The sequence below is a fragment of the Miscanthus floridulus genome, chromosome 5, assembly GCF_019320115.1.
Source record: "Miscanthus floridulus cultivar M001 chromosome 5, ASM1932011v1, whole genome shotgun sequence".
NCBI lineage: Eukaryota > Viridiplantae > Streptophyta > Magnoliopsida > Poales > Poaceae > Miscanthus > Miscanthus floridulus.
The window spans coordinates 129,585,750-129,657,838 of record NC_089584.1 but is presented as its reverse complement, the minus strand read 5'-3'; the positions used below and the strand labels follow the sequence as shown (position 1 = coordinate 129,657,838).

Sequence of the window (72,089 nt, the reverse complement as noted above, 5' to 3'; positions counted from 1 at the left end):
GCGAGGAGTCCTCGGCATCGCTGGCGATGTCTGAGCACCGAGGAGCGAGAAGTCTCCGACGTCGCTGGTGATGTCTAAGCACCGAGGAGCGAGGAGCCCTCGGTGTAGGCGGCGAGGTCCGAGCGTCGAGGAGTCCCCAGCATAGGCGGCGATGTCCGAGCACCGAGGAGTCCTTGGCGTAGGCGGCGAGGTCCGAGCACCGAGGAGTGCCCCACGTAGGCGGCGAGGTCTCAGCACCGACATAGGTGACGACGTCCGTACGATGAAGTGTGCCCACTTAGTCCTCGAGCACGAAGAATCCGAGGGCCGAGGAGTAACCGGCGTCGCTGGCGATGAAGCACGATCGACGAATAGTCTGGTCGTCTGGTCGGCGGCGAAGTGAATATTGAATATAAACGACCGGTGAATAGTCCGATCAACTGGTCGGCAACGGAGTCCATGAACCAAGCGGTCCGACTAGTTGATCGGTGGAGAAGTCCGAGCACCAGGTGATCCGATCACCTGGACGATGATCTTGCAATACAAACATATAGAACAGGTAGTACATGATGTAAAAATATATGAACTCTGGAGAAAAATCAGCAATGGTAATGAAACGGCGTATGCATCTCGGCAATCAGTTGGAGCGAAAATATATTTATGTTTAATATAAACCGCCCGAACAGTTAGTGTGTAGCTGAGTCTCCAGCCCTAGCTAGCCCATAGTCTATAACATCGAGCGCGGAGCCTGTGCACATGTAGGAAGAACATGCGTGACCAAGGAGTCGCTGCCGACCACCCATAACACAGAGCGCGGAGCCCGTAGCACATGTAGGGAGGAGCCGGAGACAGAGCCGTCTCTAGAGGCGTCCGAGCATCAACAAGACTGTTTAGGGGTTCAGAAAATCATTTGGAGAGCAAATATGGAGAAAACAGTTCGGAGAAACATTATGGCGATATACGAAGATTGGAGAATATTTAGGAAAATATTAAAGCGTGACTTAGCTTTGGATGGAGCGTCTGGTCGGCGGCGTATGGCGTTATCTAGTCGGCGTTGACGACGAACACCTGGCGGGCGGTGAGTTGTTGGTGAAGGCGACCTCAGAGGTGGTTTCGAGACCAAATCTGCTGTAGCGAGCGCTGGTGTAGCAGCGATGAATCATCGTCGTCGACCGGCATGGATCTCTACGAGATTGATGATGAGAACGCGTTGTTGATTTGAGGTCCATCTGGCTCGCCATGGATCAAGCGCACACCCCTACCTGGCGCGCCAACTGTCGACGGAATATGCTCAGTAGTCCACCAAGGGGTATCCCGCGATGGTAGATTTGTCGGTGGGGGTGCGCGTAATCAGGAACCGAATGATGACACAAGGCGCAGAGATAGAGATTTAGATAGGTTCGGGCCGTCTGATCAACGTAATACCCTACGTCCTGTGTCTTTGGTGTATTGTATTGATCTGTATGTAGATCCGATCTGATAGATCCTATCCGCTAGGGGACCCTTACCTCTCTTTATATACTCTGGAGGAGGTAGAGTTATAAGTAAAGTAGCCTATTTGGTACTATACAATATCTTGTGGTGCACGCCGAGCAGCGCTGTACACGCCTTAACCTTGTGGGCCGGGCCACCCCTAGGGGTGTAGCCCATGTCTTGGGGGCATACCCCCACACATCGCCCCCTCAAACTCAACGAAAGCTTGTTAAAAAATCAGTAAAAGCTACACTAAAGGGAACGAACAAAAATCGACTCAAGTTGGACGAACGGATCTCCACCCAGCGAAATCCAGAGGGACGACGCCGCAGCCTCGGAGAAGCATGCGAGGTGACATTACAGATGTCCACGTGATGCCCCAAGATTGACAGTGTTCGTTGTAGAGTGCTAGTGTGTGAGGAACCTGGTAACTATTAGCCCTATTCGCTTGTCTTATGATCCGTACTTTTCAGTTTGTTTTTTAGGTGGAATAGTATTTTTCTCTTATAACAAATCAGTCAGAACAGTGTTTCGGCTTATTTTTTCAGCGAAGCGAACGGGGCCATTGTTGCATGAACAACCTAACTTGTCATTTTTTGATGTCATGATCTTTGTCGATTTATACATTCAGCAAGACTTTATTTATTAACATATCTTAAATTTTCTCTGTTGTGCTGGATATCTAATCTATGAGGTTACTATATCCGACTTCTACAATTGACACATCTTTATATACATTAAAAATAGAAAGGGTTATCGTCTGCGCCCTCATCGTCCCTCGCCCTGTGCCGCGCTCACCCGTCTCTTAAAAAACACATGTTCAAACAAAAAATATGCCAGCGTGAGGAAGATGGGCATGCGGATCGGATAAGTTCATTAGGAAGCATTAATATTTATGACACCGAATAGGTAGAAAATCAAATTTTATTCCATAATTAATCTAATAGTACTTATTCCGTAACATAAAGATTAGTACTTTTTTGTATGAGTTTGGTCAAACTTGAAACAGTTTGACTTAGGACAAACTTATTTTGGGATAGAGGGAGAAAAAAAGATAGACAAGACCTAAATAAATTTGAAAATAGTTTATCCTTCTCAATGCAAAGTAGTTCATTATTTTTTTTATTATCTTCTATCTAAAAAGGATCAAAACTGTCTTGATGTGGGCAAAAATTGTTCAAAAAATGTGGGCAAAAATTTATAACACCGTGCAACGCACGGGCATATATCTAGTATTATAATATATTACTCGTCACTAGTCGTTGATGATGGTTTAATTTTTTCCTCGAAATTAATAGCTTAATCTTCCATTACCAGGTATTCTAATAGTCTATATCTTATTTCAAACTCAATCCAAATGCTCGATTCATAATGATTTATAAACATGCCCACGTTGCTCAGGTACGGAATTATTTTGATCTGCCCTACCAGGACCACAACCCCTTTTGTTCACCCAACAACATCTTCATGAGTCTTTCTAAATCTCATTTTATAAATCTTCATTTGAATAAAAATTGCTTTATGTCTTTTCACTCTCCAACAGTTTTTTTCTATCTCATGCGCACTCTAGAGAGTCATTCTCGTCTTCTATATTTGGCTGACGAAAAATTCAGAATAGAAGATGGCTATATTTGATAACCATTTAGAAAAGCTATTGGAGGGTAGTTTTTCACCAAAATCTCTATTCCTAACATTTAAGAAGGATATATAGAGTCTCTCGAAGATGCTCTAAGAACCTATTGTTATCTCATTGTTATACCCAAGGGCAGAGCTACGCCTCTTTACTGGAGTTAGCTGACCCCCATGGTTTTTGTCAAAACCAGCGAGAAATCACTATAGCACTATGTATAAACATAAAAAAAATCCGAGACTGCAACGTTGAAGACCTTGGTGGAGCTTTTTGTTGGTTTCGCCTCTGGTTATATCCTTTCACATGCAATGTGTTATAACTCGTGTGCACCTACTTCTTGATTATGATTACCACGAGGATTTGCATCATAGAAACTCATATTTGTAAAGCTATATGTATGCACTGCTGAAATTGGATTTTTTTTGGACTAGCGGATAGTCCTCACGAGCTGTCCGGACGACCCGGTAGCGGCTCTTTCAATTTGAAAGCTGAGTTGAATTTGTTTCCTAACGGGCAATCCTACATGGACACAAGATAGTGCACTAAGGCATGTACTTTACGCCTTGGCCCCACATTTCAGCATGACCTAGCGCTTAGACTACCCACAACGTTGGGATTTGCGATGCTGAAAGAGGAGAGAGAGCGTTGGAGCATCCGTGCCGATCATTGTGGCTATTAATACCGAGTTCAATTTTTGTCTACCTAAGGCATGTTCCTTTCCCAGTGCTGAAAGAGTAAAAAATTATTATTTTTTTCAACCGATCGTTTGTCCTCCACACACTGAGCACTGAGCACTGAGCACTCACCTTCTTCACCTATCCACCAACATCATTCAGTCGTACTGCATTGTCGAGAGCTGGGCAAGCCTTGCATATAGGCAACAATGGTCTCCACGGCTGCGTTGAAAGGTCCTAATGGCTAGAGGAGGTGAATAGCCTAATAAAATTTCTACAACAACACTTAATAAATTAGTTAGACAATTATGAGGTAAAGCAAGTGTTGCGCTAGCCTACTCAAAATACAAGCCACCTACCACAATTCTAGTTTAGATAGTATCTATTCACATAATAGTTATGATACTATTCTATGTTAGGGTGCTCTCAAAGGCTAACTAAAGAGCCACACAACCAAGCAATCAAGCTCGCACAACTAGCTACACTAAAGAGCTTGACAACTAGTTTGCGGTAATGTAATGAGAGTGATCAAAAAGGTTATACCGCCGTGTAGATGAAGGAACCAATCAATCACAAGGATGAATAACAATGAAGACCAATCACCTCAGAATCAATGATGAACATAATAATTTTTACCGAGGTTCACTTGCTTGTCGGCAAGTTAGTCCTCGTTGTGACGATTCACTCACTTGGAGGTTCACGCGCTAATTGGCTTCACACGTCAAACCCTCAATAGGGTGTTGCATAACCAACACAAGATGAGGATCACACAAGCCACGAGCAATCCACTAGAGTACCTTTTGGCTCTCTGCCGGGGAAAGGTCAAGAACCCCTCACAATCACCACGATCGGAGCTAGAGATAATCACCAACCTCCGCTCGACGATCCTTGCTGCTCTAAGCCATCTAGGTGGCGGCAACCACCAAGAGTAACAAGCAAAATCCACAGTGAAACACAAACACTAAGTGTCTCTAGATGCAATCACTCAAGCAATACACTTGGATTCACTTCTAATCTCACAAATATGATGAATCAATAATGAAGATGAGTGGGAGGGCTTTGGCTAAGCTCACAAGGTTGCTATGTCAATAAAAATTGCTAAAGGTATGAGCTTCAACCGGCCATGGGGCTTAAATAGAAGCCCCCACAAAATAGAGCTGTTGTACCCCTTCACTGGGCACAACACGGGCTGACCGGATGCTCCAGTCATGTTGACCGGACACTGGACCTCAGTGTCCGGTCGCCCGACGACAGCCACATGTCTTGACTTCAACGGTCACTTAAGTTGACCGGACGCTGCGCTATAACTGACCAGACGTTGAGCCTCCAGCGTCCGGTCGTTTCTAGTAAGGTTCTAGAAACACTTTTCGCCCACCAGGCGCGTCCGATCAAGCACGACCGGACCCTTCCATCGTCCAGTTAGAGACCCTAGCCTCTTAGCACTACCCGATAACAGGACCGAACACACCTCGTTAGTGTCTGGTCACTGAGCGACCCAGCGTCCGGTCGTTTGACCGACACCAGTATCTTCGCTGTAACAATTGACCGGACACGTCGGTTCCTCTGGGACCAGCGTCCGGTCACCTTGTGACCAGCGAGACTAACTCATTTTCACCTCTAACTTCTTCACCCTTGCTTAGATGTGCCAACCACCAAGTGTATCACCTTGTGCACATGTGTTAGCATATTTTCATAAACATTTTCAAGGATGTTAGCATTCCACTAGATCCTAAATGCATATGCAATGAGTTTGAGCATCTAGTGGCACTTTGATAACCGCATTTCGATACGAGTTTCACCTCTCTTAGTAGTACGGCTATCAAACCTAAATGTGATCATAATCTCTAAGTGTCTTGATCACCAAAATAAAATAGCTCCTATGGTTTATACCTTTGCCTTGAGTTTTTTGTTTTTTACTTTCTTCTTTCCAAGTCCAAGCACTTGATCATCACCATGGTATCATCATCATCATGCTATGATCTTCATTTGCTTCATCACTTGAAATGTGCTACCTATCTCATGATTACTTGATAAACTAGATTAGCACTTAGGGTTTCATCAATTCACCAAAACCAAACTAGACCTTTCAATCTCCTTCTTTTTGGTAATTGATGACAACCCTTATACAAAGATATGAAATAGAATTCAATTGAATCCATGTTGCTTGCCTAAGCATATTTACTATGTGTAAAAGAATATGGACAAGTTTTATGAACCCTAAATGGTAGCAATTGCTCTTCCTATATATGTGCTAAGAGTTTGGATTGTAGCTTGCACATATGCTTAGATAGGAAAAGTAGGAGACAATGTCTACCAAATGATGCTAAGGTATAAAAGATGGACCTTTGAAGTGTGATACCAATCAGAGTGCATCATTATACCATCCTTAGCATCATGGTTAGCTTGATACCACTTGGAGATACTTGGAAATGAAATCATTAGATATCCTATGCATGCTAGTTTTTCATTTTATCATTCAAACCTACAACTAGCATACACCACATAAGCATGGATATTGAAATTTAAAACTTATACCATGCAAGCAAACATATGAAATGCACATTCAAATGCACCATATAAGTTCATGAGCTTGCTCTCCCTACTTGTGTGCTCAAAATTTCAATTGATCCCTTTCCTTTTGTCATATCTCTCCTCTTATATCAAGTTCTCCCCCTATCACTTGTATCTTTATTTCTCTTCCCTTTTGTGTTGTCTTTTCACTTATCTTAGTGCACTATCTCTCTCCCCTTTATCACTTATGCCTTTGTTTCACTTATATCTTTGCTTCTCTCCCTCTTTGTCATCAATGACCACAAAGACTTAAAACATAGATAGTACCACTTGTAGGGTCGAGATTATCAATGCCAATCAATGGGGTGACGGTCATTTTTCAAATTTGGTCCAATCTAGATCATTTACCAAAGATATTTAACTCGGTTTGATCCAAGGATAAGCTTCTTCACATCTACAAATAAGGGTTATCTTGTACCATATTGAGTTAAATACTTAGAGTTCATTTTCTAGATTAAACACTAGGTTTATAAGCCCACAAACATGTCATATGCTATCACTAGATCAAGTTAAGCGTAGAAGCAATAGTGATACCATATAAACATCAAATTCATTTGATTTTCATGAATGAGCCTAATAAACTAGAACCACTTGAAAGGTCCTAATGAGATTGAAAATGTGACTAGATGCACTAAATATGTCCTTATCAATGATGTATGTCATGCCAATCAACTTTTACCTTGAATAGCTCGAAGGAGAGGCATGTCATATGAGTGGGGAGTGCATCAACACATATTTGAGAAATCCAATATGTTCAACTCATTTCTTAGCTTGCAAAACCTTTTTTCATCCAATGGTTTAGTGAATATATCGGCAAGTTGATCTTCGGTGCCTACACTCTCAATGCAAATGTTCCTTTTTTGTTGGTGATCTCTTATGAAATAGTGGTGGACATCAATGTGCTTTGTTCTTGCATGTTGAACCGGATTGTTGGTTAGCTTGATTACACTCTCATTGTCACATAGCAATGATACTTTCTTGAACTTGATTCCAAAGTCACTCAAAGTGGTCTTCATTCAAAGTATTTGTGCACAACAACTACCGACGGATATGTATTCAACTTCGGCGGTTGATAATACAACACTATTTTGCTTCTTTGATGACCATGAAACAAGTGATCTTCCTAATAATTAACATATGCCCGAGGCGCTCTTCCTTTCAACCTTGCATCCCGTATAATTCGAGTCGGAGTAACCAACTAGCTCAAACTTTGCTCCTTTGGCATACCACAAACCAACATTTGGTATATGCTTCAAGTACCTCAATATTCTCTTTGTAGCCTTTAAATGACTTTCTCTTGGTGAGGCTTGAAATCTTGCACACATGCATACACTAAACATGACATCCAGCCTTGATGCGGTCACATAGAGCAGGCTTCCAATCATAGACCGATACAACTTTTGATCCACCATGTTTTCACTTGCATCAATATCCAAGTTGCCATTGATTCCCATTAGTGTGCTAATGACTTTGCTATCAATCATTCCAAACTTCTTGATCATATCCTTGATGTACTTGCCTTGACTCACAAATGTATCATTTTTCAATTGCTTGATTTGAAGACCAAGGAAGTAACTCAACTCTCCAATCATGGACATCTCAAACTCATTAGCCATTATTTTTCCAAACTCATAACAAAAATCTTGATTAGTTGATCCAAATATGATGTCATCAACATATGTTTGCAATATAAATAGATCTTTTCTAATCTTCTTGATGAAAAGAGTGGTGTCAACCTTATCCATTGTGAACCCTTTAGAGAGTAGGAAGTCTCTCAATCTCTCATACCATGCTTTAGGTGCTTGTTTCAAATCATACAATGTTTTCTTCAACTTATACACATGATTAGGCTTCTTATCATCTTCAAAACCAGGAGATTGCTCAACATATACTTCTTCATTGATGTAGCTATTGAGAAATGTACTCTTGACATCTATTTAATAGAGCTTTATGTTGTGGGCACAAGCATAGGCTAGCACGATTCTAATTTCTTCCAATTTAGCAACCGGGGCATATGTTTCTCCAAAGTCAAGACCTTCAACTTGTGTATAGCCTTGTGCTACCAATCTTGTTTTATTCCTTACAACTATCCCATCTTGATCTTGCTTGTTTCTAAAGACCCATTTGGTTCTAATCATATTGTGTCTCTTTGGTCTTTTTATCAACTCCCATACTTGATTTCTTGTGAAGTTATTTAATTCTTTATGCATAGCATTCACTCAATCAACATCCTTCAATGCTTCATCTATCTTCTTTGGTTCAATGGATGATACAAATGAGAAGTGTTCGTAAAATGATGCCAATCTTGATCTTGTTTGTACACCTCTTGAAATATCACCAATGATAGTGTCTAATGGATGATCCCTTGCAACATTGGTTGGTTGAAGTATTGGAACTTGATTGCTTGCACTTGCTTGATCATTGGATTGAGATGATGTACTAGCCATTTGATCTTATTCATTGTCATGAGATCCACTTGCACTAACTTGATTTGTATCATCTTGTACATTTGAGTTAGAGAGCACTTGCACTTGATCATCTTCATCATCATTCATTTGCCTAGGCCTCAATTTACCAATATCCATGTTCTTCGTGGCATTTGAAAGTTGAATGCCTCTAACATCTTCCAAGTTCTCATTCTCTACTTGTGAACCCTTGGTTTCATTAAATTCAACATCATGAACTTCCTCAAGAGTACCACTATCCAAATTCTAAACTCTATATGTTTTGCTTGTAGTGGAATAACCAAGTAGGAATCCTTCATCATATTTCTTGTCAAACTTACCCAATCTTGTACCTTTCTTCAAGATATAGCATTTGCATCCAAAGACCCAAAAATATGTAATGTTGGACTTTCTACCATTCAAGAGCTCATATGGTGTCTTCTCTTTCAATCGATGACAATAGAGGCGGTTGCTACAATAGCAAACCGTGTTAATAGCTTCGGCCCAAAAAGATTGACTTGTATTGTACTCACTAAGCATAGACCTTACCATATCAATGAGTGTTCTATTCTTCCTCTCAACAAGGCCATTTGATTGTGGAGTGTACTTGGCTGAGAATTGATATCTAATTCCAAATTCATCACATAACTCATCAATTCTAGTGTTTTTGAACTTACTACTATTGTCACTTCTAACTCTCTTGATGGTTGTTTCAAACTCATTGTGAATGCCTTTGACAAATGATTTGAATATTACAAATACATCACTTTTGTCTACTAGAAAGAATAAACATGTGTATCTAGTGTAGTCATCCACTATCACAAAGCCATATTTATTTCCACTGATACTAGTATATTGTGTTGGCCCAAACAAATCTATGTGCAATAACTCAAATGCTTTGCTAGTGCTCATAATGCTTTTCTTAGGATGGATGTTTCCAACTTGTTTGCTGGCTTGACAAGAGCTACAAAGTTTATCCTTCTCAAACACAATATCTTTCAAGCCTCTAACCAAGTCATGCTTAACCAATCTATTGAATTATTTTATTCCAATATGACCAAACCTTTTATGTCATAACTAACCCATGCTAGACTTAGTGAACAAGCATATAGATAATTTAGCTTCACTAACATTAAAATCAACCAAGTATAGATTCTCATATCTAAATCCTTTGAAGATCAAATTAGAGCCATCTACACTTATGATCTCTATATCATCTACTCTAAATATGCATTTGAATCCAAGATCACACAATTGAGCCACGGATAGCAAATTGAAGTTCAAGCTCTCTACTAGCAACACATTGGATATGCTCACGTCATTGGATATTGCAATCTTACCAAGCCCTTTAACCTTGCCTTTGCCATTATCACAAAATGTGATACTATCATAACCATCATTGCCATTAGTGTTGATTGAGTTGAACATTCTTGCATCACCGGTCATGTGTTGAGTGCACCCACTATCAAGAACCCAATGCCTTCCTCTGGCTTTATAATTGACCTACAAAAGAAGATCAATTTTTTTTAGGTACCCAAACTTGTTTGGGTCCTTAAAGGTTAGTCACTAAGCTCTTTGGTACCCAAATAGTTTTCTTCTTTGAGTCCATCCATGGTTTACTAATAAACTTAGCCTTCACACCATTTGTACCTTTAGTAAGCATATAGCATGAATCAATCTTTATGAAGGATATATTAGCATTTTTGCTCTTGTTTTTGCATTCATGCTCCTTATGACCCACTTGCTTGCAACTAGTGCAAAACCGACCATTGTTCTTTACAAAACTAGTCTTATGAGGAGCAAAGACCGCTTTACCTTTTTTAGAGGTATAGCCCAATCCCTCTTTGTAGATAAAAGCTCTTTGGCTACCCAAGCACATAAGCAAGCAGTCCTTACCACCATAAGCTTTAGCTAAGGTGTGAGTGAGCTTATTGACCTTCTTCTTGAGGTTCTCATTCTCAACCACTAGTGAGGTGTCATAAGTGAGACTATCACTACTAGATGAGGTAGAAGTGGAGGTGCTACAAGAAGGGTTAGTAGGAGCTACAATGATAAGCATAGATAGTGATTCATCAATTATATCATATGTTAAACCTACATTGCAAGTTTCAACATGCTTCTTTTTATTTTGCTCATCAAGCAAAGATGAATGAGCCTTTTTAAGCTTTTTGTGAGCTTTGTCAAGCTTCTCATGGGCTTCCTCTAGCCTCTTATGAGATACATTGAGCTCATCAAAGGCTTGCTTAAGGGCTATTAGTTCCTTACGCAAGCATTTGCATTCCCTCCTCTTGATGTCAAAGTGTTCTTTAGTATCTTCTAGCATGTCAAATTGTTCATCTTTAGTGGGTTCATCATTATCACTATCACTATCATTTTCATTTTCATGTTCATTTTTATCATTATGTTCTTCATCACTTTCATCATCACAAGATTGTATCTTAGTGGCCTTAGCCATGAAGCATGATAAAGATTCAAAGAGAGAAGGCTTCTCATTAATAGCAATGCTTGCAAGAACCTTCTTCTTGGTGGTCTTGTTATCATCACTATCATCATCATCATCACTTGAGGAAGCATTACTATCTTAAGTGACTACATATGAACCACCTTTCTTCTTATTGAATGCCATCTTGTCCTTCTTCTCTTTCTTTTTCTTCTTATCCTTCTTCTTGTTCTTCTTATTGTCATCATCATTATCGCTATTGTATGGGCATTAAGCAACAAGATGATCTTTGTTTCCACACTTGAAGCACCTTCTTGACTCTTCTTTGTTCTTAGATGAAGACTTCTTTCTTCTAGCACGATAGCCCTTCTTCACCATGAACTTGCCAAATCTCTTGACAAAGAGAGCCATCTTCTCATCATCATCATCCCAAGATTTATCTTCTTCATTTGATGTTTCTTGCTTAGTTTTGCCCTTGGATGATGTGGCTTTGAATGTCATGCTCTTCTTCTTCTTGTCATCCTTCTTCTCCTTCTTTTCTTCCTTCTCATCATCATCTCTATATGTATCATTGGTCATTATATCTCCCAATACTCGATTTGGTGTCATGGTGTCCAAATCGCTCCTCACTAGAATAGTGACCAATATACCAAATCTTGAGGGTAAGCATCTCAAGAACTTGTGGGAGAAGTCCTTGTCCTTCACCTCTTCTCCAAGTGCTTTGAGATCATTGACAAGCACTTGAAGCCTATGAAACATCTCCGGCACATTCTCATCCTCCTTCATCTTGAAGCTTGCAAACTTCTCCTTGAGAATGTAAGCCTTTGCACCCTTCATAGCTTGAGTGCCCTCAAATGATTCTTCTAACTTCTTCCAAGCCTCATGAGCCATCTCAACATTCTTGATTTGCTCAAATATTCTCTCATCAATTGCATCATAAATAACACTTAGAGCAATGTCATTGTTTTAGAGAAGCACTTCTTCGGCTACGGTGGGATTCTCCGGATCACCAATCTTAATTTTGGTTTCTACCACCTTCCATACCTTTCTATTGATTGACTTGATATGTGTGGTCATCTTTGACTTCCAATAAGGATAATTTATGCCATCAAATTGGGGTGGCTTCTTGGTGTTGTTGATTTGAGCTATTTTTACACCGAAGATTGTTAACCATCAAATCACGATGACCTCAGCTCTAATACTACTTGAAAGGTCCTAATGGTTAGAGAGGGGGGTGAATAGCCAAATAAAATTTCCACAACAACACTTAATAAAGTAGTTAGATAATTATGAGGCGAAGCAAGTGTTGCGCTAGCCTACTTGAAATACAAGCCACCTACCACAATTCTAGTTTAGATAGTATCTATTAATATAATAGCTATGATACTACTCTATGTTAGGGTGCTCTCAAAGGCTAACTAAAGAGCCACACCAACCCAGCAATCAAGCTCTCACAACTAGCTATACTAAAGAGCTTGACAACTAGTTTGCGGTAATGTAATAAGAGTGATCAAGAAGGTTATACCGCCATATAGATGAAGGAACCAATCAATTACAAGGATGATTAACAATGAAGACCAATCACCTCAGAATCAATGATAAATATAATGATTTTTACCAAGGTTCACTTGTTTACCGGTAAGCTAGTCCTCGTTGTGACGATTCACTCACTTGGAGGTTCACGCGCTAATTGGCTTCACACGCCAAACCCTCAATAGGGTGCCACACAACCAACACAAGATAAGGATCATACAAGCCACGAGCAATCCACTAGAGTACCTTTTGGCTCTCCACCGAGGAAATGTCAAGAACCCCTTACAATCACCACGATCAGAGCCAGAGACAATCACCAACCTCCGCTCGACGATCCTCGCTGCTCCAAGCTGTTTAGGTGGCGGCAACCACCAAGAGTAACAAGCAAAATCCGCAGCGAAACACAAACACCAAGTGCCTCTAGATGCAATCACTCAAGCAATGCACTTGGATTCACTTCCAATCTCACAAAGATGATGAATCAATGATGGAGATGAGTGGGAGGGCTTTGGCTAAGCTCACAAGGTTGCTATGTCAATAAAAATTGCTAAAGGTATGAGCTTCAACCGGCCATGGGACTTAAATAGAAGTCCCTACGAAATAGAGTCGTTGTACCTCTTCACTGGGCACAACACGGGTTGACCGGACGCTCCGGTCATGTTGACCGAATGCTGGACCTCAGCGTTCGGTCGCCCGACGACAGCCACGTGTCCTAACTTCAATGGTTACTTGAGTTGACCGGACACTGCGCTATAACTGACCGGACGCTGAGCCTCTAGCGTTCGGTCGTTTCCAGTAAGGTTCCAGAAACGCTTTTCACCCACCGGACACGTCCGGTCAAGCACGACCAGACCCTTCCATCGTCCGGTCAGAGACCCTAGCCTCTGAGCACTGCCCGACAACAGGACCAGACACACCTCATCAGCGTCCGGTCGCTGAGTGACCTAGCGTCTGATCGTTTGATCAACGCCAGCATCTTCGCTGTAACAATTGACTAGACACATCGGTTCCTCTAGGACCAGCGTCCGGTCACCTTGTGACCAATGAGACTAACTCCTTTTCACCTCTAACTTCTTCACCCTTGCTCAAATGTGCCAACCACCAAGTGTATCACCTAGTGCACATGTGTTAGCATATTTTCATAAATATTTTCAAGGGTGTTGGCATTCCACTAGATCCTAAATGCATATGCAATGAGTTTGAGCATCTAGTGGCACTTTGATAACCGCATTTCGATACGAGTTTCACCCCTTTTAATAGTACGGCTATCAAACCTAAATGTGATCACACTCTCTAAGTGTCTTGATCACCAAAACAAAATAGCTCCTATAGTTTATACATTTGCCTTGAGCTTTTTGTTTTTCTCTTTCTTCTTTCCAAGTCCAAGCACTTGATCATCACCATGGTACCATCATCATTATGCTATGATCTTCATTTGCTTCATCACTTGGAATGTGCTACCTATCTCATGATCACTTGATAAACTAGATTAGCACTTAGGGTTTCATCAATTCACCAAAACCAAACTAGAGCTTTCATGCATACACACGCACCGCGATGGTAGCCCCACAACACAGTGCATAGGCGCGGCGGCGGCGGTGGCCTCCGTGGCTCGGAGTAGGTGCATAGTCTACAGGCGTGGCGCGACGGCAGCCCCGTGTCATGGCATATAGGCACGGATGACGGTGGGCTCCGTGGCTCGGCATAGCGCGGGTGACCACAGCCCCCGCGGTGTGGCGTAGAGGAGAAGAAGAAGTCTCCGATGTTTATCCTTCTATGCAGGTGCGAAGTGGTCATTCCAGGGGTCGATTTCGAGCAGATCCACCTAGGAGTAGTATGGATTCAAGATTTGGAGGAGGGCCTTGATTTGTGGATGGAGATCAATTTGGGCGGATTTTACTAGGGCGTCGGTGTTGACGGCAAGGGAAAGGTCAAGTGCGCGAAGAACTTCGAAAGGAAGGAGATGATTTTGAAACTTTGGGTCCCACCTACAGTAAAGCATCGATGTTGACACTGTGGCCATATATGGTTTGGGGCATCGATATGAGGTGGCATACCGAGATGTTTTTTCAGCACCGGTAACGTTGTAGCTAGTCTTATTCACCACACCATAGGGATGCGAGTGGATTGAATGAGGTACGAGTACAACAACTATCCACACGTGAGAATACCCAACACATCAGACCTCACCTTCCCCACAAAAGCCTATTGGGTAGAATTTATTGGATTTCGTAAGGTAATCAACAGTTACCCACTACTTTGATAGCAAAATTTTGTAAGGTACTCAAACGCTTATACCCATTACAAAATTCTAATTGGTTTGCTATTAGGTGCATGTACAAAATTCTCCCCACAAATCCATAAAGAGGTAATATCTCCCATATATCTCATTGGTTTGATATTTTTAATATAAAAATATTATTGCTAAGAAAATTAGTCTATTATTTTTTATGCGATTACTCTTCGTTGTCCTTTCTTTGTAGAAGTGATGACTGACTAAAAATGTTTCAAACATCACGTTTAAATTAATTTTCCAATAGTATCACACAAGTTCAAACTTGAATTGCTGTAATATTACATGAGCATAATCTTGCTAAATTAATACTAAGCCACCAGCCATAACATTTGCCCTCAGATCCTCTCTTACCTCTGCTAAGTCGTAACCCTATTTCAAAGGATTTCAAAAGGCGCCACAAAAAGGCAACCAAAGCGAGGAGCCCTCCTGCCCTGCAAGACGACCCAAGCCCCGCAAGCTGCTCGGCCGTGGAGCCAGCAGCGGCAAAACCACGCTAAAATCTCGCCCAAATCACCCCCTGCCCCAGCCATGGCGACCTCCTTCGGTTTCGGCGGCTCCGCGGCCGCGGGCTCCACGGCCTCCTCCCCCTCCCCTTCTCCTCCACCCCATCCGCCTTCTCCTTCTCCCAGCCGGCGGCTGCCTCCTCCCCTGCCCCCACCTTCGGCTCCTCCCTCTTTTCCTCATCCTCCGCCGCCGCTTCCTCTGCCCCCACTTTCGGGTCCTCCCTGTTCGGGGCCTCGTCCGCCGCCGCGCCCGCCTCCTCCCCCACTTTCGGCTTTGGATCCACCCCCTTCTCGTTCGGTCAGTCCACGGCGGCCGCCTCATCGGCCGCGTCCGCGCCATCCCTCTTCGGCGCAACGCCCGCATCCTCCGCCGGAACAACACCTAGCTTATTCGTCGCTGCTACCTCCGCCACAAGCAGCCCTGGCCTCTTCGGTGCCGCCTCCGCTGCCGCAAGCAGCCCCGGCCTCTTCGGTGCGTCCGCCACCGGCTCTGCAGCGACCTCCTCGGGTCTGTTCGGTGGTACCGCCTCCGCGGCGACCACCCCGGGCCTATTCGGCGGGACTTCCTCCGCAGCGACCACACCGAGCCCATTCGGGGCCACCTCCTCCGCGTCGGCGACATCTAGTCTGTTCGGCGCCACCTCTTCTGCTGCGTCCACCCCAAGCCTCTTCTCTGGAGCCGCCACTGGGCTTTAACTTTGGCTCGTCGTCGTCCGGTTCCACCACTACCACGGCCGCCGCCCCGGCACCATCATTCGGCTTCTCGTTCAACTCGGGGGCGGCCGCGTCAAGCACTGCCTCCACCGCGACATCAGCACCGGCTTTAGGGTTTGGCGGCTCCACTGGCTCGTCACTGTTCGGATCCACCACCTCCGCGCCCCTCTTCAGCACCACCACCGCCTCTTCTCCAGCGCCTGCTGCGACCACCACGCCATCCTTTGGGTTCTCTTCCTCGCCAGCAAAAACCGCTTCCGCCCCATCGTTTGGCTTTACACCGTCAGCAGGAAGCCCGACTACGGGGAACACGGCTCCTTCCTTGTTCTCATCTGCTTCCTCGAGCCCTGCCTTCACTTTCGCCAAGAGCACATCCACCACCACAGTAACCACACCGGCGTCCTCGCCCTCCACTGGCTTGTCCTTGGCCACTTTGCAGGCTGCACCTGCTCCCTCATTGTTCTCTAATACCAGTGCAGCAGGTAGCTCGTCTGCCACTACGCCTGGATTCTCGTTTGGTTCATCTTCGGCAGCTTCTACACCAACTTTAGCTTCCGTGTCTGCAACTGGTGCCTCCACTGTGCCATCAGCTGCTGCAGCTTCTGCAACATCTGGGTCATTGTTCCCAACTGCTTCTACCAGTAGTTTCAGTTTTGCAGTGGCGCCATCATCGTCATCAGCAGCGGCAGCTACTGCCACTACCACCACTGTCACAAGTGCATCTACATCTGCAGGCATGACAACCACGGCTCCTTTGACTGGAACAACGGGGTTTCCAAATTTTAATCTTCAAACAACTACACCAGCTTCTGGATGGTGTATAACCATGTTTATTCAAACAACTACACCAGCTTCTGGATGAATAACCATGTAAGCTCACCAAATGCCAGTGTGAGCTTACATGGTTATTCATCATCTGCAATTGTTCTTCAGCGTTTTTGTTACCTTGCCTACGTGTCTGATTTGAACCAATTATTATGCTTCTGGATTTGGTCCCAATACCTTCATTGTTACAGCATCACACACATAAAGTTACAGAATCCAGTTTGTAGAGCATAATAACATCTCAAATGAATCTACATCGTTGCTTCAGATCCCAACATCATTATTGTACCTGCACTATACTGACCATTATGCTTATATGTTTTTCTTATGCTATAGGTGTTTCTACTGCTGCTGCTAGCACATCAGCCACCAGCACCACAACTCAGGCAACTTCCTCAGCTGTTCAAGCTAGCAGCACAGGGTTGTACAAGCTCCCCTGGTCTATTTCTACTACTAATTCTTCATTCTGAACTGATATTTTTTATTTTCTCTGTGCAGTCCGACTACTACTACATCTATCACTCCAGCAGCGTCCCAGGCACCTAAGCTACCATCAGAAATTGTTGGCAAAAGCGTTGAGGAGGTACTGCACTTATCTATTTAAATTGCAGCTAGCTGAATTTCACTTTGGCAATTACTTTTTTCTATTGGCAATGCTCTGGAGGCTAGAGAATGTGCTTCCTGAATACTTCATTTCTGTAATTAACCAGTTTGATACTATTTCACTTTTGAGATATACCTCACACAATTGTCTGCGTTGTAGATTATTAGGGACTGGAACAATGAGCTTCAAGACCGTACTGCGAAATTCAGGAAACATGCCACCGTAATAGCTGAATGGGATAAGAGAATTCTGCAAAACAGAAATGTTCTTATTCGGCTTGAGGTTTGTGTTTTCATTTATTATCGCTTTTTCGAGCAGCCTGCCACATTGTATTATTACCAGGGGTTTCAAACTATTTGTCAATTTTCAAATTCGAGCTCTTGCAGTGAGGAGATTAGCAAGGTTATACATATGCTTGTGCTTATTATGGATTGTTATTGAGTACCGTTTTCTAAAATAATGTTTAAAATAAATGATATTATATGCTTTGTTATGAGGAGATGATAGCGGGCCAGGAAGGGTTAGTTCAATCCAGTTCCACAAATATTGGTAATACGAAGACCTGAATTGCAGTTTGCCCAGTTCTGGATTGTGTATTGTTAGGTTAATGTGATGAGAAGAGCTTTAGGTGATCTCCTCGTAGAGATTTGACTGGGCAAAGTTTTGCTGGTGTGACTTAGTTTTGGAATAGTAATACAAAATCGGCACAGCAAAATCCATTTAAAATTCAACATTCTTTATTTCGATTTGATTTTTATCTTGATAGCATCAGATTTATTAGCTTATACAATCATAGTTTAGGTCATCGATTTTGATGGGACAAAAATTGTGGGATATGGAGTTTGAAAGTGGATGAAGATATGCTATTTCCATTCACTGAAGTTATTGGCAAGTGATATGGAGTTTAGGTCATCGATTTATTAACATGTGATTAGTCTGAACACTGAAGGTCTGAAAAGCTCAACAAGTATTCACACTTATCATTACTTAAGGAATCCAAACAACTGGAAAATCGATGGTTTCTCAAGGAATTCCAACTGTCTCAGTGAATTCATTTGATTCAGATTAGTGTTTACCTTCTGTAGATGCTTATGCACGATTTTGTTGTGATGATATTTGTACTACTGAGTATGTACATTTTTTTTTGCAGGCTGAGGTGGCTAAAGTTGTTGAAACACAAACAGGCTTGGAGCGTCAACTTGAGTTGATAGAAACTCATCAGCGAGAGGTTTGTGTTTCTGCTAAGTTTTTATACGTTTCCTTTACTCTTATTGACTGTAGCTTTATCCTTCGTTCTGTGCTTTTGTTTCTCTCCTTATTTCTGTAATTAGTTATCTGTTGACATTACATTATTTCATACCAGCGCAGTATTTATATACTATGCCAAAGACCTTACCTCTTTGAACTATGCCCCCCCATTGTTACCTGCACATAAGTAGTTTGACTTACCTACCATGAATTTGTTTTTTTGGTTGTCTTAGTTGTGGTTGACCAATCATTTGCCAATGAGAAGTTCAGATTTGCTTCACTTCTATTCAATGTTGTGAACAGAATGAGCTCCCAAATGCTGGATCCCTTGGCATATGTACTAATTTAACAGTCTTGAACAAAACTTCCAAATGCAAGGTTTCTTGGCATATATACTAATTAACAGTAATACAATACTTATTCTAGTTTGACTTATGCTGAACTTAAATTAGAAGTCAGGATAACCAATGGTTAGAAAGAAATTGCATTGGAAATTTGAATTGTGCATACAATTAAAAAGAAATCCATGTAACGCGATGCTGGCTATTTGATAGGCCTACGCCTTACTTGGCTTGGCTAGTATAGCTTATTAGACATGAGGTGTCTGTTTAACATCTCCCTGCTGAAACTAATGGTGCAACTTTGAATGAGTTAATAAAGTCCTTGAACTCAAACGTGGTAGTTCGACTCTAAGATTTATGAGCATCCTTGTATGGAAGTTCTTTTTTCTTTTTCTTTTTTTTGGTTTGCTGTGAACCTTGTATGTGATCCTGATTTTGCTTTAGACTAGAGATTCCTTTGAGATGAATTCAAGGCCTGCAATACCATCGGCAATGTGCCTTGCTTAGTGATCGTGTTTTATGCAAAATATTCGAATCAGTGCCCTTGCAATTTTTTTATGTAGTTTAGCCTTGTTTTTTTTTAAAAATGTTGAGAATAGTTTCTACTATCACGAGGAAATGGGCAAGGATACACAATTTAGCTGTTTCCATGATCCATTTTGGATTTTTGGCCGTGAGTCCCTTGACCCACAAATCGAAGTAATTTCTGCAGTCTGTACTCTGTACTAACTAGTTCTAGTTTACTGTATTATCGCTGCTTTCTTGATCCAGTTTGACCTTGAGTCCTTGACCCATTAAGTGTGAATCAAACTACTGTTCTAATCTACCAATTGAACTGGATATGTCCAGTTCTAATGTACTCTGGAGAGGTTTAATCATTCAACTTCTAATTTGCAAAGAACTTGTTTTATAATTGCAGGTAGACAAGGCTCTACAGAGTATGGAGGAGGAAGCTGAACGCATATTCCAGGATGAACGAGTGTTACTTCGTGAAGATGAGGCTGCTTCAGCAAGAGATACTATGTTAGTTCAATAAACTTATCTTGATTCTGTCTGAGTTTTTTAGTTTTACTCCAATCTAGGTGAATGTAGTTTAAAAAACACAGTTCAACTCATTTTGGAAAGAAAATCAAGTAGTTTGGTCTCTCAAAATGACCTCCATAGTCCATATTATTTTTGAGGGAACTGAATTGAATATTACGTATATAAATAGCAGACAACCTGTTTATACTTGTTTGATGGCCTGTTTGCACTGATGTTATATACTCCTTCCATCCCAAAAATAGTTGACACTTTAGCTATGAATTTGGACAAATAACTGTCCAGATTTTGGGAGAGGGAGTAACTACAAAAGTTTACAGAACTTGTCCTATTCCGTTAAATTAGCCTACACTGTTAATTTTGTGATAGAAAATGCCAAGATTACCATCATTCATGCATAGTTTGTTTTGTGTGATTGTGTCTCCAACTAAACTTGTTTTTCAATGCTAAGGTATGAACAAGCAGAAGTTGTGGAGCATGAACTGCAACATATGACAGAACAAGTGAAATCCATCATTCAGGACTATGAATGCTACTCAGGTAATGGTCATGTACTAATAGACTTGCTATTCAGTCACGAGCAATCTCTTACTCCCCTTGTCTATTTCAGGGTGGTGAGCTCGAGTCCGCTGATAGTATGACACCATTTGATGTTGCGGTCCGGATACTCGATAATCAACTGCGTTCCCTGATATGGATTGATGAGAAGGTCAGGATATTTAACCGCTTATAATTACTTTTAGTTTTATTTCTTTCAGTTTGGCATGTTCAAACCTGACACGTGTTCTGTTAAAACAAATTGTTTAACAAATGCTTGTTAAATTATGGGCCTAAAATATTGTAGTGTGTTTCCTGTTGAGTCTGGAAGGTGGTACCTTGCTTTCTGCACAGTTATTTTATTGTCTTATTATCCATTTTATTCCTGTGCCATTCTTACAAATCATAAGTTTTTCAAGTGTATATATATGTTAGCAATGATGTTGGCAGGAAGTAGCATGCTATTCTCTGATTCTGTGCTACCGATGATACTTTTATACACTGTTCTGTCAAATCCTGCCTTTTCACAAATGATTGATTGCCTTTGATCAAAACCAGAGTAACTTGATCTATACACCACCCTTGCCTTTGATCAAAACCAGAGTAACTTGATCTATATACCATCCTTTTGCCTTTGATCAAAACCAGAGTAACTCGATCTATTTCATCTTTTTCTTTGCATGATGTTAGATGTATTCATGATCTCATGCACATGATTCTTAATACTCCCTCCGTCTGCACCTAGACAAGTATCTGTCTAGCTGCATAGCCAGAAATGCATTTATTTTGGAACAGCATGATTAGTGATTATTCAGTGGAATTAATTGTCTAATCTGCTGCCGTGAAACCATTATTGATATATGTTTTTTTTCTGGCCTAGGTTAACGAGTTCTCTGGCAGAATACAGAGGCTGCCCAACAACAGCTCTTCAGCTGAACGTGACTCTGGGATTCCCAGGTTTTGGTTAAGCTGATTAATTCGCGTCATTTGCTTGCTGCTCTGATCGAGGCTTAGTAAGCATTCTTTGCTTGGTTATTCTGCTGCTCCACCAGCCAAGGTTTCGCGTTATTTTCTACCAGTTCATGTAGTTTGGTACTTTGGTGCCATGCAGCTCTAGCTGGTTCACTCTGGATTGATACCATTCAATGTCACATCATGCTGTTTGGTTAGTCATTTTTCAGCGTGCTTTCTGTTGTTAACCTTGGATGTGAACTGATAGTGCTAACTTCGGTTTGTTTAACCCTGGGCGTGATTCGCTAGCAGGATTACAGTATGTTTGGATCTATATAGGGCGTCACTATATCTAGTAGTCAACTAGTAACTCAATGAACTATCTAGCTAATTGAAAGTTACGTGCTGTTTGGTTGGTAGAACAGTAACACAAATGGAAATGATATCGGTTCAAATCGTATGAGTTGCCGTAACGTCCACAGCTTTAATTTCTTTACATTTGTTTTACCAATGCTTACAACCAAACAACACGTTAGTACCTATTAGACATGATTCAAACGGGACTCACCTAAGAGCATCTCTAAGAGTCTCTTGTAAACTCAATCTCTCAATCATTATTTGGAGAGACATTTGAATATAAATTGCTCTCTATATCTTTCCATCCTTCAACTTCTCTATATTCTATGCACACTTTATAGAGTTAGCCTCACCCGGTTTTGGCTAGTGAGAAGTTGGGAATAGAGGATGTCTTATTTGGAGACCTAGGGGTTCTTTGGTTACTAGCCACAATTTGCCATAACCAACCTTAGGCAAGTGTGGCTAGTAAAAAAAGCTATTAGTTGACTTTTCTCTATTTGCTGAATGTTGGCTATTAGCCTACCTCAACTTGATTGGGACTTAAAGGCTTTGTTGTTGAAGTGCCTTTAGACCTTTAACGATTCAATTTAGGGTAAAATAAAATTTCCAACCTCAAACTTATGTGGTAGTTTGATCTTCAACCTTAAACTATGAAACTAGATAACGGACACACTCCAATTCTTACAATTGGACAAATCTGATTAACTATTTAAACATTCATAAATAATTTATTTTAAATCGGAAAATATGAGACTAGTACCATTTTTTCCCTAAAAATGTTCTCTACTTGTTTATGATCTATATATAGGTTTTTGGAATTGGTTTATTCCTGTTTCTACTACTTTATTGCTCGTAGTTGTGCTTATTAGAACAAGTAAGATCCGAATAACTCAAAATACAACATTAATAGATAGATGGTGTTTTTAGAAGAAAAAAACTAAAACTAGTTTCATATTTTTATGAATTATTAAATAAATAATTATGAATTTTTAGGTATCAAATCAGATTTTTTTATTTTAAAATCAGAAAAAGAATCAAGTTTGTCTGGTTTCTGACAGTTGGAGTGTGTGTTAATTTCATAGGTCAAGGTTGAAATCGAACTATGCTTTGAGGTGGAGGTTGAAAAATATACTTTACCATTAGTTTATACCCAATTTGGGCGGTATGTCGCATGCAATAGTGATCCGATCAGCAGGATGCTCTAGAAGGAAAGGGAAACATTCCCATTGCTTCCGTTTACCCAAGCACCGAGGTTGGTTGGCCATGGATGCTCCCGCATGCTCGTTGGCAAGCTTGGCCGTCGACTCTGGCGTGAGCAAAGCCAAGCTCAGCGCCACCTTAATTGAGTTCGATGATAGCCTCGTCCACACCATCCACGGCTATATCGAGCTCAAATTGAGCCTGGGAAGTGTATCAAATCGAAACAGGGGACGACCAAAACGAGCTCTCTGCCCATGGCCAAACGTGTCGAGACGGCCAAAACGAGTTCCTCAGGCCACCCGACCCCGCGCTCCGGCTCTGACCCTTTGTTTTTTTTCGTTGCCGTACGTATCGTGTTTCGGTTTCTTTGCTAAGGTCCTCTGACCTCTTTTTCTTTGATGTATCGTGACACGCTATTTGTGAAGTAGGGTCAACTACAGACTGGTGTATCTATCCCTTCTCCCTAGTAATAAAGAGGCAAAATTTCTGTCATACTTTTTTTTTCTGCCTCTCCCTCCGTATCCCGTATTCTTGTATATTTTTTCGTTCCAGTCTGTTCCTGTCCAGGTTCTATCTGTATTCACTTTGTCCAGCCCATAATCGGTGGCCTTTCAGCCTAACTATGACTCGGTTTGGTCTTGCATCCTTCGTCTTCGGTAGCATCCGCCACAAGCCCGCAACCGAGTCGATGTCGTTTCCGTCCGTACAATTTTGTTTTGCCCCTGTTTTTTTTTTGTTGTTGTTTTTCGTTTTCTCATGTGCTCAGTCACCAAGTCCGTGCGTCGCGGGTGCATTCCCTCCACACAGCTTTGTTTTCTGATTTTTTTTCTTTTTCTCTTTCTCGTTTTTCTTATATATAAAGATAAAGATAATAATATGGAATATATATACAATTATGAATCTTTAAACCCTTTATCGGTTCACCCGTCTCTAATAAACAAATATTTATATCGCCAAATTGGTGATATAGTTTTAATAATAAATAAAACTTATTTTTATTATAACCTAAATTAGCTAATGGTCTAACTAATTAAGCTAGATCCAAAATCTTGAGCAGTTTGTTATACATGTATCTACTATTTGGACACATATATCCTCGATTAGAGATACCATACGGGAATCAAGAGAGGTCTTCGTCATAATCAAGATTAATCCTTGACATGACAACTAGCTCCTTACTGACTCAAACAGATATTAGGATTACATATTTTATGGGTCCTCAAAGAAAGTCATGGGACTTGATGGCATCCAACCTTCTGAAGTAAACTAGATGAAATTGAATGAAATTCCGAATCAATGATCTTGGATCAAATCGAATACCCAGTAAATGAGACTAGGAACATAGCAAGCGAACCAAATAAAGTCCAATCAAATCCCAAGACAATGACCCTCAGCCTCAAATGAACCAGATGGCATTGAACCTTGTTTAGAAAACAAGAGCAACCAATCCCGAACCCTACTGGTGCTGGACCTCTGGTGCTAGATCCCAATCACTGTTGTTGTTGGTGCTGGAACTATAGCCCTTTTTTACATTAATAAAATCAATTTGATAATTTATTGATTGTATTTTGACTATAGTGGTTTATATAATCATGGAATTATTATAATAATAATCTTCTTCTCCCATTACAATGCACGGGTATATTTGCTAGTATAGGTAGAGACGGGTACGATTTTCATAGGCAGTGTTAAGATGTACAGCCTAGATAATTTTATGCGTTCAATATGGTGCATAAACATGAAGAACTAACCGACGCCCTCTTTTAAATGTTGATGAAGCAGTTCGGTCGACTGTAATTATGATTCCAGTCGCTTCTTATTCCACTCCATTTCCATAAGAGCCAAGAGGCGATCCAATATAATGTGGACTAATGGGCTGTCTAGGTCTGTTCCGCTTCTAATAGGGCCCATCAAACTCCAAGCTCTTTTGCATTACGCAACGATACTTTCCCGAAAGCACGCTAACCTTCTGTAAAGATGCTATATTGCTGCTTGGTTAAAAAAAAAAGGATGCTATATTGCTATCTCAACTCACTTTCATCCCTTCTGTGCAAAAAGCGACGTGATAGCGTGTTCGGCTGATCTACTCTTAGCTTGTTTCAGCTTATTCTCTCTCACAGAACACTATTGAATCAACCGAAATCAGCCGACACTGGATCAGCCGAACACGCTTATCAAGCTTGCTAACATTCCTTAGCGTGGTTTTGATCGGCTCCGTACAATCAGGATAAGTTTTTTCCTCCTTGATAGAAAGCTATCGTCTCCCTTTCACCTGAAATGAGCAAGCTAGCTTCATGACCGACAAATCAGGCAAAACAGTGTGTTTCTGGCACGCTACACTCACTGCTGGTTTCTAGCAATATCTTCTAGCGTCATCAGCAAATGCAAATCCGTTGCAAACGGCAAGCACTAAGCACAAGCTCATTAACTCATCATGGGATTCCTTTCAACGGCAAGTGTGAGCTGCATGTGAACTGTGAGGTTCGAGCGGAGGAGCGTTATTAAACCAAACCATGTCCATGTGCGGAAAACCCTCCGAACTCGGAATCAAATCAAAACGAAAAACCGTCATCAACTGGCTACTTGGTGCTAGATTAAACCACCTGTGAAGTAGTCGACAGGCACATGGCCGCTCTGTGCCTCCACCGCCAGTGGCCTCGCTCGATGGCAAGTGTTGAGAGGACTTGGAGCACAGATACATGCATGCAACTCGCAAAAGGAAATCTGGAGAGAAACCGGTGAAGGAGGCACATGCCGGCTCCATGTGAGGCTGATGCCCGAGGGAAGAAGGTCAGGGAATCCATCTCATCTCCCATTCTCCACCTCCCCAGCTGCAATCGGTCACATGGGCGAATTAAAAGCGCAATCTTGGTAACCAAGGTCCGTATAGGTAGCAGTCTAGATGCTGCGGTGACCCGGAAGCCAATAATGCAGCAGTACGACGTACTGTACGCAGCACGCTAGTGGTGTGGTGGCAGTGGAGTCCAATCCTTGAAAGTGAGGCTTACCCACCCGGCTTGTACGAGTATGGTATGATTAGACCTGCTGCTGCTGCTGCTAATCAGAGTGACCATTGACACGGTGTCACTATGCGCAAAACCAAGGCCTTTTACGATCCAGAAAGGCCACAAGAGTGCGTGTAATTATGGTCTGCGCCGACCCAAGACGCGGCCGCAACATCCGTCGCCACCATTCATCGCTTTGTGGTCCTTTCGAAGAAGCCCGGCAAAAGCGGCACGACCCAAGCAAAAGGGCGCGTCGCAGCTTGCTAAGGATCGCAACATTTTACAGCCCCAACCCAAGAGGATACAGGAGCTCCAAAGCGAGGTGAGGGCAATAAACAAAGGCCACTGTGTTTTGCCTTTAGCTAGCATGAGGAATCGTCCAGTCCATTACAATTACCCACACGCTACACAACATGGACCGACCTCCATGAATCAAGGGAGAAGGAAGGAGAAGAGAAAAAAAAATAACTAATGAACCCTATAGGATATGTATGTCATATCATATGGATTATGGAATCGTCACTCTCCCGCTCGCTCTCACATCACATGAGTCGAGAGCGCAAGCGAGCTAGCGAGCCTTATATGCCATGACCATCACTCACACTTAATACTGGTGGCAAGCCAAACAAAAACAAAACGGCACCAAGGGCGACGGACCGATCGATCGGGGCGAGATCTTCTTATGGCAGGGACGACGAGACACGAGCCGCCTTGTGTGCGTGACTCTGCTGATCGAGTTCTACTACCCTAGTAGGGGGGGAGAAGAGGAGGCTTGTATATTACAAGGCGACCAAAACCTAGCAACTATCACTGGCTGCATGCAAGCGACGCGCCGGCCGCGCGCGGGAGAGTGGGGGGAGCTCCTTGCCGTGCCTCCAGCCGGCGCTGCCATCACGGTGCGCGGGCGGGCGCTCTAGTGGTGCGGCAACGGCGCCGGTGACTGCACGGTCGCCGCGACGGGCGGCTTGGGGCACTGGTAGCACTTGGCGAACAGCCCGAACGTGTCGACCTGCCTGATGAAGTTGACCATGCTGGCCCAGCCGCCGATCCCGAAGCCGACCACCAGCACCCACACCACGATGAACATGTTGAGGACGAACATCGCCGTCCAGCTAGGCAGGAAGAACGGTGGCTTCTCCGCGGCGTTCTGTTGCATTCATTTTTCAGTGAAGCATAGTCAGAATTCGATCATCAGAAGCACTGATATGATGAGGCAGAATTCAATATACAAACGTACAGCACACGGCTGTGCAAGTGCAGGACAGGAATAAGATAAGCATCGCGCGTACCCGGCTTAAGTTGTTCCTAGTACCATCTTTTTCCCGGGCATTTTCAAGGCCCCTGCTCGATTTCCTTTCGGAAATAAAGCTGGGGGAAAAGGAGCGCGAGGAAAGGAACCCTCCAGCTCTTACCGAGATCTCCATCGCCATCCCATAGAGACAGAGGAGCCATCTCTCGCGCTCCAGGCCATCCCCCACACGATGCCTGCTGGCACGCGCCCGGCCGCGGCATCTCTCTATCCCTGCGAGCGAGCGCGAGCGGCCGAGTGCAGTCCAGACGCGCGCGCCAGTGCCGCGACGTCGACCACCGACCGTCGCGCGCCTTGCCAGGAGGGTCTTTCCTTCCGTGACAGCACGACACCGGACATCAGCACCGCATCGGCGCTACGTCAGCGATATGCAACAACGGTTGCTTTCCACTGACCCACGCCGGAGGACGCGAGCGTAGCCATCGCCGCCGTGCCCGTACTCGAAAAAAGGTCGGGCCTCCCCCGCCCGCTCGGCCGGGGCTGAAGCAGCCGGCAGATGGATCTGCCATGGACACTGGCATTTGCCGAGGCGATGGGGGTGAATGGGTGATCATGACGTGGGGGGTGATCCGATCACCCCGATCCATCGTCGTCCATATCGTTGTCGGGCGCCGCGGGGGCGGGGCCGGCTTAGAATTAATGTGGCTGTTGGCTGGATTCAAGTGATTGGGGATTTGCCCTTGCCCTTGTAGGCGGGCGCGCGGTGCTTCTGTGCATTTAACATGAATGAACTGCCTGCTGCTGCCTGTGCAGGGATCTCCACTGTCTATTCTGTGGCCTGTGCTGCGTGTGTGTTCCAATCCTGCCACTGTTCGTGACAGGTGCACGGCTGCTGGGACTAGGAGTACTGCACTAGACAATGGGATGAACGGATTGTGTCACTGCTCACTACTCGTATTCGTACCAGTCGGCAATGCAACGCACGGCCAGGGTACACGATGCCATTGTTGTTGTTAGGTACAGCATCTCATCTTGCCTGCCATCAAACAGCAATTTCTCTGCTGGTACGTGAAGCACGTACGGGCTCGAAGCTTGCGTTTGATCGGTCACGGATGGATCACTTTAAAGAAGCGAAACGACGGATGCAAATGCATATGCACGTACGTACGAAATGAACGAATGAATGGGTCGGTGGTCAAGAGCACTTACCATGCGCGCGGACGCCGTGCGGTAGGTGAGGATGTGCGCCAGTGCCGGGATGATGTAGACGGTGAAGCTGACGAGCAGCGCGCCGACGGCGGAGTTGATGGGCCCGAAGAAGGGGAAGATGATGGCCAGGAACCAGATGGGCACCACGATGGGCAGCCGCGCCAGCGCGCGCTTGAAGATGCTCTTGGTGTCGTGCATCCCGATCACCTTCTCCCACACGAAGTAGAGCGGCGTGCACGCGAACCCGAAAGTGATGAACTGGTGGATCAGCATCAGGATCACCGCCGCGTCGCGCCACCCGGTCTTGGGCAGCAGCGAGAAGGCGTTCGAGTGGGTCAGCAGCTCGTCGCCGAACGCCCAGTACATGGCCGCCGCCGACGGCAGCGTCAGCGTGAACACGTACAGCGTCGCCAGCAGGTAGATGTACTTGAACTTGGCGGGCTTCCACATCGCGTGCATGATCTCCCTGTGAAACAATAAAACAAACAAGTAGGATTAGCTTGTTTTCGTTCATTCGTCAGACAAAACTTGACTACCTACTGCAATCCTGCATTCAATCAATATAGTTCTTTCTTCTTGGCTGTTGGCTTCACAAATCATTTCCCTTCTAACAAAGTTATTGTACATCATCAGTGTATGTGTATATGTATAGAGAGACAAATACTAGTAGGAGAAATTAACGGACAAAACGGCCTTGCATATGCGAGTCAATGATGCCGCGACTTTAGTAGTTGATGAAATGATACGCGACGACAGCAAAAGGGAATCCGGCGCGGCAAGTGCTTCTCCCAGTGACGCACCTGGCACAGCAGGAGGATACTTGCAAAGATCTTGGCGGCAGGAGGAATCTTGCAAGCTCTCGCCAACACATGCAAGCGCCTCCAGTCAAATGATGGAGTGGAGTACCCGTCAAATGCGGCCAAATAAGGCCGTTACCAGTAAACTAATCATCTGCTGCTGCCAACACACTCAGCTCCAGCTGAGGAAGACCTCGTGATGCATGTTAAGCTAGTAGTACTACTCTAATTGTCACATCACTCTCAGTCTCCAGAGCAGTAACTACAGCCTAACTGGCATAAGCTCTGAAGCAATTGCTTGAATCCAGCAAGGGTGAAGAGCACCGTGACTCTGTGAGTCAAGATGGCACAGAGACACTCGCTCGCCTTCTTTTTTTAGGAGATGCATTACTCAAAGTGGGCATGTGTCGCCTCTGCTCCACCAAGCAAGGCTTTTCCCTGGCTAGCCTACAGCCCTAAGTACCAAATGTCCCAATCCATGGATGGTTGCAAGCTTATCATCATCATGTCGCCCCTTGCATGAGGGCAACAAGGAATGAATTGCGCCTGCAGGGGCATGATGTGAACTCCGTGCTAGCTATGAGGTTTCCTTTCCCATTTCCCCTGCTGCACTAGAACAAGCAGTGAACCAAAGCACCCACATGGCGGAGCTGGGGAGATAGAAAATTCCCAGATCTCCCGACCCAACGGCGCCCACTAAAGACCAGGGCGTTTGAACACCGCACTAGAGCACCACCACTGCTGCTAATTATTCCTCGCATGGCCTCTAATCATGCCGCAGCCACAGCCACAGCCATCGATCGATGACAATAATCCAGGCAGGGCAGCAATAGAATAGATAAAGCTCGGGCAAGCAATGAACGAACGACTAATGGGAATAAAGGGATCATCCTCAAGCCGCCTATTCTAATGCAAAGTGGCTAACCCTGCATCTCTTTTCTCTCCACCCCTCATAGGCTATATCTTGTACGGGTAGGGGGACCCTTTTGGATGCATCACTCCACACACAGATGCACATGAGCGCACCGAGCTTTAGCAGCTACATCACTGCATTTTTCATCGCTGGATGCCTGCAGGCTAACCCGCAGGCCGCAGCTGGTTCCCACCACGCACAACTGAGCAAGAACACCCTGCCTACAAGTTCTTTTTTTATGTGTATGTATATATAAGTGGCCCTGACTGTTCATGGGGATCTGCACGTCGTGGAGCAAGCTAAGATAAGCTAGCTGCAAATAAAGCCACAATCATGCATGTAGTTAGGATTAACTACACTGTTGCAGTGTGGTACTGCTACTGGTCTGGTACTCGCCCACCATGGATGGAGAGGCAGGGAGGGGGACCATTGGAATGGAAACCAGGCCAGAGGCAGGCAGGTTTCCGATCCGGAGATGTCCTCCCCGGCGCCAGGCAAAAGCTGCAGCTGGTGAAAACCTCACTTCACCTCTGCAGCTCTCTCTGCTTCAGGGAGTAACTTCAGAGTATTTTTTAATAACTAAACAACGAACTTAGTAGTTGTATTAGTTAACTACTAACATTCTGCTAAAGCTGCAGTAGAAGTGTAGCACGTACTTAACAGTTGGTAATTTGAGTTCGTTTGGGAAAGAAGAAAAGACTTACACTGTGACGGCGTGGCCGCCGAAGGTGTAGAGGATGTTGGTGGCGCCGGTGAAGTAGAGCACGAGCTTGGTCGGGCCGGTGTGCGCCACGCCTTCGACCTGCATGCGTCGGCACGGACGACGGCGACAGTCAATCATTGGTAGATAATAGCATAGCATAGCCTGCTGCTTGCCAAGAGAGACGGATAGGAATCGGACAGCGTGCGTGTGCGTGTGGTGGGATGGCGCTCTCCTGGATCGGTGGCGATGGCGATGGGGGCTCACCTGGCCGTTGATGAGCGCGGCGATGGCGAGGTACCACGCGGTGTAGGTGGTCATGCCGAGCCCCAGGAAGGACCAGATCCGGTAGTTGTGGAAGGACGGGATGAACACCGTGGTGGCGCAGCAGGCGCCGAAGATGTACGTCCATGTCCGCTTGTCCAGCCGGTCGTTGATGTAGTAGATGTTGCTGCACGACGACACACACACACAGAGATCTTCAGTCTCACCACGGTTCGTTCAGCTCCCCTGTCACGCTATGGATGGATGCGCAGTAGCAAGCAAGCAGACGCGGGCGACCCACCTCGCGCAGGCGATCAGCTGGATGACGGAGCCGAAGAGCAGGAACGTGCAGTTGAAGGCCAGACCGGCCGCCTTCCAGTAGGGGCCCAGCAGCCCGTCCAGCACTTCGAACCACTGGTCAACATCACATTCACACAGATTATTATTTACTCCATCAGGGACGCTACTACTACTTACCACCAAGTTTTTTTTCTCTATAATATAAACGACTGCTTAATTAAACCATCACACTTAAATCCCAGTCTGTTACTTGCGCAAACTGAGCTTCCTCCGATTTCGCGGGCGATAAGGATCATGGAATGGCTCACTTTACGTTTGGCAAAATGGGAAGCACGCAGCACAACAGAAGCATGTATATCATCGGCGCGGCGCGTGAGGGGCCGGGGGATCAATACCCTCTCCCCGTTTACACAAAAGGCGGCATTTTTGCAGCCACGGCAGATCGACAACGACCAAACGGAACCCCGAAAAAAAAAGCATTCTTTTTCCTGGCAAAAAAGCCGGAGCCCGGATGGAAAGGGGACGAAACTGTCGTCAGTTACACATGTTATGGCGGGGAGGAGAAAGTGGAGCGGAGACGACGACGAAGCAAGGAGGCGAGGAGCCATACCTGGATGACGTGGTTCTTGAAGCTGACGCCTTCCTTCTCCTTGCGGGAGCGGTACTCGACGTAGAGGACACTGATGAGGTAGGCGGTCCAGCTGCCCAAGAAGCCGTAGAAGATCTGCAGCAGGATGCCGGACAGCATCCCCAGCTGGGAGAAGGAGTACGGCAGCGTCAGGAGCACCTGCGCCACCTGCAGAACCACGACCGAGAGGCAAATTCAGTGTCAGTCGAGTCGGTGCTCTGTCCATTCTGCTCGAGGCGCTCCGGCTCTGCCATGATTGAGGTGAAGGTGAGGTGAGGCCAACCTGGTTGGAGGCGCAGCTGAACCATGCGTCCCAGACGGAGCCGCCGTGCCACAGCATGCTCTTCATGCTGAGCTTGCCGCCGCCGCCGTGCTGGTCGTCGGCGCCGTCCGCGGCGCCGATGCCCATGACCCCGACCTCTTCCTCCTTGCCGTTGCCGTCGGCCACGATGGACTCCTCCAGCTGCTCGCGCGCCATCCTGAAGCGCCCGGCCTTCCCGTCTCCGGCCGCTGCGGGAGAAGCACGTATTCAGCCGACCAGATCAAGATCCAAACAACAATAAAAAATATATCGCCCGTACAGAAACAGAACACAGAAGAAGGAAGGAACCAGCCGAGGCGCGAACGAAGGAAAAAGTAACAAGAACACCGCCACGGCACCACCAACGCCAAGACGAACCTTTTAACAGGGAAAGATTTGAAGATCGCAGATGGCCGGAGGGCGAGGCGAGCGACGTGCAGTAAATGCAGGGTGCGTTTCGAAAGGGAAGGGAATGGAATGCCGCGGAATTTACTGTGCTATCGACTGCAGGCTCTGTTCACCTACGACGGGCTAGCGTGGTGGCCGCGCCGCGCGGTTGGCAGGCAGGCAGGCGGCGAGCCGGAGTTGCAGAGTCTCAGAGCTGTGAGAGAGACGGACGGGGACCTCCTCTTTCCCCGGCTCAGCTTCTTCCTCCCTCCTTGCCCTGTTCTTCCTTTATGAGGGAGTAATGGCGAGGGGCTAGTGAGAGAGAGAGGGAGCGCGCCCCTATCACTCGTAGGTGAGGCGATGGGGGAAGAGAGACGGAGTCGGGAGCCCCTGCCTGCCTGTGTGTGTGTGATTCGGGGAGGGAGAGAGAGCGAGGGAGAAACGATACCGCTGACAGCGTTTATAACCCGTATTTTTTCAGTAAATAAATAATATTTTTCTTTCTCCACAAATTAATCAACAGCCAAACCACCTCAAACGAGCCTCTTCTTCTCTCTCGGTCTTTTCACATTTCGCTCTTCCGTTTTGTTTGTTTTTTAATTAGTTTCTCTCTCCTCTCTGCTAGTAGTACTTCCTTCTTACTATGGATATAAATAAATTATCAGATAAATGCTTGCTCTTTATCTGTGGACTGATCTTTTTGGTAAAAGCCTGTAAGATTTACAATATTCCATTCTATGAAAACAGTTGTTCCTGAGATATGAAAACAGTTGTTCTGATAGAGAAGTTAAATGCTCTGTTCACGAAAAAAAGAAACATTCCAGAGATTAATATAAATTTTATCGTTGACCTATTTTCCTTCCATAGCAAGAATACATGGTGGATAAATCCAAGCGATTGCATGTGAATCCCAATTATTAAAAAAAAGTGGCAGATTTTAGCAATGATAAACTTACAACAGATTTTAGCAATGATAAACTTACGACATATTTATATTATCAAAGTACTCTACGTGATGATCAATATTATGTTGTGAACATTTCTTTTATATTACTCTAGATCTGGTATAGGTTAAACTATTTTAGGCTTTACTACATTTTAAAATAGTATGAATAGTTATGATTGAAAATAGACATATAAAATATATATATATATATATATATATATATATATATATATACTTCATAATGAATCTAACAATACTCGTTTGATATCATAAATTATTAATATTTTTATACTCGTAAAGAATCTAATAATATTCAAGATCCGGTACACGTGTTATTTATTTTTAGATAGTTTCTTGTGTGCCACTCGATAACTAAAAGGAAGTTAACATCCACCTAATAGAAGTGGTATCTAGAAAAATAGGGGTCAACCACGAAAGTACCAGTATGACCTTATGGCATGGAAAATGTATACATACGAAGTACAGGCCTCTTTGGATCAAAGGATTCATGGAGGAATTTTGTAGAATTCTAAACTTAGAAGATTTTTTTTTCTATGTGGCCCATTGGAATAATTGATCGGTCATCCTGCAATCCTATAAAATTCCTATGGAATGGCTCAATCCATAGGAATTTTAAAGGAAGGTAAGACAGCCCGTCGGGCTGCCAACAAGCAGAAAGCAAGCAAGCTTCTAACATGAGGTCCAACCTCTCGGAAAGTTTCCTCTGTGTCTATCTCTCTCTTCTCATTCCTATGTTTCTCCATCCAAATGCTCCATTAGAAATTTTCCTTCATTTTCAATTTCTATAGGATTGTAAGTGACATGCAACTTTAATCCTTTGTTTTTCTATTCCTATATTTTACCAAAGAGGGTCTAAGTAGGTTTTATAAGTGGGGCCAGCTAGAAATAGAAAAATAGCTTAGCCATTTTCCTCTCATTCTGTCCACTTTCGAGTCGACTGTACGACAGCACTGACGAGCTCGTCTGCCCTAAACGTCTACATCTCTCCTTCCACGGCTCCACCCAAATCGAGTTTCAAGACAGTCAGATCATTTTTTTTCATGGCAAATCGACCTCTAAGCACCTGGATTGATTTCTCCCCAAATAGATCGAGATCTGCCAGCCGCAGGGACCTCTGAGGAGAGAGCGGGGGACGAGAAGAGGTGCCTTAGCCTAGACACCCACCGCCGTTCGTTTGGTTGTATTTAACTTATAAGTCAGGTTTTATTAAGCAATGAATAATATTTTTTTCTCATACCAAATTAGTTAATAGTACTTTCAGTCATAACTTATAAGCCAAACCAGCCCAAATAAACAGGGCAGATCGTCCCCGACATCCTGCCACTATTGCAAAAGCGATAGTGCGGATTCAAAGGATTGTACGCTCAGAAGCTATGAACTAGCGTCCTATTCGTTTAGCTTATAAATCATATTTTTCAATAAATAAATAATATTTTTCTTTCACCCCAAATCAGTCAATAATATTTACAGCCATGCGACTTATGAAGGATGGGCGCTGGCGGGCTTCTGGCCATCGTCGCTAGCGCAGTCGCTCAAGTGGGCGCATTGCTTCTCGAGCATCCTAGACTTTTAGACGGCGGGTGAGAGATACAGCGGCACGAAGAGAAAGGAAATATTTGTTTGTTGCTTATGGCCTATCTACGTAGATATAAAATAAGTATTATTAAATTAGTTATAAAATATGTTTTTATAGCAAATTTGTTTGAAAACATAGATGCTAATATTATTTATTATATAAAGTTTAGTTTGACCAGTACCGATGTCATAGTTGTATTTTTTATGACGTACGGAGTAGGGAGTATGTACGTGGTTTTGTATAGATTGATTGGACAGCAAAAATGACTGACGGGAGTATAATCCTTGCTGAGAGAGGTAAACTCGGAGAAACGCTTTACGGCCATGGGTTGATTGGACTGCAAAAATGACTGACGGCCGCTGGATCCTCACAAGTACCCGCTTCCTCCTCACAAGATACGGATACTCAAACTCACACGGTCAGAGGCCTAGAGCCCGTTGGCACCTTTTGTTTATCCCTTCCAATCCATCCAACGGGAGGTTGCTTGGCACAGTTGAAGATGTGACTGAAAAAAACGTGTGTGCGCAGTGCTGAACAGCTTACCGATGGCTGATGCAACACTGAACGATGCTCTTCTTTTTTCTTTGGGTTGGTGAGGCCGTGAGGGGACTGAAACCAAGGCCCCAGGCCCCAGCCACCGGCACCGGCAGACGGATCATCTGCTCATCTGCCATTGCGTCCCAGGCCGTTCGATCGGAGCTTGGAAGGAACAGCCAATGCGACCGGTAGCCCCTTCCAAGCAACGAAACCACCAGCCATTGTGACCGTGAGCGAATTTTATGATTCTCGCTTGCATTCTACAGTCTGGTTGACGGTGCGTCGTCCTGCCGGTTGTTGCTTGCATGCTTGACGACCCATGCAAGTGTTTGTTGTTACAGTCTGCATTGCCAAAATGACACACGCCTTGCCCTTTTCTTCTTTTTTTCCTCTTGGTCTGTTCCATGCAACGGCCAAGGCTCGTGGATGACATGTACAATAACCTTTTGCGTTTCCGAGCTTCCAGAATCCAGAAAAAAAGAGTTGTCTGTACGTACCGAAATACACGGGAATGCAACACTTCTGTGACTCCCCATTCTTGTTGTTCTTTCTGTGTTTTGCGTTCACGGCACAAGTACAGTTGGGATTAGTTCTTCCATTTTTATTTTTACTTGGCACCTTTTCGATTAAGATTGGTGAAAAAAAGAGCAAGCACATTTTCTTTCACAAGGCCCCATTCGCGTGCCTTTAAACACGGCTTATCTGTTTCTTTTTTCATCCAGAACAGCATTTTCTTCTCACAAATTCCTCCATATTCATCCAAATTCATCCAGATTCTTCCATAATTCCTCCCAGCAAACGGGGCGGTTCTGGAATACACGCGCCACAGCATGATTGATGTAACAGTATTGACGTATTTATTCGCAAGGTCTAATTCACCTGTACATCAATCATGCTCATCACTGTTCAACAGTGGAGTGATATCATCACATCATTCAGTATAAATGCAGTGGCTTCCTGCCTGCTAAAAAGGAAAAAAGACATATCCACAAAATTGTTTTCATCCTGCAAAGCTTTGATTATGTACAACCTGTCCATAAAGAGTCGTGCATAAATTCTATGGACGGGTTTTCAGGAGAGGAAAACATAAAATAAAAAAAAATGCAAATCAGCAGGTTCGAAAACAGATGGTGTCATCAGCATATATTCAGCAAATCAGATTAGTGTACAAATACACCCCCCGTATATTTAAAAGGAGAAGCAAAGTTTAGTATTACGAACAGTTGCCAACTGAACAAGAAAACAACATACAAAAGGAGTGAAGTGGTATACTAGATTAGTACTAGCTACTAGATTGGGTCCCGTATATGGTTGCTCACTAAGGTTGCATGAGGGGTAGTTGGAGAGCTTTCCTCCCTTTAAACTCTTGGACGTTATGAATGGACCATGGGTCCGCCTTACTATACACTGTTTATTAGTGATTATAAATACTTGAAACATAGGCGTTCAGATGCTGGTCAAACAAAGAAATCAATCGCAATAGCATCCTCGAATAAATTACTGTGCTATTGCATATACTACAAAGGGCCTGTTCGGCATGGCTCTAGGCTCTGGCTCCTCTGAAAATGGCTCCGGCTCTGACTTCTCTGAAGGAGCAGCTCCTCTGGAGGAGCTGAAGCCGTTCTGGAAAACGTTTGGCAAAACGGCTCCTTCGCACTAGACGACGTGAACCCACAGCAAGGAGCCGCGCGAAGCTCGTTTTTTTAGGCTTCTCCTGCGCAGGCAAAAAATAGCTCCGGCTCTTGACCGGCTCCCCATACAAAGCCATTTCCAAAACAAGGCGTTTGGCACAGCTCCTGCAGAAGCCGGAGCTGAAGCCCCAGCAGGACCCTTGCCAAAGAGGCTCTAAGCAACAAACTCATACATCCTGTTTATGAATGAACCTGGCACTAGAAAAAATAATAAATCTGACAAATTCTCATAAAAATCATAAAAGATTGAGCCATCAATACAGTAAACTCTAATCATCATTGATTATAGTAGCCGCTAGATCTATTTTGTCTTAAAAAAATACCCACTACAACCATTATGGAAAACAATTCAAAGTAATGCTAGATTGGCATCTAAATTACCAATCTATATCACTGTAAAACAAAATCTGTCATAGCCACCAAATTTACATATAAATCACCCACCCACCATTATGATATATAATCAAAGTAAACCCTTAAATTCGTATTTACCATTTACACCACTATTAAAAATAAATCGAAACATCTCTCAGATCTTCTACATACAAGTTGCCAACATATGATATTAACTATTATGAAAAATTGTTTAAATAACTATGACCTACACATATATATGTTTGTAAACTACCCACTTCTGTCACTACTAATATATAAAAAATAACTTAAGCTAAATATATAAGGTGTGCCATCAAGCAGATCAAGTATAGTGAGAAGTATATATTTTATGTTTGAGTATAATCACAAAATATTCCCTTAACAACTCATCAAATTATTTAATATTATATTATTACCAATAATTTTCACTTTCTATGAATTATATATTTTAAATGAAATTGTCGGTACAGAAAGTGATCAACACGTAAATATTTGTAGTTTTGTCGTACGTTGTGATCGGATGTAGCCTAACACTCAATGACACAGGGTTTATACAGGTTCAGGCAACGTGCCCTACGTCCAGTTTAAGTTGGTTGATGACTTTATTCCTCAGGTGCTCGAAGTTTGCAATGGTGTTACAAATGGAAGAGAATAAGATGGGAGGTGCAAGAGGTCCGGTCGGACTCTGGTCTGAAGGGTCAAGAGTGACGGGAGCTACACTATGTGCTAAGTGTTTGAACGCCTGTTATTTGTTGGAATCGTTGGTCGTTCGGATCGTTGGAGCCTGTTTCAGTTGTTGTCTGATTGATCTCCCTGTTGGGAGAGAGCACATCTTCTTTTATAGATGAAGGGGACAACCTTTACAAGTGAGAGAGAGAGAGTGAGAGTACGTATGCTACTAAGTCTTGTTGCCCACGTCGTCGGGTACAAGATGATGGTAGGCGTCCATAACACTGTTTGTGTCAGAACACATGTGGGAGGTTTTACCGTATTCATCATGTATGGCAAACGATGGCGACCACAACATTGTCGATGCCCAGAGGCATGTGGGGGTTTTTATCGTGTTTGTCTGGTATGAGAATTGATGGCGCTTACAACACTGTAGGGTAAATCGTCAGCGCCCACAACACTGCTTGGGTTCTGACATGGCGGGAAGGTTGCAGGGCACCCTTCTGACATGTCATGTCGGTACTGTCCTGTAGGTGTACAGGGTACGGTCCTTGGTTTTACGGTTTGACTTGAGCGTCCTGCTTTACTTGCTCTGCCCGTTTTCTGGTCCTCACCGAGCGGGCGTCCCCGGTCGGTTGGTCCCAGTTGGCTCCGACTGCGCCAGTCGGAGAAGAGCTGTAAACAGAGGTTGGGTGTATCCCCGGTTGGAGACGCGGGTCGAAGTCGGAAGCGTTGTTGACCAGGCCTTCCGGTTGGAGAGGCGGACCAGAGTCGGAAGCAAGGCCTTCCGGTCGGAGAGGCGGGCCAGAGTCGGAAGCGGGCGCTGTTCCTCCTTGGCCAGGCCTTCCAGTCGGAGATTGGATCGCTCTTCTGGACTGTCGTTAGGTTTTTGGGCCGGCCCAGGAGTTGCGTGTCATTCGCAACGTTGTCTGTTAGGCCGAGCTTTTGCTGGGAAGCAGGTCCATGAGGAACCCGGGTTTATGAACCCGACAGAAATGTTATGATATGACTGTAGTATTAGTGTAGTTACATGAACTCTGTTTTTTTTTATAAAAAGCTACTACACATATATTTTCATTGTTCTTTCGAGATTCTTTTTGAGCAAACAATAATTATTAGTCTTAAATATCAATACCCCTTGAGGTTAGCATTGTTGGCCCATCGTATATCTTGCTTCAAGCTCTATCGCCGATCTTGAATGGCGTGATGCGGGCTTAGACGATGAATTATGCCATATTAATAATTAACAGTACAACCTATGATCTTAATTCATATTTTTAATAGAATACGAAAGGAGAGTGTGCAATTATCAGAATGTGCCAATGTGGCCGAGGTAGAGTACGGCGCGCAGCTCGCTGCAATCAACCAGCTGCCGGCCTGCTACTCCGCCCATTCCGTAGCAGAAAGCGTGTCCTGCCGTCCACCCGCTGGCTGGCTGTTATGGCCTCGTTTAGTTGGAGGAATTTGGATTTTGGGTTACTGTAGCATGTTCGTTTTTATTTGATAAATAGTGTTCAAACATGGACTAATTAGACTTAAAACGTTCGTCTCGTAATTTCCCACCAAACTGTGCAATTAGTTTTTTTTTCGTCTACATTTAATGCTCCATACATGAGCCGCAAACATTCGATGTGACAGGTACTGTAGCAACTTTTTAGAAGTTAAGGTGGAACTAAACAAGTCCTATGATGCAAAGCGTGGACTGCAGCTGGCTGTTATGATGCAAAGCGTGGACTGCAGCTGCGGAGTGCAAAAACTGCAAAGCGAGAGCCCGAGCCGTGCTGCAGCGAAGCGAGCGAGGTTGGTGGCGCCGTGTTAAGGCGTTCGATTCATTCGAATTCCCATCCCAAAGATGGTTGAGATACATACAGTACGGGATACGGCTGGGACAGGCAGATTAGACGGATACCGGCGCGAGCATTGCACTCAATCATGATTTGATCGGTGGAGTGAAAGCTCCGTCCTTCTTGTTTAGTGGCCGCCGTGCGGGAGGAGAAAGCTTTTGGCGGGTTCATTAGCACGCTAATCATGAAGAGGTGGTTCAAGGGATCATCGAGTGCTGCCGCAAAGTTATATTCCTCCGATCGGCCTCCTTTGCGGGACGAATGAATAAACAAAACGCTTGGTCCGTTTAGGCCGGCTAGTCCTTTCTTTTTCAAGAAAAGTAGGGCGGGTATGATCGCTCAGCAATTTACTTTCGTGCTTCAGCGGCTGCCTGGGCTCCACGCCATTTGAGTATGTACTTCAGAGAATTTCGTTTCTGGAATCACACCACCGTCGCAACCAGTTCACCGGCACGAGCAGAGAAATGGTAATCCGGTAGCCGTACTTGCTCGGTTCAACTAAAAGATCAGCCATAGAATGTAACCGATGGCAAGGGCCCACTGGCCGCGGGCCAGTTTCTGTGACGACACATGATCAAATGTGATGGTTACATACTTACATGTTGAGAGAGGCTACCGTCCGAACGTCCGGCTGAGGACATGTCTAGACGCAGCACCCATCCAACCTGTAATGCTATCTAATTCCACCCGTCCGATCGAACCCGCGACCCAAAAAAAAAAAAAAGATTGGAGCGCTGAAGCACGTCTGTTCCTGCGTAACAGAACGGAGCGTGCGCACGTGATTCACGGCGGTGTGGCAGAACCGGCCGAAATAACACATTTTCGAAGGCGCTCGTCTTCCACTAAACACTAAGCACCCCAAAAATTAGCTACATCAGACAGTTCTGTCAAGCACACCCCACGGGAGAACTCGAATCAATCCACGTTTTACCTCTAAAATCCAGTAATGGGTACGAGGTTATAATACTTAGTCCATTTTATACAACAAGAGTTCTTAAAAATTATTTATTACAATACCAAGGTTCAGAGTGCGATAATTAAACAGCGAAATGAAAATAAACATCTAGCGGAAATGATTATACTCGCAAGGCTTACCCGACTAGTGGGAATAGTTTCCCGACTCTCAAGAATATAATAGTCAATATCGGTATGTTGTTTTCTTTTTGTTTGCGAAAAGCATTACTAGAAGTACGTCATTAAGATCAAGTTTAATTAGCAGTCATGATTACTTTATGTAACACCCTCGGTGTTACACTGTAAATCGTTTACTAAAACACTACATGAGAATCATACTTATATGTTAATGTATGTAATATAGGGTGTAGATCAACTTACCTAACTTAAAACGACCAACGAAAATGCATAACGAAATGTTCATCGTGACATATGAGATTATCAAGTAAGGATGTTCGTGAATTTTTATTGAACGAAAACACTATAGAACGTATATACAGAATTTTAATAAAGTTAGAAGTACAAACTTTGTAGATGACGATGAAATACCCGCGGTCGAAAAATGAATTCACTAGCTAACATATCTAATAGCATGGAAATCGAATTTGACGCGAATCCGATCAAGACTAGTCGATTTCGTGAGTCTAAAAAAATGGTTTGACAAAGCTATGTTTGACAATTTTTGTAGAGTAATTGGGCTATGGAGTGATATGGTTTTATGGCTGGTTTTAGTAGCCTAACATGCCCTCTCAAGTATAGCATAAGTGGTTTGGCGATTGGATCAACGATTTAGGTTTTTAGAACGCTTTAAAAATCGTGCACAACACGTCCTTGGGCTAGTTCGCAGGCCGTGCGCGGTCACCGCGTGCGGTCTCGGCGCTGCCGTGCCGGCTTTGCCCACGCTGGCCGGCCGATGCCGCCCTGGTTTGGCTGTCGCCTGGCGGAGCTGGCCACTGTGCATGCCACCGGCCGCCTGTCGTCCAGTCACTGGCTGTTGCCCCCTTGTGCACCTGCCCGCCGTCGGTCGCGTCCTGCCGAGTTGGCACAGCGCCCCGCTGCCGGGCCTCTGCCACTCGCGTCGCGTCTCGCTGCTGTGGGCCGTGGTTGCTCTTGCTAGGTCGCTCGTGTGCCCCCACGCCGCTTGCGTCGCGTGGCCTCTGCCGCTGCTGCGCACGCCAGCTGCACCAGCACATGGTCGTGTCGCCGTCAGCTTGCCAATTAAGGCGTTGCGGCCGCATGAGCCGTGCCAAACTCGTACGCGCATGTGTAGCCGATGTCTATGTGCCCTTGTCCTCTTCTATTGAGTGGCAATCGCCACGCTGCGCTCCCTGGCCACCTCCTCCTTACATGGCGTCGTGCCGGCGTCACCAAGCCGCGCTAAGGCTAGCTCGCAGTGCCCGGTCTAATCCAAGTAATTGCGCATGCTAGAGGCTTGAAAGGGGACCTAACTACGTGCCAAGCCCGCCCACTGCTGCAACCGTACCGTGCCGAGCCTCAATTTGAAGTTTCCCCACCGTCGACCATCTTAAGACCGAACGGCGACGCCCACCAAATTAGCCTCGCACCATCCACCTCCATCCAATTACGTGGTACCTTGTCTTCGCCTTGATCCCCTCCACCCCCTACGCACCCTACTTGAACCGCCGCTGCTATCCCAGCGCCGCTGACATGGTTGCGCCACCACAGTCCATCGTGGAGCTTGCCATGTGCCCGTGGCCAGATGCACCCGGTCCCTCCCTGGCCTAACCAGCACCACAATAGCTACTAGGATATGATAGTGGTGCTTTAAAGTTAGCTAGCTTTCCCCGTGGGGGCTTAGGGTGGCCGGCGTGGTCGCGCGTGCCGTCGTGCATGGCCACGCGCCTTGGCCGCCGCTTCCGTGAGCTCTGCCACCCCTGTAGACCTTGCCAGGGTAGGCACTAGGGTTGTAGATGTTGTTCGGCTCGCTATCTTGGTCGGAGCAGGTCTCGGTTGGCCGGCATGACCGCCAGTGCCGTCGTTGCCGCGTCGGTGCGCGCGGGGGTGGCCCGAGGATCTGACCGTTGTGAAGATTGATTGTTTCGAGGGCCAGTTTGCTTAAGTCTAGACTGTAGGAATAGGCCGCATAGTAGTTAGGGGAATAACAGTTAGATCGGGGGCGTTTTCGCATAAGTGACCGGCGCGTGTGGGCCTCCCCGTTGCGGGCCATTGCTGCGCGGTTGGGCCACGCCAGCGGGCCACGCGTGCACTTGCGCTGCGCGTGCGTGGGCCGAGCCGTGATGGGCCGCGATGGGCTGTTTCGTCCTTTTATTTTCTAATGAATTAGTTAATGTTTTTCTAATGTAAATTGTGAACTGATCTTTGATAATTAATATAAAATTATGTAAGTGTCCTAAAATTGTGAAGTAAATTTTGTTAGGTTTCTAAATTCATAATCTATCTTTTAGTGTATTTAGTTCATACAGTTCTGTGGTATCCTTAGGGTTATTGTATTTGTTTTAAAATGCTTGTTGTTATTATGATTATTTAGAGAATGAATTTTTGTGATAAAATGGTAGAAGTGCTATCTCTAAAAATTTTACAGTAGACTCATAACATTATTAGGTACTCACTGTAATTTTTGTAGCCTTGGAATATATTGAGAAATATGGTAGCTAAGTATTCCTTGTTGTAGTATATATATTAAATCGGTAATAAGAATAAGGATGCCTTTAGTTGCTAAGATAATACATGCAATGTTTCATACCTGTTTAGTGGTAATAAGAGGTAACTTAGCGTCTTAGTCGGTAGAGCTAGCTTAGTAGCTTAATAGATGCATTCTTATTTTAAGAGTTGTTGTTGTCGTATTATTAAGTGTTGCATCATTATTTCATGCATGTAGATAACGAGTTGGTAGAGTTCGTGCCTACGGGCGAGTAGGAGTATGAGGAGATCATCGAGGAGTACGAGGAGGAGATTCTCATACAGGAGGGAGCTCCAGAGCCATCAGTCGTTGACTTTGCTGACACCCCGCCTATCCAAGGCAAGCCCCGGTGCATAACCCTTATTTTGAATGATCACTCGATATATATATATGTATATATATATATGATATGCATTTACGTTACAGGCATTTTATGGAAACTACATGCATAGAAATACTTACATGAGTTCTACTAGTATAGGTCGAGTAGCTGCTATGCTCTGGATTACGGTAGCGTGAGTAACCTGTCGTTACTCACAATAGGTGATTATTATTATCACTCATGATAAAATGATGGAAAGGAAAATGGAGACCGGGTAGGGATATGGTTTGGGTATTGGTGGGTGTAAGAGGTTGTGTCTTGCGGCCAACGGAGCATAGTTTGGTTACACTGTTTCCCTATTTGTGTCGATTAAGGACCGGCTGTTGCATTGGGTTCTAGACAAGTCACAGACTTATTATCCCAAACACATACTTGTGTATGGGCACAGGGAAGACTTATTGCTCTCTTATCGTGGGTTCCGGCTCTTTCTGGACCAATTGATTAGAGGTGGGGATGGTGGAGGTCTAAGCACCGCACTGAGTCCGGGACTTAGGAGCGGGGGCTTGGAGTCCAAGTTTAGACGGGGACTTGGACCCCATGACAGGAGAGTGGTGGATTGGTCCTACTTGTGTCTGGGGTGCAAGCAGGGCGTGTGTTTCGGGGTACCCAGCTAGGCACATTGATTCATGAATCACCGACGATCCGATACGGTTTGTCTATAGTCTAGCACCGTAGTAAGAACTAAAAGATGGAAAGTGGTAAAATGGAATTGTTTGCTCAACTCTTACTTGAGAGTAGAACAGGTGCTTACATAGAATGGTTAGATAATGAACTAATCATGAATGCTAAAAATTAACATACATAAGGATTCACTATTATTATTGCTTTCCGCAAAAAGGAACCCAACAAACCATAAAGCTTATCATATCACTTAGAGTCGGGAAATTATTCTCACTAGTCAGATAAGTCTTATGAGTACATTGTGTACTCAGGGTTTATTTATCCCTGTTGCAGGTGCAACTTGAGGGTAGCCGTTGTGTGGAGGATTCTTCTGGTGTGCACAGACGGATCCTTGTATATTATCGATATATGTTTATTTTTATTCCGCTGTTTAATTTTCACGCTCTGAACTTGGTAATGTAATAATGTATTTCTAAGAACTCTGGTTGTATGGAATTGATTAAGTATTGTAAACTCATTCTCATTATTGGATCCTGGAGAAAAATGTGGATTATTCGCGCTCTCCCTTGGGATGTGCTCGACGAAATCCGTCCATTGTAGCTTGCTTTCGGGGTGCTTAGTGCCTGGTGGAAGGCGAGTGCCTTCGAGGATGTGTTATTTCGAGGGGTTTTGCCACACTTCATTAGCTAACCATTCTAGGCAAGCACCTGTTTTACTTTCAAGTAAGGGTTAAGCAATCAGAACCATTTCAAACATCTTTCATCTTTCAGTTCTTACTATCGTGCTAGACCATATTCAAGTCATACCGTCTCACAGAAACGGCAATTTGTGAACTAATGTATCCCAGCTGGGTACCTCGAAACACATGCCCCATTTGTACCTTAGGCACAAACAAGACCAACCCATTCCACTCCTGTCACGGAGTCTAGGTCCTAGTCCAAACTTGGACTCCAAGCCCCCACACTTGAGACCCGATCTCAATATGGTGCTTAGACCTCCACCTTTCTCCGCCTCCAATCAGTCGATCAGAAAAGAGTCAGAACCCATGACAAGAGCGTAACAAGACTTCCCGCTCCCATAAGCAAGTATGTGCTCAGGATAATAAGTCTATGAACTGACTACCATCCACAACAATAGACGATCCTTAATCGACACAAACAGGAAAAATAGTGTAACCAAGCTAAGCTCCGCTGGCCACGGGACACAACCTGTTACACCCAACAATACCCAAACCATATTCCTGTCCTGTCTCCATTTTTTCTTTCATCATTTTATTATGAGAGTAATAATAATCCCCTATTGTTATCAACGACAGGTTACTCACGCTACCGATGACCTAAGCATAGCATCTACTCAAACATGCACTAGTAAGACTCTTAGGACAAGTGTATCAATGCATATGGTTTCCATAAAATTCTAGTAACGTAAATGCACAACACATATATATACGGTGAATTATGAAATAGAGGTTATACACCGGGGCTTGTCTTAGGCAGGCGCGGTGTCAACTGAGTCAGTCAGTGGCGGCTCTGGGACCTCCTCCTGCACAGGAATCTTCTCCTCGTACTCCTCGATGATCTCCTCAAACTCGTGATCGCCGGTGGTCATGATCTCTGCCAACTCGTTCTCTATATGCATGCTATGATGATGCAACACTTATCATTCAAGCAACAACAACTCTTAAACTAAGAATGCGCATACCAAGCTACTAAACTAGCTCTAATGACTAAGATACTAAGCTAATTATCATCTTCATCAAGCAAGGTGTTGGATTCAACTAACAAACACTCAATTTTGTAATTTAAGGGTATATCTTTATTTCTACTAATGTTTTAATGTGTATTGAAACAAATAGCACTTAACTACCCTAATGCTTAGTCTATTTTAAGGCTACAAAAATTATAATGAGCACATAATAATACAATAAAGCTACTATAAAAATTATAGGACTAAAACTATCACCAATTTACAACAAAAATTACTACAATAATTAGCTTAATATTATTAAGCATCCTCAAATGATTTAATAGCTCCAAATGTCAACACGTATAAACATGAACTAAATACACCAACCAATAGAGCACAATTTTAGGAACCTAAAAACATTTGTTTCACAATTTTTGGACACCTACATGATTTTATATGATTTACCAAAGATCAGCTCAAAAATTAAATTAGAAAACCATTACTAATTCCTTATGAAAAAGAAAACTAAATCTCCCGCGTGGCCTGCGTGACACAGCGCGCGCAGCGGCCCGCTAGCACGGCCCACGCGAGCCTGGCCCTCTCGTGAGGCGGCCTGCGACAGGGGAGTCCCGCATGCGTTGGTGATTTTGCAAAAGCGACCTCGAACTCCTGCCAATTTACAACTAAGTACTAACACTATTTTCTCCTCTATCAGATCTTCTTACTTAACCCTCTAACTTTTTCCTAATTCACCCGCGCGTACCCCCAGTGACTCAGCGCAAGGCGACACGGCGGGCGATGACACGATGCGACCGTGCCGGCCACCAGAGGCTCGCGCTGGCGCGTCGGTCGGACCGACCTTTGACTATGGTCCAATCGCCTAAACCATGCAGCAACGCAGGGCGGCGGGACACGCTGGAGCAAGCTGCAGCGACGCACGACCGTCCGCAGCGGCGACACAGCTGCCCCGACGATCTAGAGCACCTAAGAACCTAACTAGCTAGTGAGGGAGCATCAGTAGACTACCATGGACCTAGCCGAGGGATGGTTGGGGTGGAGGATGGCAGAAGAGGCATGGCCACGTGCGGCCAAGCCGTGCGGCGGCACACCGCGGTGGCGTGGTCGCATCAGCAGTGACGGGAAACAATAGCGGTTCCACTAACATGCGCAAGGTGTAGAGGGAGAAAAGGTGAAACTAGTGGTGCAGTGAATTGGCTTAGGAGGGACGGTAGGAGGGCTACCCTCGTCCACGGTCGAACATGGACTTATCTGCACGGCGGCGGGGAAAGCTCCAAATTGGAGCTTGGCAGTGCGTGCTTCATGGCTGGGTGGGGTTGGGCAGCTAGAGAACTCACTGGCGGGGCTATAGACGAGCGGAATTGATTGGAGATGACGTCTCGCTGTCTAACGTGCTGGCATGACTCCGACGGCGACAACAGAGAGAAAGAGGGACACGGGTCCGAGCTTTGGCTATCCTCACCTTGGTAGCTAGCGGTCGGTCGGACCCGTGGTCATGTCTGCACACTCGCCACGTGACACACGACCAGACCACGTGCGCGCGTGTTGAGGCAAGTGGGGGCGTGGCCTGTGCGGCCGCAGCGCCGTTAAGGCGAGGCGACGGCGCTAGCATAGCCAGGACAACCCACATGGACGCGGTGGCCGAGCGAGTGGTAGCAGCACAACACAGCATTGTGGTGGCGTCGTTAGCGGTAACGTGAGATAGGGCATCAGTGCGTGGATGCGACGATAAGATGATGGCGCCGATAGTGGCTTCGCCGCGGCGCGGGGCGGGGCAGGCGGCAGTAGCGGTGGCTCCGCGCGGCGGGGCCAACGACAGTTAGGCCATAGCCAGGACAGAGGCATCCATGGGCGGGTGACGCCGAGTGCCCGAGCTTGGTGACCGCGTCCACCCGATGAGCCAGCCCAAGAACGTGTCGTGCATGCATTTTAAAGTGCCTATAACAACTAAACGGTTGCTTCTGGACCTAAACCATCTTCCCCATGCTCAAGAGAGCATATTAGGCTACCAACCCGAGCTAAAACACAATACCATCTCTTAACTCGATTTCACAAAATAAATTGTCAAACATGACATTGTCTAGCTGTCTATATACTTAAAAATCTTCTAAGTCTATGAGCTGAATTTGATTCCAAGTTGCATTTCTTGGCTATTAGAAATATTGGCTAGCAATGTTATTTTTCTACCGAAAGTATTTCATTGTCATCTACAAAGTTCATATTCCAAACTTTATTTAAGCACCACATATATATTTTATAGTATTTTTGTTCAATAAAAAATAGTTTTAAACCCTACTTGATACATATGACTTATGGAATAGCTTATCATTTAATATTTTTATTGATCATCTAAAGTTATAAAAATATTATCTACACCTTCCATCACATGCATTATCACATATACATAATGCTCACGATATGGTTTGGTAATTTGTTTAGGGGATAACACCGAGGGTGTACAGGCGGCCTGTTCTCGCTGCCAACGCTGCTTCCTACCCCGAACGCCGTGCCCACACACGAGAAACCATGTGGGTCCCAGTCACCTGCCCCCGCCTGTGGATGTGCGCCATGGATGGGCCTGCCAGCCTCAAGTATCTGCACGGTGACCCACGGTGGCGCCCCAGCAACTGTAGCAGGCGGCTGCGGTAGGTGGGTCCTATTATAACATGTGATCTACTTTTGTAAGATCCAATGGAAACACTTACAATATACGTCCAAACTAGCTGAATCACTTGCAACATACGTTTGAAACACTTGTAAAAACCTAAGAACACTTGAACACATGTGTAGCCGTTGCAAACATACGCAACATCTAGATCTACTTATGCAACATCGAGATGAAACGCTTGCAACATACGTATGAAACACCAGCAACACTTAAAACATTCGATTGCATCATGGATGCATATGCAACATCCAGATCTACTTTTGCTACATCCAGATGAAACACTTGAAATATACGTTTGAAGCAACTAAAACACTTAAAACGTATGTGTGCAACACGCGTAACTATTGCAACATATGCAACACCAAGATGAAACACTTGAAACATACATTCGAAACACCTGAAACACTTGAAACATGGCATCGTTGGCGGCCACAACCTATCTGGTTGGGAACTACGGTATCCAGCAAGCTCGGGTTAGGGGGACGTCGAGAACTGCAGAGCTAGCGTACACCTCCGTCGTAGGCCTCTGTACCGCGTTCGCGCCACGGTGCAGGATGACGGTGGCATGGCAAGGAAGATCGATGAGGAGGACAAGGGGCGGATGGAGGCCGCCATGGCGGAGGTGATGGAGTGGCTGGAGGAGCAGGACGGCGGCGCCGCGAGACGAACAGCGGTTGAGGAAGACTACGAGAAGAAGCTCAGGGAGGTGGAGGGGGTACGTGACCTAATCATCAAGCAAGTGGGGTGGCGGGGATGGGGCCGTGGTGCAGGATTGGCTGCTCGTGATGAACAGGGGATTGGAGAAGGAGATGGAGGCCAGGAGTGCCACAGAACAGGATGCGAGAAAATTGATAAGACTTCATGAGAGAAGGTAAACCATGGGCTACTTAGTGGGATGTGGTCCTGCATCTAGACGTCAGGTAAGTAGCATTATCGTTACATGTTATTTGTTTAGGGGAGTTTTGTACAACAGAATACTCTTGTTTGCAGTGTTATCTTTAGGGTTTTCAATTTCGGTACTGAAATTTTTCGACCACGCCCAAAATTACTGAAAATTCAGCCAAAAAATCATCAAAAGTTTTCTTGCTGGCTTAAACATGAAGTATTTTTTTTCTAAAATTTATAGATCTAAATAAAATACTAGCATTATTTATGACGATGCATCTATAAACATAGAAAATATGGATCTAGAGGAAAACATGGATAGCTGTTTCTATACAAATTTAAAAGGCCGAGGACATCGGATGCATGAAATCTCTCCCTATGTCAAATCATGTGTTTTTTCTATTGCTTCCTTTTGCCATGCCTACATTAAAAAATACCTTAATGTATTGGCACAGGAAAATTCCTCTATCATGCAAGCCTCGTCCACCTGTTTTCAATATGCATTATCCAAATTAAAGCCACTCTTCTTTTTTGAAGAAACATCACACGCAATATCTGGCCTATATATATAGGTGGAGCCTATAGACCCTAAATTGACCTTTCACACCCTATCAACCTTTTGTATCAAATCAAAGATTTTTCCAATGATACGCGAAGTGATCAAAGTGGAGCAATATTCCCAACATTCCCTATTCTGGAGAATTCGCATGTGACTTCATATCATGTAGTGCTATTATTGACTCCACAATCGCTGTTTTCCACACCTACATATGACTATATGAAATTTAAACATAGACTCAAACTATAATAAAATATCCTGAAAGACACTGGACAGAGGGCTCTGATCAAAGGCAACGAATTGAAGAGAACCAGGCTGGGATTTTCTGCTGCTTTGTGGATTCGAGATATGGTTCGCAGGGATGATCAGATCCTTCCTAGTTCCATGCAACTTCTCCCAGGCTTTCCATGGAACTGGTTCCTAGCTAGATCTATCGTACGTTGTGCTCCTCACCGGTCACCACCCTTAGACTGACTCCAACACCCAAATATAGGACCTATTCCTTGATTTAGGTCCGGCACAGGAAAAAGGTCGCAACCCAAAAGTTCGCCTTCTCCAACAGAACTGAAAGCTCTAGTTTGGTTTTGGTTAATTGATGAAACCCTAAGTGCTAATCTAGTTTATCAATATGATTATAAAATAGGTAGCACTACTCCAAGTGGTGAAGCAATGACGAAGATCATGACAATGGTGATGGTCAAATGCTTAAACTTGGAAAAGAAGAAAGAGAAAAACAAAAGGCTCAAGGCAAAGATATAAAATGTAGGAGCCATTTTGTTTTAGTGATCAAGACACTTAGTGAGTGTGATCACATTTAGGATAGATAGCCGTACTATTAAGAGGAGTGAAACTCGTATCGAAATGCGGTTATCAAAGTGTCACTAGATGCTCTAATTCATTGCATATGCATTTAGGATATAGTGGAGTGCTAACACCCTTGAAAATGTTTGTGAAAATATGCTAACACATGTGCACATGGTGATACACTTGGTGGTTGGTACAATGGAGCAAGGGTGAAGAAGTTAGAAGTGAAAACGAGTTGGTCGTGAAGACGCTGGCGTCGGTCAACTGACCGGACGCTGGGTCTGAAAGCACCGGACGCTGGTAGCATGCGTCCGGTCGAGCTGGTCGGTCAGCACAGTACCTAGGGTACTGCACCGGACGCTGGTCTAGGTCCGGTCAAGGTGGACCGGACGCGTCCGGTCGAAGAAATATGCCTCGGGGAGCTTACTGAAAACGACCGGACGCTGAGGCTTCTGCGTCCGGTCAGTTTAGCCGGAGCGTCCGGTCAAGTACGTAGCCATTGAAATCTGACGAACAGCGTTTGAAGCTAGTGACGCTTGGCGTCCATCGGGCGACCGGACGCTGAGGGCCAGCGTCCGGTCAAGTCTGACCGAAGCGTCCGGTCAGCCCGCAGTGTGCCCATTGAAGGGGTACAACGGCTCTATTTCGTGGAGGCTTCTATTTAAGCCCCATGGCCGGCTCAAGCTCTCTCTCTTGCACATTTTCATTGACATAGCAACCTTGTGAGCTTAGCCAAAGTCCTCCCACTCATCTCCATCATTGATTCATCATCTTTGTGAGATTGGGAGAGAATCCAAGTGCATTGCTTGAGTGATTGCATCTAGAGGCACTTGGTATTCGTGTTGCGCTGCGGATTTCACTTGTTACTCTTGGTGGTTGCCACCACCTAGACGACTCGGTGCAGCGGTGGAGGATCGGCACGAGTTGGTGATTGTTCGTGGCCGTCTCCGGTGATTGTGAGGGGAGTTGTACCTTCCCTGGTGGAGCGCCAAAAGGTAACTCTAGTAAATTGCTCGTGTCATTGAGTTACCTCAATTGTGGGTCGGTTCTTGCGGTGTCCAATTGTGTGGACGAGGTTTGTGAAACACCTCTTAGCCATCGAACCACCAAGTGTTGGTCGACACAACGGGGATGTAGCGTGTTGGCAAGCACGTGAACCTCGGGAGAAAATCGATTGTCTCTTGTCTTTGGCATTCTTCCGGCGATTGGCTATATATTCATCTTGTGATTGGTTCATCCCCTACACGTCGGTATAATCACCATACTCACTTATTTACATTCTTGGAAACTAGTTGATACAAGCTCTTTAGTGTAATTAGAATTGAGAGCTTGCTTTATTATTTACATTCATCTAGTTGAGCTCTTTAGAGTAGCAAGATTGAGAGCTCTTAGTGAGTAATTACATAGCTAGTTTGGGTGCCTAAGTAATCATTGCAACTAGAATTGTTGGATAGGTGGCTTGCAACCCTTGTAGAGCTAGAGCAAGTTTGCATTACGCTATTTGTCATACTAATCAAATTGCTCTAGTTGATTTATAGATTTTTAAATAGGCTATTCACCCCCCCCCCTCTAGCCATATTAGGACCCTTCAAGAACGCCCCGCCGACCCCTCCACTCTCGAGCACCCCGCCCCAGCGCCCTGAGCACCCCGCCTCTCCCTGCCGTCGGCGCCCCTCCTCTCCCCTTCTTCTTCCCCGGCGCTCCCTCTCCTTCTTCCCGGCCCTCCCTCTCCCGGCCGGATCCGGCCCTCCCTCCCCTTCTTCTTCCCCGGCCGGATCTAGCCCTCCCTCCTGGCCCCATATATTTCTGCCATGGCTGCTCCGGCGAGGCCGCGCCCGAGAGCTCCGGCGAGCGGGCGCCCGCACGCCCTAGCCGCGCTCGGAGAAGCCGCCATGGCCGCCCGCCGCGCCGTCCGTGGCCCCGAGCCAAGGAGCCCTATGCGGGGGCCACGCCGAGGAGCACCCCAGCCGGATCTGGCCCTCCCTCCTCTTCTTCTTCCCCGGCCGGATCTGGCCCTCCCTCCCCTTCTTCTTCCCCGGCCCTTCCGGTGGCGGCCGGATCCGGCCCTCCCTCTCCCGGATCCGGCCGGTGGCGGCCGGTGGTGCGTGGTGGGGGTGGTGGTGGCGGTGGCCGGCGGCTGTGGTGGTGGTGGTGGCCGTCGTGCTCTGCTTCTTCCACCCACCCCCACTCGCCGCCACCCTTTGTCGGAGCCGAGCGCGGCCAGAGCCGTGCTCCTCACCGCCGCCGCCGTGCTATGCTTCTCCTCCACCCACCACTGCTATGCTCCCCTGCCGGCGCCACGGTCCCGCCTCGCCGTCGTGGAGGCGCCGCGGTCCCGGACCAGCAGCAGCTCGCGTGGAGGAGACGCAAAGGGACGGAGAGAGGACGTAAGTTTGGATACCGTGTTGCCTCCGACGCAAAATGCCTCCCGTGTTTGGGTACTCCGTTGGAGGGCTTTTTTTACCGCAAAAGCACTGTTCACTATGCATTTTGGGATGCGTCGCGGTTTGCCAATACCGTTGGAGACAGTCTTATGAAAACGACGTGCAAGCATCACAGTGTAATTGGCCATGGATGCATGCAGCTACCTCCTAGTTGCCTTGACGAGATGGACCGGCCGGTGTGACATGGGCCTCAATATTCTCCTTGCGAGATATATATATATTATATTCCCTGGGAGAGGAAGTGTTGTTGATTAGCAACACTGGCTTGATTAGGAGGGCCATGAGGGACAGATGAGCACAAGGCTTGAAGAAGCCTAATCCGGAGCACGATTGGTATTTGGTAGGAATCAGGACAAAACCACGTCCAAAAAACACCTCACGGAAACAAATGGAATTTTAGGACGGGGCGTTGCTGCTTTTTGAGGGCCGGGGTTGCTTGCTCCGTCGCGGCATGGGAGACCGGCCGGCGAGCTGACTGCGGACGCCCCCGATACGTGAAGCCATGCCCCCTCGAGGCCGCGACGTCACGCATCTGCCCCCGCCCATACGGGATTTGTCGCTTGGGTGCGTCTTCTTTTAGGCCCCCGTGCGTAGGCGCTTACCAGCTGTATCCCTCCTGTATTTTTCTGCTATAAGTATAAATATACTCACCCGTTTTTTAATTTATATTAAAAAAGATCGTGTAAAACCCTGAGATCTTTTTGAACTTTGGTCAAATGTTCCTGCAATCCTGATTAGTACCACTGTACCAGCATATGCCCTGAAGATTTGCTATGGTATTTCTGTCAACAGACTCCCACCTAGCAGGCGTGATTAGTGAGTTAAACCGCGGCCCATTTGTACCTTAAACGCGGGGTACAAAATTACAATCAAACATCAGTTAGTCCTTAAATACTGAGTCAAATACATGGGTTTACCTATCTAAGCACATGCGCATGTAATTTACTAGCAACTGAACCCGCTCTAATAAACATATATAAGCGGACATAAAAATTATATAAACCTACCTACCTATCGAGTGTCAAATTCTAGCTAGCATAGGCCATATATAGGCTGGCCGCTGCGCGTAGTGGAGAGACGGGATATGAAGTACACTAGCGAGCTAAAATCGATCCAACTACGGAGAAAAAGTAATCGCTTTGGTTAGTGGACTGGATCTGCGGTGAGTAAACTAGATACGTACTGGCGTCGCGTCTCCCCGGATCGATCGGCCAATGCAAGCGTGAGCCACCACCGGCAGCCTAATCCGGCATCGAATGATGATTACGCGGTGGACTTTTGGGTCCGAAAGGAAGGGCCTTAACCTGCATGATTAAGCAACTGATCGATGCTAAGCCCGCCCGGGCCCGGCTCCGCTCAATCATCATGTCATGTGCACACGGGTGGCCTGCGCTGTCCTTTCTGTTTGGCAGTCCGGCTGGATCCGGCAGCCAGGCAGGCGGATCCATCCATCGCGCAACAGTTGCCGCCACCCAAAAGGAGAATCACAACCGCGCCAGGCCAGACCGCAAAAACCTCTGGAAAATAAGAAAAGAAAAGAGGGAAATATCCAAGAAATACATGGGGTTCCCGTTTCCAGATGGTTAAATTAAACGGATATATATATATATACTAGTAATAAATACTAGCACTGTTTACCGGAGTATGAAATCGAATGCATGCATCGCCGCAAGTCGATCGATCTGCAGGAAACGGAAATTATTGAGCGAGAGACACTGTTCTGAGCCGCCGTACAACTGTGTAGTGATGGACATGCCAAGACTGTATTCGGCTAATACATAAGTGAGCTAATAAGGGGCTGTTTGGCTTCTCCACGAACTTCTAAAATTCCTGTCATGTTTAGACACATGCATGGAGTATTAAATATAGACTAATTACGAAACTAATTGCATAACTTGTGACTAATTTACGAGACGAATTTTTTAAGCCTAATTAGTCCATGATTTGACAACGTGGTGCTACAGTAACATATGCTAATGACAGATTAATTAGGCTTAGAAAATTCGTCTCGGAAATTAGCCTCCATCTATGTAATTGTTTTTGTAATTAATCTATATTTAATATTCCTTATTAGTATCTAAACATTCGATGTGACATAAATTTTCAGAACGATTAAAGAATCAAACACTCCTAAATCGACTGAAACTGTTTTATTATGAGAGTAAAATACTAAAATACTGATAAATTCAAACGCCGAGATTCGGCGCCGACCCCTAGCAGAAGACTTTCTCGCCCCCTGCACACACGGTACAGGACACTGCTCCATTAATCAATGCGTGCTTGCAAGCGCGTCTCGGCCATTGGCTCCGTCGGCCGAGGGGATAGCTAGCTTCCATGTGCCAGCCATGCGGAAGCGCCGATCAGCATGGATGCTTTGGGCGGACGGCGACGAGAGCGGGGCGGGGGCTCCCTAGCTCGATCGCCTGGGTGGGCACCGATTTCCTTGCGACCCCGGGAACCCCAGCGCGAGATCCGATAAAAAATGTGGTGCGCCGAATCCGATTTGGAACCACGCATCCGGAAGATTGCTTCGTACGTGACTCCCCAAGCCTGCTCCGACTTGGACAACGTGGGTACGGTGCGGGCGGTGAGCCGGTGACTCTGCTTCCCAAGGTCCAACGTAACTAACCGCGTGATTAACAGGAGCCTCTCGCTCTAATGACCGTGTGTAGCTCGATTTTATACTAGGCCACCACACATCTTGAAGCAAAATTCTACTAGAACATATATGCATTGCCTATCAGTTTTAATTTGAGTCTTTGACTCGACCGTATTTTTCACGAATTATTCTTGTGGTAAACAACGTTTTCGTGATTCAACCGTAGTGGGACCGTTCGAAAAAAAAAATGTAATTTCATGAGTTTCCGTGATTGAAATAACTCGTGTACGATGGGGTCTGCGTTGCACAGTGCCCCGCAGCTATCTTGACGAAGAAAGAAGAATAAACTAAGGATGTGTTTAGTTTCCCAAAAAGTGCTACAGTAGCCATCACATCGAATCTTGCGACACGTGCATGGAGCATTAAACGTAGACAAAAAAAAACTAATTGCACAGTTTAGTTGAAAATCGCGAGACGAACTTTTTGAGCCTAATTAGTCCATGATTGAACACTAATTGCCAAATAAAAACGAAAGTGCTACAGTAGCCAAATTCCTAAATTTCGCGAACAAAACACAGCCTAAGGCCACTTGCCCGAGGCATATTGAACAATCAATGCGGCGGCCTCTCACTTTGAAAAGTGTTTAGTTGGTTAGGATGTTAAGTGAGGAATTCGTTTATGCAGCAAGGGACGTTTACATGATGAGATGAGATTATGCGGCATGCATAAACAAGAGTATTTGGGGCGGTCGGTTTCCCCGGATTCAGGGTGTTGCACTGCACGGCACTAGGTGGTGGGAGACAAATTTTATTAATCAGACCTTCAGATAACATAATGTACGCCACACGTGCACTTGCTTCACGATTTTGATGGATCTCGTCTACGCACTACGTAAGACAGCAAAAGATACGTCTTCGTGCTCTGCTTTAAAGCCGACTCCTTCTATGTGTATTATTGACTTGTGGCATGGGTGACTTGAAGTGTTCAGTTTCCTATACTCAATTTGTTTGCGGATGATGCAGAGGAAGAAACTTTTGAGGTAGTGTAGTTCAAGTAACGACCGGCTAAGACAATTTACAAAAAAAAATGGAAAAGAAAGTTTGATTTGCCTGTATTCCAGGATGCAGATAGCCTCGTTCCTCGTTCCATTTGACCTAGATATATGGCCCCGTTCGGCTTGCTGAAACTTGGCTAAAATTGGCTGAAAAACATTGTTCCGGCTAAATGGTTGTGAGAGAAAAATACTGTTCCGGCTGAAAAAACAAGCCGAACAAGTCGGTTTTTTGGTAGGCCGAACGGGGCCATAAGTACTACTCCCTCCGTTTTAATATAAAAGGCGTAACCACTTATTATTCATGTCTTAGAATATAAGGCGTGCTTTCTTTAGATGTGCTTTCTTTGAATCAGAGATGGTTACGTCTTATATACCGGGACGGAGGGAGTACTGTGAATCCTTGCTATGATTTTTTTCTTTCTCTTAACACTGGTTATGAATTTCTAAAGTTTCCGGAACCTTTGTAAAAAATAAAAGGACTAGAACTCAGGAGAAGCAATGATCAGCCGTTGCCGTTAGAGCTTATGAACTTTGGAGTAGGAGCAATACGAACAACTTGAATTTAATTTTAATCAAGAGTCAACTGAAGAATTACCAAACGGGACCTTAAATAACTTCTCGTGATGCAGATGCATTAATGGAATGATCAGCACTGACGCACTAGTATTTTCATATTGTGTGACAGCGCCTATGTTTCTTTCGAAATATATAATCAAGGAGAAGACCATTACCCTGCGTTGGCTGACTCATCCGTGATTGTATCTCTTGACCATAGTAAGTATCACTATTCCGTTGCAAATTAAGAGCTTGTTCGTTGGTTAGTTTCTAGACTGATAAATCCGGTTAATGTTGGTTTGTTGTTAAAGGAAAATATTATTAAATGTCTGATAAACCCTAACTAAAACCAACAGTCGAACAGAGCTAGCTCTCGGACTTAGTCTAGTCGAGACTACATAGCATGTAGAAACTGACCAAGGAGTTGACCTACCCACGAGCTTGCGTGCTTACTAGCCGTTGTACAACAGCTGTTGGCCACAATAATCATAATGAATCAAACGACCGAGATGTTTCAGGGAATCAAATCAAATACTTTTCTTAGTACTACATTCTTTTCAGCGCCTTAACGCCCATTTTAATCTGGAAACTGGTACAGTACATGTACTTAGGGCATCCGCAACGGTGCTAGCTTATGTGGAGGTGAGAGACAAAAGGAAAGACTATTTTATATAATTTTATTTTTCTACGTACTATTAGACTCATATGTTTCTCTCTTAGATTCTTGGACTACGTGAAATAGATCAGTTATTTAATCGTCGCTAGTGACTACTCTCTCCTATTTTTTTCTATCCACGTCAGAATAGCTAGTCAAATAGCTAGCTGTTGGGGACGCCCTTAGTGTAAACCCGTACATGTGTCATGTACGTGCATGCATGCATGCTAGCTGACTTTAGGCTTGTACTAAACTTGTTTGTTAGGGTTTCACCGCTCCAGCTACATGGTAACTGAAGGAGTCCATGATCAGCCCGTTCGCTTGTTGATTTCAGCTAGGGCTTATCAGCCAGTCAATAGTGTTTTTCTCTCACAACAAACCAGCATCAGACAGGCTTATCAGCCCAGAAATCAACCAACGAACAGGTCGGATGAAGGGTTTCAAGTTTATTTTGGAGGGAGAAAGAAAAGAGAGCATCACTTGTTACTATAGTAGTACCGTATAAGATTGCTCAGATGTCGAGCCGTTTTATGAGAAAACTCTAGCACTCCCAAATGGGCGTCACACGTACGTAGTACGTGACCTGCGGTTTCGTGCACAACAATAGCGAACGAACTACGGAACGAAGGACGAGCAAAGAGCGATCGAGACAACGAGGCGGTGGTTAAAAACTTAAAAATACAATGACGCACGCAAACCAATCTGGATTTCTCGTGGTAAACCGCAAACCGGCGACTCCGCATCGGTTTCCGATCGACGCGGAACGGAGCAAACGACCTCCCTGTCCGGCGTCCGGCGCCGCCACCCCTGCCTTGGTCCTCACGAGTCACCACGAGGTGGATACGGTTAGCTAGGGGGAAGATGGCTCGCTCCGCCTCCGCGTCTGCCGCCGCCCGTGGCGTATGGCGTATCGATCGATGGCCCAGTGTCCGCGCGGGGCGGGGGCTATCTTCTCGGAACCCCGCGGTCGAAGCGACGGCACGTGCCGAGAGGCGTGGCGGCGACCTTCTCGTCGTCCTTGGACGGGGCGTCGTCGGCTGCTCGTCGCGCATCCAGTGCCCGGGGAAGTCGTCTTCGCCATGACGGGCGGGGCATGCGGGCTTACTACGGCAACCGACCCGAACGCGACACTGGGCACGTCACCATGTTATGCCGTTGTCTGACCATCGGCCGGAGTGTCGGGTTATTGCTCCGGTATAGGATGTCGCGTGCCGACACGAGACGTCAAGTGTACAGCTTTTTCGAGTAAAACTTTCTTAACCGTTGGATTAGCCATTGTGTTCGCGGTCGAATGTGAACCTCATAGGGAGTACTTGATACTCCTATATTTCCTATAAAAAGACAGTGAATGCTGGAGAAGACTCCGTAGTAAACGTAGGAGGAGGTCCAATATTCCTAGATACTAGTAAAAAATACATGCTCCAAAAGTCAATGATCCCATCCCGAGCTTTGCTGGAGTACTAGCTATACTAGGAGTAGAATATAGCCTCTGTTTGCTGCACGGGCTATATGGGTGCCTGCATGCTTGCCATCGAGGTCTGAAAATGAACCCCGCTAGACTGTAGCTAATTGCCGTCGGGCTACATGGGTGCCCAAGCCAATTGCTCTCGCCACTTCTGTAGACTGTAGCTAAACAAAAGGCCCACAGGTTGGGTAGGGCAGTAGTATCGCAGAAGTAGCTTGGCCTTTACTAGGCAACCAGACCAGGCTGCTACGGCTAGGTCCTACCAACAGCCTCCGACGAATCAGAGGAGAATGTGTGTTTCAAGACGTGGACTTGCTTGGAATTTTTTCTCCGCGGTTTTCTACCTTTTTCCCATAGGGACGGTACACCAACCTTCAGAGACCGATTGGCGATTGAACTTGAAACATCAGACCAAACTATTTGGGATTCCTTTCGAAACCGCGACGTGTTTGATCTGACAGCCAAACAATGACGAGGGGAAAAAAACCATATGCTAATTGACAAACGTGAAAGATCGATCGATCGCGATGAATGTATCGAAGCATAGCCATCTATCAACGGAGAGGTGTGACGGGCCTGTTCACTTGAATTTATCAGCCCGACTTATCAGCTAGAATTTACAGTATTTTGCTCTCACAACAAAACAGCTTCAGTCGACTTATCAGCCGGTTTTAATACCAGGGGCCCAATTCATTGCATGATCATCAGGTGCCCACTGTCCATACCCCCAATATCACTTTGCTCTACGAATCCTGCAAGAGATTTGCTCTGTTTTTTCTCCCTCCCTTTTCCGCTATGCGCTCACAAAGATAAAAGAGACTTCTGGAGAGGAGAGCCGCCTAGATTTCCGCCACACCTGGGCCAAATCCAGCGCACACTTCACGGGAGCAGGGCGCAGCTCCTTTGCTGTACGCACTGTGCACCAGTGGGTGGCGCGCACTGACAAGACACCACCGCATTTTTAACAACGGCGATATATGGCCATGCATGCCTGCCCGTGCTCGATTCTTCAAACAAGGCGGAGGCGCCCCATGATCTGCAGAGCACAAGCACACCAGGGTGCAGCTAGCTACGACTACTCCACTTGTGAGCTCCCGGCGGCAATGCCAATGCCGACGGCCAGCCAGCCACAGCCCACAGGGACTCAGGGAGTCAGGGACAACACACCCGCCGCGCTCCACTAGCGTCGCCTGTCTGTCCCCCTCTTGTCTGCCCCTGGGGGATCCCAATGCCTCCATGGTTTAGACCACGGATCATTGCCTGCACTATCCATCCATTCGTCTGGTTCTCTGTGCCGTAGTGCCTGGTAGTAGGGCTCGCTGCTTCGCCAAAGGCCAAAGCGACGCGGCCACGGATGGGTACGTGCGTGGCTGTAGTATGTAAACTCCTACACAAAAAAACGGGCTCCTTCTCGCGGCTCCACAGTGCTGGGGGGTTGGGGTGTTGACGGGCCGGCCAGGTTGCATCCGTCCGGTGGCTGCACCAACACCAGGGCGCACTGGCGCAGCAAAACGGGGAGGATAGGCCATGCCAGCATAGTGCGTGATTCGGTGAATCGGTGTTTGCTCGTTGCGCTGGCGAGAATCCGGCGGCCATCATCAACGCCTGGGGCACGCAGCTTCTTTTTCCGTCGAGGACCCCGCGGGAGATTACGGTGGCTGCTGCATCATCAAATGCTGCCACCAAGTGGTGCATCGGAATTCGGAAAGCCTTATTTATTTGCAAGAATACAACTCTAGCATAGTACTAATAAAAATATTACTACAAGTTCATCTAAAAATATTAATATTTATATACCAAATACATATCATAAAATTTATTATGAAATGTATTCTTATAGTATATCTATTTTGTGTTATGAGTATTGATACTTTTTTCTATAAATTTAGTTAAATTGTATAAAGTTTGATTAACAATAAAGTTGTAGTTTCATTTTTTTTTGTGAATGAGGCAGTAATTTCTAAGAAGAATTTGTTTGGACTAACAATGTGCCGAATATTTGTATGTCAGCATCGTGAAAAATCTCCATATATTGGGAAAGGGAATTTTCTCCGATTATGATGACTCGCTGGATGTGGAAGAACATGGCAGTCCCCTGAGAAAAAGCTAGTATACTGTTGGTGCACGAAATAAAACTGTGCAAAAAGCTTGTGGACGTCTGTTAACAATAGTGCTTATCATATAACGTCCGAATCCTCCAAGGTATCTAAGATAGCTGCTGATGGTGAGCAAAATTTATGCCCACTCAAAAGTCTGAAACAAACAAACCAACTAACCAAGGCGTTCGGCTGAGTTGGATTAAAGCCTGCGGGTCGTTTTCGGCTGATTTGTTGTGAGAGGAAAACACTGTTCTGACCGTAAGATGAACAGTGTTTCATGAAGAGTAAGCAGCGGACTCTAGCCAGCCGGGCGTAAGAGTAGTAACATATGCCTCATTCGCTTACCAACAATATTTTTTTCTCACAACAAATCAGCCAGCATTAGTTTCGGTCATGGATTATCAAACGGAAACGACTGCGGTTGCATCACCCCACCTGTGAGTTGTGATCTGCGCGGATGTCAAAAAGTGCTGAGCGCACGCGATGGCATCTGCGCAAGCAAGCGGTAACAGGATTTGACTGAGGCGATGTGAGAATCCTGCCATGGAAACCAACCCCCGGGAAGCAAGCGCTAACGCCATCGCCAGGGTTGAAATGACAGTGACCGGGTGGCTTGGCTCTGGGACGTGGATTTGGCTGTGGCAACAACCGAATGGCCCTGTTCGGCTTACCTCATATTCGGCTTGTTCGTTTTCTTTTTTCAGCCGGAACAGTGTTTTTCTCTCACAACAATTCAGCCGGAACAGTGTTTTTCAGCCAGTTTTAGCCAATTTCAGACCAGGGAACGGAGCCATTCGGTTATATGATTTATGACACACATTAAAATCTTAGCTAAAATGCCTTGAATATCCCTCAGAAATACTAGTTGATCATGATAAACAGCCAATGTTATAATATCTTTCTTTATGGAACAATTTGTAAATAAATACTACAAAATATTTTTCTGTGAAGTCTTCTCTACTTTGATTTGTGTCAGGTGCGGTTGAGGCACTCATAGGATTGCACCTTGACCCATGACTTAACTGTATCTGACTTAAAGTTAGAGAATACAGTTATAATAAGTTTTGAGTCGAAATATCTTAAATTTAATCATTTTATAGAAAAATATCACCACTTATAATATAAAAATAAATATTATTAGATTTTCATTGAGTATGTTTTAATAATATATATCTATTTTGTGTTTCAAATAATTATGTTTTATAAATCAGTTAAACTTTAGATAGCTCGATTAAGGAAAATTAAGAATTATTATTTTTTGGACAGAGAATTTAACAGCTCCTGTCATTTCAACCACTAATGGAGAATGTTTCGAGCTTTTGATGCAAAGAGAATTATTTGCACGGTCCCATTTGTGCTCTTTTGCGTGGTGGAGCGCCTCTTGTTTTCGCCCTACCTCTGAGCTGGTGACAAGTTGGACTGGGCCGTCCTACTATCTCACTCGCAATGTGGCCCATTTCTCGTGTTGGGAAATAACTGCGCAGTGCTCGTGAGACAGCTCCAACACGTCACCGTGCGGATCATGCTCATGCGTGCAGTAACATGATTCACACGCGTGACCACATATGGCTTGTTCCGTTTGATTCGTTTCACTTCAGACATCAATCAGCTTCAGTGAGTGCCCCGTCTAATCGTCTACCAAGATGAGAGAAACGCAGTGCAAATGCTGTTTCGGTGGGGGAAGATTCTGGCGCTGAAGATGTGTCGAGTTTTCCCTGTTAGCGAGTCCGAATCTCCAGCTTCAAAGTGCACACAGCACACTGTCTAGTCATCTGGGGTCATGATGCCCGTTTGAGAAATACTGCCTCCATCCAGGAAAGAATGCGATCCGTGCCGATCAAAGTAGCCCAAGTTTGACTAAATTTATAGTAAATAATATTAATATTTATGTCTCTAAATAAATTTATTATGAAAATATATTCTATGACTAATCTAATGATACTAATTTTGCATCAAGAATATTAATATTTTTTTCATATAATTTTGATCAAAGTTCAAACTGATTGACTTCTTGGAAAGTGATAATTGCATTCTTGTGTGGACGGAGTGAGTACACACGGTGTCGCCACCAGGCACCAGATACATTGGATGCTACCGACAGTTTCTCAAGAAATGTCTGTGTAGCCGTGTGTTGCTAAGAAAAAGACGAGTGATGAAACAAATTGAACAGCCAGCTCCAGTCAAAGTTTGGTAAGGAAGGGTGTTCTGAACCCAAAGAATTGGGCTAGATTGCCCTACCACCAGTGTAATCTACCCTGGTGCTTTGTCGTCTAACGTGAATTAATCTACGAATTATCCTTTGTTTAATTAGAGCAACAAATAATTAATCACACCCCGGAATCTTCTGGCTAACAATTCAGGTAATATAGTACTGGCAGTACTAATCAGGTTTGAACGCTATCTCAGGCGCATCTGTGGACTACACTGACTGACTTGACCTGCCAAGTGCGCACGGCACGAGTTAGCACTAATTGCAGAGGCTCGAACAGTTTCGCAGCTCAACAGAGGCCTAGCGTATGGAGTAGGAATAGGAGAGTCCAAGAACAAGCGCCAAGCAAGAATTTTTTGCGGTGCTGGGTGTTTGGAGCTTGGGCTCCAGGGTTTCAGCGTCCTTTTTCCAGGTACCCAATAATTGTGCCGGTGGAGAGAGTAGGCAGGAGGTGCTGGGCACAACTGATCTGCCCATGTCCGTCCATCTGTCCATGCGTGATGCCCACGAGTCCAGGACGCGAGCACTGATGATGATGAAAGGAGCTCGGGATTTGCAGGGCGATGGCAGCTCAGCGCCCGACTTCGATGAACCAAGCGTCCACATGCGGCGTTTGGCACGACCAACCGAGATCCAGTTCTGATCTTCTGGATGCATGGCGTGCAATGCGTTCACAAAAACTAGCACTACAAATTGTAAACTGTGCAGGAAATCAAATGAGCGCCGCGCCTCCTTAAAGGACGAGCTGGATGTGTTTGTTTTCAGGGTACAGGGTTCTCGACAGGGGGCCAAGCGCGTGTGGACAAACATTCGTGTGGGTGTGGCGCGGACGCCGACCCGTCACGCCGTTCACGTGCGGACGCCCATTCGTCGTCGCCGCGCAAGCGCATGCAGCAGCTACGGGCGGGCCGGCGCGCCATGATTGGGCAACAACGTCGCGCCGCCCGATCTGCCCGAGCGCGAGCCCATCCATCATCGGCCGGTTCCCCGTCACGATTCCGGAAATGCTATCGCGCGCGGATTTGGTGGTCGATCCGTGAGGTGGATGGACATGGATGGACGGCCTCGCGGCCCGCCGCGCTGGTCCCGATCGGCGAAACCGAGACGCTGCCTGGCCACCGCATCCTGCATGGGCTCCCGCTCCGTCTCCGTGCGGTGAGAGCCGGTGATCCCGTGTCGCCCCGGCCCCTGCCTGCGACGCGTGGGGCGAGGGCAACGCCACAGCGCGTGCGGTGCCACCCTGCAGAGTACTGTAGCAACCTACTGCTACTACCAGCTTGCATTGCATCGACGGGGAACCTGGGATCCATACCACTGTTGCTCGCGAAAGCGAGCGTACGGGCAGCACGCAGGCGAGGTGAGCCAAGCGATCCGCAATCATGTGGCGCTGATAATTAAGGGCGATCGAGTTCGGCCATGATGGCCGTGGATTCTGCCGCTGAGCCATCCCATTCTGGATCGGTTGCTTGCAACCCGATCTCTCGATCTTAGTTGGGTGGGGTTGAGGCCAAAACAAAATCCAGAATTTTTTTTCTGCTTTTGATTGATTGAGTTTTCACCGTGCTTTCGGTTGGAAAGAGACAAGGATATCATCACGAGAGAATTTCTTATTTGACACTAGATAAATGATCCGTTTTTTTAATGGCTCTTAAAAAAAATTCCGTTCCCTATTTGACACCGAGTTTAACTTTCATTCCTTACATGACACTCCGTTGCATTTTCCATCCGGCCACCGTTAACTGCGCTGTAAAAAAGACGATTTTGCCCCTGTGGGCCCCACCACCCTTCTCCCTCCTCTCCTCCTCCAGGCCGCCGCGTCCTCCCCAAGCCCGCGGCCAACTGAAGCCGAAGGGGAGAGCACCTACCGCCGACGAGGAGGAGGCCGAAGGGAGCGCGCCTGTCGTCGGCGAGGAGGAGGCCGAAGGGGAGCGCACCTGTCGCCGGCAAGGAGGAGGACGAAGGGGAGCGCACCTGCCGCCGGCAAGGAGGAGGCCGAAGGCGCTGAGGCCCTTCCGCCGCGTCTGTGCCTAGAAGGCGATGCAACCGGGGACTCGGCGCTCCTCTGCCACCGTCCAGGCCTCGGCGAGCGCGGAGGACGTCCTTCTCCCCTTCCTCAGGCACCCTCCTCCCCTTCCTCTTCCTCGCGAGACAAGAGCTTGGTCCGGCGGCGGGAGAAGGACGCGACCGCGGGGCCTCGGCGCTGGCGGCGTGATGGGAGCTGGGAGTGGCGGCAGGATGCAGGACGCGGACGCGACCGCGTGACCTCAATGCCATGGAACCATCGACGACGGTGAGGAACGGCCCGTGGTGAAGTGCGAGACGAGTGGAGATGACGCGATTCAGAGGAGGGAGAAGGGTGGTGGGGCCCACAGGGGCAAAATCGTCTTTTCACAACGCAGTTAACGGTGGCCGGATGGAAAATGTAACAGAATGTCATGTAAGGAATGAAAGTTGAACTCGGTGTCAAATAGTGAACGAAAATTTTTTTAGGGCCAAGAAAGGAACGGGTCATTTGTCTATTGTCAAATAAGAAATTCTCTCTATCATCATCATCTTTTGGCAAAGCAGCAGCGTTAAGGTTTTGGAAACCTAGAAAAGTGAGGGTTCAAAAGCACATGCTTGTCCTTTTGGAAAAGCACCATGAATCCGCTTTGTTGAAGTTTTCGATTGCATGCCGCAATTCCTTCAGCTCCTTTCCTCGGTGTGGACTAGGGCTTTGTTGCCATTGGCGGAGCGTCGTTAGGGCCATAGAGGGCTCCGGTCCCCCCTTGCCACGGCCAGTTTTTTGAAGATCACAGTTGAACATACAAATTACCATACGTGGATTTGGTGTGTTGCTACTTCAATAGTTGATGCATGGCTGCCACCCGCGCGCTCTCAGTTCTCTCTAGCCTCTGCGGCGAGTCCGCTCTTCCATACTCAGGCAGTCCAGCCTCCGCAGCCCCGTGCTCTCGCCTCTGCATCTGCTGCATGCATGTAGATAGCCAGATACGACTTCTCTTCTTCCTTCTATTTTTGCTCCCAAGTAATTTGTTGTCAATCAAGATATGTTATTACTTTTGAGATGGTCGTTAGTTCATACAAATTGCCCCCCTCTACGTGTCACTTCACACTCCGCCACTGTTTGTTGCTATTGCTAATTTGCTATAGTACAGTAATCTACTCTGTTTCTTTGAGGAGACTTGACTCTTGAGACATGGAGTGGGGTTGAAGTCTAACTGGACATGATCAGGATAACAGTGCCCGTCATTTCCAATTGAATGGCATATTCGCTGTGTAGTTTCTGGGCTGGTTTGGACTAGCTGGTGTTGGTTTGTTTTGAGAAAAAAATACTATTGACTGACTAGTTTAGACCGGCTGAAACAAAAGCCAACAGGGCGGAAGGCGCCGTACCACCTTGAGCCCGACTAGGCGGCATCGAATGAAGGGAGCCAGGGAGAGAGGGATCTGAGCTGTGAAGAGTGATCATGACGGCGATGGCGACGCTGATGATGGTCTCGGCCAATCCAATTCCAACCGCCGGCAAGGTGGTGGCGGTGGGCCTCGTTGGAACTTGCGATGCTGCGTCCTGACGTGGACCAGCGCAGCATCTATTCCCTCCCGTCCACGCCTAACACACTGTTCTATCGCACGATGGATGGTCTTTCCTATGCTTCTTTATTTATCAGATTGAGAATTCTATTTCTTAATTAATAAAAATCATCTCTCCATCCCTCAAAAAAATGGAAGACCAATTCATCTCGTGCATCTGGCGCGGAGGAAGCAGCCGTACGGTGGATGTGGGAGGAATTGGATGATGTGAGCATCGGCCTGTTCGGGAGACCGTAAACGATCGTGGATTATTTACTGCTGGCTGGTTTGGTGTGTGAGAGAAATATTGTTTTCGGCTAGAAATTTACGATCGTTTACGAGCAAGCGAACAGGCTGATGTGTAAGCTCAATGTTGTCATGAAGCGTCGAGATAGGATTATGCAATCAACCCTTTGATATGTCGAGGTGCTATGTAGACATTTTTTTCTAATGTTTAATGACTCACCATCATATCAACATAGCACGTAATGTCACACCAACAAAATTGCCTTCAATACTTCAGAACCACTAATAGTTAAGGAGCTACGACCTGTGGTCCGGTGGTAGGGATGTCTAGTGGGACCCTACCCTCTAGGGTTCAAACCCTGGTGATCGCACTTTTTCTGTTTTTTTCCAGACATTTTACGGCGTAGGAGGAAATTTTTGGAGGCGACGTCGCCTCCCAATCTCTTCTTTGTGTGTGTACGGACACGCATGTATGTGTGGGTTGTGTGTGTCCAAATTATACCTGACAACAAAAATAGTTAAGGAGCTAATGTTATAAAACAAAAAATCTTTCTTTAATTTATCACTCTCCATTACTTCCCACACTCTCTCGTCTATCCTTTACTTTCACTCTTTTCACTTTGACTTTAAAGCTGCAAAATTTTCGTTGACACAGCACGACGCATTACTCATTTCATGCTTGGTTTTCCGAGCCGGTACGCATGGCAACTTGTGGTTCTCCTTACACCTTTCCACAACGAATACACATAATAGTCACATATTTAAGTTAGTCAATCTTGTGCTTTTATATAGATCTTAGAATTTGTTTAATTTAAGGTTAGACCAAACATAACTTAATTCACCAAAAATAGCTAGTTTATTACTATTAGCACAAGCATCGTGAAACAAATTATATTATACGTTCCATTACGCATTTGCTAGTACATATAGATGAGCAAAGGAACTTCTACCCATTCAACTGACAGAAAAGGAAAATTTCCACCAACTGAATTAGCAAGATTAGATGTCGCCATTTTAATTGGCAATTATTATATTTATAAAAACATTCCGTTTTGTGACATTTATTTTGCAAAAGGCGAATTTAAAATAGGTGGGGGGAATCCGACATTTCATCGCTCAGAGTTCAGATGTGCTGCCCTACGCCCTAAAGTGGGCTTCGGATGTGATGGCCATAGGCCAAATTCATAGCCCAGTCAACCCAGTAGCGGAAGCTCGGGGGAGGCCCAATCTTTTTCAAAGCGTGTGTAGAGTAAACAAAAAAAAGGTAGATAGAGAAAAGAAGCTTTGACTCCTCCGCAAAACCCGTACGTAACTGCACTAACCTGACTCGATCCGTAAGTTCAAAGGATGGAACGAGTATTGCGTTTTGGTATGGAAAATGAAAGGCAGAAAACAATTGTAAATTACAGTGTACAACGGAAAGTAGTTATATGCAAAATAGCAGCGATCAGTTCATTCAGATGTATTATCTCTGTAAGCTCAGTTGTTTTTATCTTTAATCATTGCAGTTTCTCATTACTGATCTCAACTTTTGGCAAGAAATGTGCCAATAAATGTTCTTGTATGCTAAATGGTTAGCTACATGATCAATCAGTTCTGGAAGAACCGAAAATTGAGAAATCATAACTACACTCAGCTATCTTTGGAAGAATTGTGTCACATAATACTACCATAACTCATCACGTACACTTATCTCCGCACTCCAAGAAAGAGCTTCATGATGTAACCAAGGTTTGATCATGTTGAATGAAAGCACCTGAATGAGGAAAACCTTTTGTAAGAAATCCAGCATGAGAAAGCAGTAAAGTGCAGTTTGCTGAATGCATGGTCAAACACAGACGATGCAGCCTGCTTTATTCCCACTCATACTTGATCAAAAATAAGAACTGAGATAACATAAAGGGATTGTTGTATTAGTGAATCACCTGAACAGCACATCCAGGGTTGAAACTGCTGGTACTTGATAATGCCAATAAACTAATACTGTAGTGTATAACAACAGGCTACATGTATTGATCTACTTAGGGGGTGTTTGGTTCCTACAGAAAAATTTTAGTTCCTGTCCCATCGGATGTTTGGACACATGCATAAAATATTAAATATAGACGAAAAAATAACTAATTGCACAGATTGTGGCTAATTTGCGAGACGAATTTTTTAAGCCTAATTAGTCCATGATTCGACAATGTGGTGCTACAGTAAATATGTGCTAATGGCGGATTAATTAAGCTTAATAAATTCGTCTCGTAAATTAGTCTCCATCTATGTAATTAGTTTTATAATTAACTCATATTTAGTTCTCCTAAATAGCATCCGAACGTCCGATGTGACATGGACTAAAATTTAGTCCATGGAACCAAACACCCCCTTAGTCTAATTAGCATCTTGGCTGCTCTAGGCATTTTTGAAAGAAACGATTTCCCTGCAACATGGATTGAACTAATAAATAAACCTGGAAACAAAACAATTGCCTGTACTCCCAATAGTATAGGATTAAGAACCAGTCCTCACCTTAAAGGCAAAAGTGATATCTGATCTGTCAATCTGAAGCGTTACACTCCTAAGCTTATCTTCCTTGGATTGCCCTAGCTTCATGAACCCCTACAATGCAAACACCATTAAACACTAAACACTTTGGTTGCCTTTCTTTTCATTCCAGTGCACTTAAAAATAAAAGAACATATTTGCATACCTGATCGCTCAAAACCATACACATGTTAGAGAATTCAAGCATTCCAACTGCTGGAACTTGGGTTGATCTACAAATCTCAATATATGATTTGTTGAGCTGAAAACAGGGCATGTATAGATGAGTTTAGAATTACACAAGGTGAGGTTATCTGATCAAGTGCTTACTTTCAACATGGCATGAAATAAGCATTACCTCGCCTAGAGTAGTAGCCTTTTTCTTGCAATGCTGAAAAGTATTTGCCAGCGCACACAGCACCATCTGCCAACAATTCATATATAAGAATGAGACTGAAAGAAATGTAGCAGACAGAATACTAGAACTAATGGAACAAGGGGTCAGAACAGAAAGAGTAACAAAGCTCTGAACGCTCTACATTCTGAAGTGTACGACATTTTACCTGTTGGTGCTGGGGAAGACACAGTATGCTATCTACGACTGCTGACTTGAATGCTTTTGACAAAGCTATATCCATATGGTCAAATGTCACCT

General features: G+C 45.3%; 2 protein-coding genes and 1 pseudogene across 3 annotated transcripts in view; 1 reads left to right on the top strand and 2 right to left on the bottom strand.

The window, feature by feature from the left end:
• The first annotated feature begins 15,464 nt into the window (after nt 1-15,464).
• On the top strand, nt 15,465-22,277 carry LOC136450760 (nuclear pore complex protein NUP62-like; annotated as a pseudogene).
• A 4,423-nt stretch (nt 22,278-26,700) lies between these two features.
• On the bottom strand, nt 26,701-33,395 carry LOC136450755 (auxin transporter-like protein 1). Of its 2 annotated transcripts, none has more exons than XM_066451347.1 (8): nt 33,221-33,395; nt 32,710-32,936; nt 32,409-32,594; nt 31,800-31,912; nt 31,502-31,685; nt 31,239-31,336; nt 28,825-29,290; nt 26,701-27,513 (listed from the first exon to the last, which is right to left on the bottom strand). In XM_066451347.1, the coding sequence occupies exons 2-8, from the start codon at nt 32,902-32,904 to the stop codon at nt 27,280-27,282; spliced, it is 1,476 nt and encodes a 491-aa protein (XP_066307444.1). In that variant the 5' UTR covers nt 32,905-32,936; nt 33,221-33,395; the 3' UTR covers nt 26,701-27,279. The 2 variants fall into 2 exon arrangements, with proteins under 2 accessions (XP_066307444.1, XP_066307445.1); XM_066451348.1 differs by having other exon boundaries at nt 33,106-33,243.
• Nucleotides 33,396-70,408: 37,013 nt separating this feature from the next.
• Nucleotides 70,409-72,089, bottom strand: part of LOC136453575 (cell division control protein 6 homolog) — a 4,366-nt gene continuing 2,685 nt past the window's right edge. Inside the window, exons 12-17 of the mRNA XM_066454133.1 lie at nt 71,998-72,087; nt 71,793-71,858; nt 71,601-71,696; nt 71,420-71,509; nt 70,834-71,330; nt 70,409-70,664 (exon numbers count right to left, since the gene is read on the bottom strand). Of these exons, the coding sequence (XP_066310230.1) occupies nt 71,286-71,330; nt 71,420-71,509; nt 71,601-71,696; nt 71,793-71,858; nt 71,998-72,087 (387 nt within the window). The 3' untranslated portion in view covers nt 70,409-70,664; nt 70,834-71,285. The remainder of the gene's footprint in view (nt 70,665-70,833; nt 71,331-71,419; nt 71,510-71,600; nt 71,697-71,792; nt 71,859-71,997; nt 72,088-72,089) is intronic.

What these genes read in the sequence shown, in the direction of transcription:
- LOC136450755 (XM_066451347.1), bottom strand. Translation starts at nt 32,904, where the DNA reads ATGGCGCGCGAGCAGCTGGAGGAGTCCATCGTGGCCGACGGCAACGGC. An exon ending in TCAAGAACCACGTCATCCAG is followed by an intron (nt 31,913 to 32,408) that starts GTATGGCTCCTC and finishes GATGTTGACCAG; the next exon opens with TGGTTCGAAGTGCTGGACGG. An exon ending in GGCGGCCACGCCGTCACAGT is followed by an intron (nt 29,291 to 31,238) that starts GTAAGTCTTTTC and finishes ATTGTTTCACAG; the next exon opens with GGAGATCATGCACGCGATGT.